Source organism: Triticum aestivum, chromosome 1A (genome assembly GCF_018294505.1).
Source record: "Triticum aestivum cultivar Chinese Spring chromosome 1A, IWGSC CS RefSeq v2.1, whole genome shotgun sequence".
Lineage (NCBI taxonomy): Eukaryota > Viridiplantae > Streptophyta > Magnoliopsida > Poales > Poaceae > Triticum > Triticum aestivum.
This window is the reverse complement of record NC_057794.1, coordinates 581,687,783-581,759,871: the sequence shown is the minus strand read 5'-3', so window position 1 is coordinate 581,759,871 and position 72,089 is coordinate 581,687,783. Positions and strand designations below refer to the sequence as shown.

Below are 72,089 nucleotides of genomic sequence, written 5' to 3'. Positions count from 1 at the left end.
CACCAACTCGACCATCACCAAGAATCGAAGTACCAGTGAGAGAGTGTCCACCATATATACAACCACTCGAGAGATGAGAGTTGTAATAGTTGTTGAAGAGAGCCTCGACGGACTGGAAGTTAGCACACAGATCATAATAAATTAGCTTTGTAGGGTTGCGATGAATAGATTAGCAGTATTCTTTGATGTTTGATTCTTATATTATTTTTTCATTGTGGTTGGTAGTTTTGTAGTTGTCCTACTTGCAAGTCAATCCTCGACTTGCAACTGGGATCATAATTTTGTTGTTGTCCTAGTTGCAAGTCAACCTTCGACTCGCAACTGGGATCATAGTTTTGTTATTGTCTCAGTTGCAAGTTCACCCTCGACACGCAACTGGGCCTTATAATAATTTTTGCCTAATTTGCAAGCCCACCCTCAACTCGCAACTAGACCCCGTAGTTGTTTTTGGCTCAGTTGCAAGTCCACCCTGAACTCACAACTGGGCCCCTTTTTTTCGTTATCCATCTTGCAAGTCCACTCTCGACTCGCAACTGTGCATGTAGTTGTTTTTGTCCCGGTTACGAGCTTTGCCAAGTCATGAAATTTTTCCAAATTTGTTATTTTTTAGAACTTGGCAAACTTTTTAGTGCACTATTTTAAAAATTCCTGAACTTTTTTCATATTACGAATATTTTCCAGTCGTGAACTTAATAAATTACTATGTTTTATTTTTATTTTTATGAACTCTTTCAAATTTATGTTTTTAGAGTTAATAGTCAATGTTTGGTGGACAACGGCCAAAGGTTTTTAAAAAATCATGAATTTTTTTTTATAATTTTGTTCAATACGAGGAGACGTTCCCGTTGACTACGAGTCGCCTATGGTGACTTCATCAATCTCAAGATGTTATGCCGACTCAGTATGTTGGAGGTGCTCATATGGGGTAATGTGTGCGTGCATGTGTTCATAGAGATGAGTGTATGCTTGTATATGTGAGCGGCTTCAATTGTAGCATATTCAAAAAAGCAAAAAAAAAAGGTTGCTTGTTGATTAATACTCCCTCTGTTCCTAAATGTAAGGCCTCATTCGGTTTGAAGGATTTTTGTAGGAAAAATATAGGAACAAGGATTCCGGAGAAAATTTTCCTATATATGCATTCGGTTTGTAGGAAATGCGTATAGGAATTTCATAGGAATACTACACATTTCCTGTGTTTTTGGAGGAAACTACACATCCACTCGAAGCTCATTTTGCGCGTAGGAACGAGGCAAGTCAAATCCTTAGGATGGCAAGTGCCATCCTATCAAATTCCTATACTACTCCTAATTCCTATGTTTTGATTTCCTCCAAACCGATTGAGCCCTAAGTCTTTTTAAAGATTCCTGTAAGTCCATCTAGTGCCCCTTAGTGATTTTGGTGTATTGAAGACTTATAGGTTAAGGGACTAATGTGTTTGTGAGTGTACACAGGTCTATAAGTCTATAAGAAGTTTGATATTTACAGAGAAAGTCGACCCCTAAAAATGAAGCTCTTCGACTGAAGACTTTGGATTTCTGAACACTTTCTGAAGACTTTAAAAGTGAAGAAATTGGTGTGACCTTGAAGACTTGGTATTCGTTTGAGGAACATGAAGCGTGAAAACTTTTGTTTTCGTAGTTTCATTTTCTCTTTCTTGAGTCATAGGAAACACCGTACTGTTAAAGGGGGTCGAGGAAATAGTAAAGAAAAATTTCCATGTGATGCTCAACTCAAATCCTACACCTACCAATCCCTTCGAGTGAAGCCATTGGAAATCTCATACAGTTCAGTCATATTCTTCAGTGACAGAGACGAAGTTCTTCTGGTCCCTGAGGAATTTGTTCTGACTGAGGAGTTAGGAATTCGCCAGTGTTGATTGCCTACACAGCAAGGAAGATGATAGCCCTCAGGATTTCGCCACTCAAAATTCCGACCGCTGTTGTGCTATGTGCCAGCTGTCCCAAAATATCTATCCACCTAACGGTCTTATCGTTGAAGGGCATTTATGTCTTATCATGTCGGGCTGTTCCCTAGGCTATAAATAGCCGTCCCCTACAACCACTAGCTGGTTGGCTGCTTCGAGAGAAACTGACACTTATCATTTAAGAGCAACCCATCCTCTGAGGACTTTGAGCGAAAATCATCAAGTGAGGAAAACCCAAACCCAAACACCTACAAACCCCAAGTGATTGAGCATCACTGAAGAGATTGATCCTATGTAGATCCGACGCTTGTTACCTTTGAAGATTGTGCTTCTTCCAGACGGTTAGGCGTCATGGTCTAGAGCATCCAAGAGGAATTGTGGATCACCGAGTGACCAAGTTTGTGAAGGTTCGGAAGTCACCTGAAGACTTACCACGAGTGACTGGGCGAGGTCTGTGTGACCTTCGCTCAAGGGGAATACGGTGAGGACTGAGTGTCCTGAGTTGCGTGTTCAGGACTGGGTGTCTAGGACTGTATGTCCTCAGGTTTAAATACCTAGCTGCCCTAACCAGACGTACAACTGAGACGGCAGTTGGAACTGGTCTACCAAATCATTGTCTTCACCAAGCTTACTGGTTCTATTTCCTCAACTCTTTCATTTCCTCATAACTGTGTTGTGTGCTTGTTCATATCTGTGCTTGAAGACTTTGACTGAAGATTTTCTCAATTTTCTCAGTTCAATTTCTTCAGTTTGTTTGTCTTCATCCTGTGTTATCCTGTGTTTACGCTTTCTGTACTCTGTGCTTGTCTTCATTTCATCATGATGACTATACTTGTGTTCTATTATGTTTACTTTTGAGTACTTATTCCGCTGTTAGTAGTTCTTTGCTAAGAAATTTCCTCACGTGCAAATTCCTCAATGAAGAATTCATAAAAATCGCCTATTCACCCCCCCTCTAGTCGATATAACGCACTTTCAATTGGTATCAGAGTAAGATACTTCCTTGTTCTATGTGATTTTTGTTTAACCGCCTGGAGTTTAGTTATGTCGACCGCCACTACGCCACGACACTACAATAACGACACGCATCTGTTGGCATAACTGCACATTAGCGACACATTGTCTATCCAAAACAACACCGACACACAACGATTATCGAAGTTGCTCTAGAGGGACGATGTTCTATCTATCGGTAATGCTTAAAGGTGTGCAGACATATAATGTGTCGGCGTATGTTTTTTTGCTGTTAGATTATCGGTCGTTGTTACGTCACGATAGAAAAAGTGTTGGTATAAGTTTGGTCCTCGCCCACTTATTTTGGGCCGCACGGGACAAGTTGCACGCGAGAGACTCCAAAATTTTGGATAGGCCCATCTTATCTCTTTCTCTGCCCGGCCACTCCTTCTCTTTCTCCCACGCCACACACTCTCCCACCTAAACCTAAACCTAGGTCACCTGCCGTCGCCACCTGACTTGCCGGCCGATTTGCTCACGTTGTTGCTGCCTCTCCCACCACAAGCAGCGCCTCCCAAAGCCTCCTTCTAGCATGTGGTGCAACCCCAAGGTAACGCCTTAACAGAATGCAGGACAGGAGAAGAGGGAGGGAGATCCACCGTGACCGAATCAGGCCGGGCGGCGACCATGGCACACCTAGATCGGCCAGCTCCGTCGACGTCGAGCTCCTCTGCTCCCGGTGCCAGATCTGCCTTGGGCTCCATCTCCACAGCCACGCACCTACAGCCGCCATGGAAGGTCTCCTCCTCACCCCTATCTCCCCGGACTGTTGGTTAGTCTTGTTTTGGCCGCTCGCCTCCCTGATGTGGTTTTCTCACGCGCGCGTAGGTGCTGTGTGTGTGTTTGCTGCGCAGGTGCTCTGTGTGCTTGCTTCTTCCCTTCCTGGGACGCTGCTGGTCCGACGCCATGGACAATTGTAAGAATTTCTCTTCTCTCCCCTTCTTCTTGGCTCCTTCCTCCGGCCTGTATTTGCTTACTGCACCACGGTAATTATTTCCTCAGAGAGGAGAAGAGGACAGGTCCTGGAATCCAAATTTCCTTCATGAACAAATGAAGCACAATTTTTTGCAGTAGCTGAAGTTTCATACTGAATAAATTACATTGCAGCACTTGAAGTTTCAGACTGAATATATTATGTTGGCCACATGTATTTGGAAAATTTACCCGATGTAGCATGTACATTTAGTTTCCTAGAAGGCCATTGCGCTTGTCGTTAATTAGCAACTCACATTCCAAAAGTGCCGGTGGAAATTTTTGAAATTAGTAGTGCAGTTCGCATCTTTGTAACAGAACATGTTATAAGATCAATATTAACCATAAAAATTGGACTCTGTATGTAGTGTATGGGAAGTTTTAAGTGATTATGTGAATATGCTTTTCCTTCGGTTGTGCATCAGATTTGACAATCATTATTTATTTATTTTAGAGATTGGAAAATAAAGAGAGAGATTATGGGGTGTGGTGGGCATTAGTTGCTTCCGCTGTATGTTGACCTACTTGCCTTTCCTTTCGTTATAGTGCAGCCAAAATTTATGGGGGTGTTATATAGGCTGGCAACTGATTATATTGTAGACCATCTGCTCGCAGCTTGCCTAGGATTGTTTTTATTGCTTCAGGGTTCATATGAAACATATTTACCTTTTGATAATCTAGACATGTTATTTCCTATGTGCTAGCTCCAAAAAAGGACATTGTAATCTTAGTTTCACATTGGATGTTTGGAACATCAATTGAGTACCCTTAGTAATAAACAGAAACCATATTCTCAATAAACTGATATTTATTGTTGAACATGCCTTTTGCTTTTGAAATGATAATTATTACTTAGCATGTGATGTTGCTTAGTAATAAACTAAACCGTATTTTAGTGTTTTCATTTTTCCTCAATTACCAAGTTTAGCATCCACCTTTTGTTTATCTAATACACTCCATTATACTCAAATATGTTCATTACAACCCACATGTGTTGCATTCTTTCCGCTAATAGGAGAGTACCACATTTGTGTAGACTTTCATTTCTTACATTCGTTACTTTCAGCCACTGAACAAACCAAGGTAAAGAAAGACAAACACGGAAAAGGCTACCTGTTGGCTGTGGGTGCTGAGCTGATGGACAGTGTGGAAGAAGGAGGTGTGATCTTGGCAGTGGCCCATGAAGCATTTTTTCTTTGCATGTTGATCACTATTGCACTGTTCAGGTTCTTAATCAAGGTAGTAGCAAATTCTCAGTGTTTTCCTCTGTACAAATTTCGAATTGTTTGATGTTCTTTACTTTTATTTCTCCTAATCAATCATCTAAGTTCCCAATGAAAGTAGCTTTGTGTGTGTGATCATGCTTCATTTACTTCTATCGCTAAGTTTCAGTTATCTCAATATGACCACTATGAAAGCCAGGCGGTGTTTTCTTGAGAAAATAGTGTAATAAACAGAGATTCTTTGTGTTGCAAATAATTTTGTATACTGAAAGAACAACTCAGCCCAGTTTGCATGCAGTTGGCACATATGTTCGCCAGAAACAGATGTGGGTGAGTGTGCGTTTTCTTACTGCTTTAATACTTGCAGTGACTGATCATCTGTGATTGTGGGTCACAAGAAAGGGAATGCTAACCGTGGTGGTGGTGATTGAAGAGCCCTAAATCAATTCAGCTCTGTAGATTGGAGTAGCAACATGGGACATTGCACCATCGAGCTCCCTCTGTATGATTCATCATCTTTTCTTAATCTGTCAACTGGAGGAATCTACAGGTATGTGCTGCATGTTTTCTGCTAACAGGAGAGCAACACATTTGTGAAGACTTTCATTTCTTGTTTACTTTCAGCCTGTCATATTTTTTTAACTAAAGACATATTATTGCTAGTTGGATGAGAGCTGATGATATACTGCCAGTAGATAGACTAGGGTGCAAACTGGCTTAATCTATGCAAATAACAGTGCAAACCAACTTCATATTCTTTGAGGAACAAACTGATATTATGGTTACAGTTTTTAACAGAAGCAAGGAATCTTAGTAAGCATTATATATTGATGTTACATGGTTTGCTACACCTTAGGAAAGTCAGCTAGGCATGGCCTTACAAAATACGTGCATTATCTGGTCAACCATTCTTCCTTTTGCTACCTAAACTGACAACAAGCATTGTAGTAACGTGTTGTTTATGTCAATTCCAGATTCTTGAATACATTCCTGACCTCGCGCAATCAATAGTCGGTCGGATCTCGTCCTCCAACGACCAAGAGTTCCGAGACGAATGCGTGGTGCCCCTCGCGAAACATAGGTGAGATGATCTTGCACTCACCTTTTAAATATATTTTCCCTACAGTCTTCTATGTGTAATATTGGCACTACATTAATGTAATTTCTATTATATTCATGTTGTAAAAAAACCGCTTCAGCATCACATGGTGTGCAATAATAAGAGAAAAATTTATCATCCAATTCATAGAGAAAATTCAGTATCAAATGTACTTAAACACACTTTGTTCATAGTTAGACATGTTTGTCAATGTATTTTGTCACTTTTTATTTAGCCCCTTGTTGTACTCTTTTCTCATAACTGTATTTGTCCATCAGCCATCCCTTCTCTTCCCTTCTGCTTCCCTATTTTTTCTGGTCTTCTTCAAATCTCTAAAGTTACAGTAGGAACCTTACTGATGCCTTAAAACAAATATGATTGCTTAAGAATGGGCGGATAATTTTTATAGTAAGCCATCTGATATGGTAGGAGGTAGCATGGCTTTGGTTTATTTTCTGATAAGGATATCTTCTGTAACCAAACTGTTTGCAATATCTTCTATTTTTTCAATATTGTTTTAGATCTTTGGGATCATTGGCAACTCGCTAGTTTGAACAAATTATCATTTATATGATTACTGAAACATAGAAGTTCTTTTTTGTAGGGACATGGCAGAGAGTAGCAAGTCCACAAGTTGATCTAAGATGTTCTGCTGATCGCTTTTGTTCATAACATGGTAGACACATTTTGTTCATATGGAAGTTGATGCCGGCTTGGTGATTGAAGGATTGGTCTCTTTCATAATACTCTGTACCGAAATACTTGTAGTTGGGGGAACTTGAACTAGTTCCCCCCAACTACAAGTATTTCGGTACAGAGGGAGTATTTTGTAGTAATCAAGTGATCGAACAATTGGTCTCTTAGGAGCTTAGCCTTTATATTTTGCAGCAAGACATGTCTTGTATGTCGACTTATGTATTACCTTCATGGTTGTAGCAAACTTGAGTGATGATAACAAATGTTCAATATATGTTGAATAAATGTACTAGTGAATGGTATCTTGTGATGAATAGAAGAGTGCAATTATTTGTATATGTATTGTGCACTAAACATGAGTTGAATACTACCAATGTAATTTTGTTGAAAATATGGTGAAAATGCATTTTGTGCTGAAATGTAGAGCCCTGGCAGCAAAAGTGTCGGTAGAAGTATTGGACGTCGCACTATGTGTCGGAATAGCACATTAACAGACAAACTGTCGGCGTAACAATGGACGTTGCACTATGTGTCGGCATAGCTTGGTGTCAGTGTTGAAAATATGCCCTAGAGGCAATAATAAAAGGATTATTATTATATTTCCTTGTTCATGATAATTGTCTTTTATTCATGCTATAATTGTGTTATCCGGAAATCATAATACATGTGTGAATACATAGACACCAACATGTCCCTAGTAAGCCTCTAGTTGACTAGCTCGTTGATCAACAGATAGTCATGGTTTCCTGACTATGGACATTGGATGTCATTGATAACGAGATCACATCATTAGGAGAATGATGTGATGGACAAGACCCAATCCTAAACATAGCACAAGATCATATAGTTCGTTTGCTAGAGTTTTTCCAATGTCAAGTATCTTTTCCTTAGACCATGAGATCGTGTAACTCCCGGATGCCGTAGGAGTGCTTTGGGTGTACCAAACGTCACAACGTAACTGGGTGACTATAAAGGTATACTACGGGTATCTCCGAAAGTGTCTGTTGGGTTGACACGGATCAAGACTGGGATTTGTCACTCCGTATAACGGAGAGGTATCTCTGGGCCCACTCGGTAATGCATCATCATAATGAGCTCAAAGTGACCAAGTGTCTGGTCACGGGATCATGCATTACGGTACGAGTAAAGTGACTTGCCGGTAACGAGATTGAACGAGGTATTGGGATACCGACGATCGAATCTCGGGCAAGTAACGTACCGATTGACAAAGGGAATTGTATATGGGGTTGCTTGAATCCTCGACATCGTGGTTCATCCGATGAGATCATCGAGGAGCATGTGGGAGCCAACATGGGTATCCAGATCCTGCTGTTGGTTATTGACCGGAGAGCCATCTCGATCATGTCTACATGTCTCCCGAACCCGTAGGGTCTACACACTTAATGTTCGGTGCCGCTAGGATTGTAGAGATATAATATGCAGTAACACGAAAGTTGTTCGGAGTCCCGGATGAGATCTCGGACGTCATGAGGAGTTCCGGAATGGTCCGGAGGTGAAGAATTATATATAGGAAGTGCAGTTTCGGCCATCGAGAGAGTTTCGGGGGTCACCGGTATTGTACCGGGACCACCGGAAGGGTCCCGGGGGTCCACCGGGTGGGGCCACCCATCCCGGAGGGCCCCATGGGCCAAAGTGGGGAGGGGAACCAGCCCATAGTGGGCTGGTGCGCCCCCCTTGGCCCACCCCATGCGCCTAGGGTTGGGAGCCCTAGGGTGGGGGGCGCCCCACCTAGCTTGGGGGGCACTCCACCCCTTGGCCGCCGCCCCCCTAGGAGATCCCATCTCCTAGGGCCGGCGCACCCCCTAGGGGGCCTATATAAAGGGGGGAGGGAGGGGGCAGCCGCACCCTTGAGTCTTGGCGCCTCCCTCTCCCCTGCTACACCTCTCCCTCTCGTAGTAGAACGGCGAAGCCCTGCTGCGGTGACCCCTGCATCCACCACCACGCCGTCGTGCTGCTGGATCTTCATCAACCTCTCCTTCCCCTTGCTGGATCAAGAAGGAGGAGACGTCACGCTGACCGTACATGTGTTGAACACGGAGGTGCCGTCCGTTCGGCGCTAGGATCTCCGGTGATTTGGATCACGTCGAGTACGACTTCCTCATCCCTGTTCTTTGAACGCTTCCGCGCGTGATCTACAAAGGTATGTAGATGCAATCCGATCACTCGTTGCTAGATGAACTCATAGATGGATCTTGGTGAAACCGTAGGAAATTTCTTGTTTTCTGCAACATTACCCAACAGTCAGATGATCTGTCGGCATAGCATAGTCTGTCTCTATAGAATTATCTGTCGCCATAGATCTCACCAAGCCCATCAAACTGTCTATCAGCATAGATTTATATGATGTTGATTTGAGTGTCATGGTGTAGTGCGCAGGTATGAAGAAAGTGACATGCCCCATCTTTGACGGTCACGAGTATCCCAAGTGGAAGGCCATGATGAAGAAGCGCCTCATGGCGATGAACAACGAGCTGTGGACCGTCACTGAGATTGGTCTGACCGATCTGTGCAAGATGGCGGAAGCAGATGACATTCGCAAGTACACTCTTCTCAACCTCACGGTGAAGGACGTAATCTGCTCCCGTCTGTCTCAAAATCAGTTCAGGAATATCATGCATCTCGATCATGCGAAGCTTATCTGGGACCGTCTCTCTGAGGTTTATGAAGGTCATCGAACCTGTCATGATCCTTGGTTTGAGGACTTCAAGGAATCTCTCAAAGCGATGACATTCGAACCAGAATCATCATCTTCTGCATCATGCCTTATGGCAAAAGATGCTGAGGTAACTAAATGCTACCTATCCGAGTCTAGTGATGATGAATCTGGTGATGAATTTGGACCCAGCTATGTCAAACTTGTTTCCCTTGCCACTAAACAACAAAGAGCTTTGGAAAAAGTTCAATACATGCTAAATAAGAGTGATGATATGTTGGGTGAAGAAATGGATCAGTCAAAAGCTTTGGCTGAAAGTCTTCAGAGACTTCATACTAAGTATGACACCCTTCAAGATCATCATAACACTCTCTTATCTGATCATGAGAAGTTTTCTTATAAATTTCTTTAAAGAAAGTAAGACCTTGAGAAGCTAAGAGTGAGTTATGAAGATCTTCAGAAGGAGCGCGATTCATTACTTGCTCAACAAATCAGCGCTTCTCAAGAAGAATTTGTTCCTCCTTGTTTGAAATGCATTGAACGTGAATCTGCTAATTCTTCACCTGAATGTTCAAATGCTTCTAATGCTACAAATTATTCACCTGCCTCTGCTATCACTAATTCCTCATCTGAGGACACTGCTAGTATCACGGACGATGCATGGCTGAAGAAATTGTACATGACAGGCATGTACAAAAGCCTCAAAGGGCATCAGACTCTTTGTGATGTGCTTAAAAAGCAAATCCTCAAGAGGAACCCTAGGAAAGAGGGTATTGCCTTTGAGAGGAAACTCAATGCTGATGGTACATATTGGAAGCCTGAGCAGTACCCCAAAACTACATGGGTTGTTGCAAAGGGACCTCCAGTTGATCCATCTAACTTATCTGGATTTGCATGTGAATCTCCTCATTCTGATGATGAGTCATTTGACTCCAACTATAAACTGTTCAAAAATCAGAATGGTGAAGTATTTGCTAAATATGTTGGCACTAACTGCAGGAATGGTTCCCCTATAAAAAAATCTGGGTTCCCAAAAGGTGCTTTGAAAGTCTTCAGGTGAATGTCCTCAGGACACCACCTGTGAAGAATAGGAACCCCAGAGCAAATTCTTCATATGGACCAAATTCTTCATATGGATCCAAGTCCTCATATGAATATCATCGTGCTAACAATTATGTTTCGCAGGGAAGAGCTAAGTGCTATGAATATGAGCATTATTCTTCTAATCATCATGTTCATAAGTCCTTGAAGAATTTCTCTGCTTATTCATATGCTTATCCTAACTCCTCTTATTAGAAACGAAATGGACTGGCTTCTATGCCACCTTTCTCGTATGGAGCTCGCAGAGTGATGAACTCTTTGCCACCCGTTCAGATGTGGGTGGTGAAGAAAAAAAACTAATCTCTTCTGCAGGGTCAGGTCTCCAGACGTACGTAATCGTCTGAAGAATCTGCTGGAGACCTGAGTATGCCTGATAGGACGCAGGCTAATCATGAAGAAATGAACTTTCATTTCTCACGTCCTCATACTGCTTTATCTGTTCTTTTGCTTGATGAAATTGATCTGATGAATTGATGTCATATTCTTCACTAATGAAGTATATGAGTTCGTAAGTTGCACTAATTCATCTGTAGGATGATCAACCCAAAGCCACTGAGTGGGTCCTCGATAGTGGATGTACAAATCACATGACTGGTGATAAGAATCTATTGATGGATGCTCCATTATCTCCGTCGCATCTGAAGCATATCATCTTTGCCGAAAAGGCAAAAGTCAGGTATTGGGTCTACGTAAGGTTGCGATCACAAAGGATCGACACATGGACAAAGTCATGCTTGTCGAGTCCTTAGGATACAACCTCATGTCTGTCTCAATGCTTTGCGATCTTGATATGGTTGTTGTCTTTGTTAAGTACCATTGTGTTGTGGTTATGAAAGCTGACAATTCCAAAGTCTTCGAAGGCTTTAGGAGAGGAGACCTGTATATTGTTGATTTCTCTACAGGACCACAACCAGTCGTGTGCCTACTTGAAAAAGCTTCAGAAGGCTGGCTCTGGCATCGACGACTTGGTCATGCAGGCATGAGGAATTTGCACACGCTTGCGAAGAAGAAGCATGTCATTGGCATCGAGAATGTCAAATTCCTCAGGATCACCTATGCGGAGCCTGTGAAGCTGGGAAGATGACAAAGGCTAAGCATCCAGCGAAGACTATCATGACCACCACTCGTCCATTTGAATTGCTTCACATGGATCTCTTCGGTCCTAACCATTATTCTGAAGTTTCAAATGATGCATCTCAACATGGCTTTGTTATTGTTGATGATTACTCTCGACACACATGGGTACACATTGTTACTTACAAACATGAAGTGCAGGAAGTCTTCAAATGATTTTCCTCGAGGGCTTCAACCAACTTTGGTGTGAATATCAAGCACATCAGAAGTGACAATGGAACCGGGTTCAAGAATTCTAGTCTAGATGACTATCTTGATGAACTTGGTATTACTCATGAGTTATCTGCTCCTTATACTCCTCAGCAGAACGGCGTTGTGGAGCGCAAGAACAGGACTCTTGCTGAGATGGCTCGCACTATGCTTGATGAATACAAAACACCTCGTCGTTTCTAGATTGAGGCAATTGATACTGCGTGCCACATCATCAATAGAGTATATCTTCACAAATTCTTCAAGAAGACTGCATATGAACTCCTCACTGATAAGAAACCCAATGTAAGTTATTTCAAAGTCTTCGGTGCTAAATGTTGGATTAGAGATCCTCATCACAACTCAAAATTTGCACCGAAAGCACATGAAGGTTTTATGCTTGGTTACGGAAAGGACTCGCACACCTACAGAGTCTTCAACAATGTTCTTCACAAGGTTGTTGAAACTGTAGATGTGCGGTTCGATGAAACTAATGGCTCGCAAAGAGAGCACCTACCTACTATGATAGATGAACCAGCACCTGAGGAAACTATCAAGTTCAAGGCTACTGAGGATGTCATTCCTACTGAAGAATCTGTTGAAGAATTCATTCCAGAACATGAAGAACGTCGAGCTAATGCACCTGAAGAAAATACTAAAGAAAATGGTGTTGAAGAGAATGCTGATCAAATTCCTCAACGACAACCAGCTCATCCTCGCATTGCAAAAGAAGTGCAAGTTGAAAAGATCATCAATGACATCAAAGTGCCAGGTCCTCTCACACGCTCAAAAGCTTCACATTTATCTAACTTTTGTGGGCACTATGCTTTTGTCTCTATCACAGAGCCCACTAAGGTAGATGAAGCATTTCTGGAGCCTGAGTGGATTCAGGCCATGCCAGAAGAATTACATCAGTTCGATCTCAACAATGTCTGGGAACTGATCAAACGTCCAGATCCTCGCAAGCACAATATCATTGGCACAAAGTGGATCTACCACAACAAGCAAGATGAAAATGGCCTTGTGGTGAGGAATAAGGCACAGCTCATAGCTCAAGGCTACACACAGGTTGAAGGAATTGATTTCGATGGAACTTTTGCACCTGTTGCTAGACTTGAGGCTATTCGCATATTACTTGCTTATGCTAACCATCATGATATCACTTTATATCAAATGGATGTGAAAAGTGCATTCCTCAATGATAAGCTTGAGAAAGAAGTATATGTTGCTCAACCCCCAGGTTTTGAAGATTCAAAGAATCCCGACAAAGTCTTCAGACTCAACAAGGCCCTCTATGGCCTCAAGCAGGCCCCACGGGCATGGTATGATACCTTGAAGGAATTCTTCATGAAGAAAGGCTTCAAACCTGGTTCACTCGACCCTACTCTTTTCACTAAATCTTATGATGGTGAATTGTTTGTGTGCCAAGTATATGTTGATGATATTATCTTTGGCTGTACTGACCAACGTTATAGTGATGAATTTGCCTACATGATGAGTGAAGAATATCAAATGTCTATGATGGGAGAATTAAAATTCTTCTTAGGTCTTCAAATTCGTCAACAACGCAATGGCATATTCATATCTTAGGAGAAATACCTCAAGGATGTACTGAGAAAATTCGGCATGCAAAATTGCAAAGGCGTCAAAATTCCTATGCCCACAAATGGCCATCTGTGCACTGATGAAAATGGTATTGACTTCAATCATAAGGTATACCGCTCCATGATTGGTTCTTTATTGTACTTATGTGCATCTAGGCCAGATATACTGCTTAGTGTTTGCATATGTGCCCGATTTCAAGCTACACCGAAGGAATCACACCATAAGGCTGTGAAGCATATTCTTTGATATCTAGCTCACACACCAACACTTGGATTATGGTACCCCAAGGGCTCGTCTTTTGATCTCATTGGATATTCTGACTCTGACTATGCTGGTGATCGTGTGGACAGCAAGTCAACATCTGGTACATGTCATTTTCTCGGACGATCTTTGGTCTGTTGGTCCTCGAAGAAACAGAACTGCGTATCACTATCTACTGCTGAAGCTGAGTATATTGCCGCTGGTTCTTGTTGTGCTCAATTGCTATGGATGAAGCAAACTCTCAAGGACTACGGCGTCAACATGAAGAATGTGCCTCTCTTCTGTGACAATGAGAGTGCCATCAAGATTGCTCACAACCCAGTTCAGCACTCGAAGACTAAGCACATTCAGATTCGTCATCATTTTCTTCGTGATCATGTGTTGAAGGGCGATATTTCTATTGAGCATGTGAAGACTGAAGAACAGCTAGCCGATTTCTTCACAAAGCCCTTGGATGAGAAGACATTTAGCAAGTTGCGGTGTGAGCTAAATATCCTAGAATCTTCGAATGTTCTTTGAAAAGGACACTCGTCCTAACACTTATGCAAAATTGATGACTTAGATGTGCAACACGTGAAGAAACGTTTTTCTTCGATCAATGAAGAATAACATTCTAAATGTGAAGAAATTCATGAAGAATTTGATTCTCAGAACCCTACGATAATTGTACGCGGTGTCTGAAATCATCATTCTTATACGGTGGGTCACGCCACCACTAAAAGTTGAAATTCCTCAGCTGTTCAACTTCTTCAACTTTGCATTGTCTTCACTATTTCCGTTGTTTTTCTTCATTGGATATATATATATATATATATATATATATATATATATATATATATATATATATATATATATATATGAGTTTATGTCCTCTACAGCATTTACTTATGGCTACTTCTTCAAATTGGTTTTTCTGCTAAGTGAATATGATCGGACCCTTCCCCCTCTATGCTATACTCAACCCAATCTGTTCACAAATTCTTCATGTGCGTTCTATTTGAAACTCGTTTAAAATCTTCACCGTGTCCTTGTCAGCTGAAGAAATTGCGAACGGAACTTTTAACTTATTTTATCCAATTTTTTGGCGTTGTCACTCAAACCGTTCCGAATCCCACGATATACTTATCCACTCACCCACGATCTAACATGATCTTCACTTCTCAGTACGTGGGTGACACATGTCATGTGAATGAGAAGGGTCAGGGGCGCATTCGTCCAAATTCTTCGGGCAAACGGTTTTCACCATGCCTATAAATACCCCTCTCCCCTTCCTCACTTCTTTTACTCCGCTCGACCTCTCTCCAGCTCGAGCTTCTCAGACACTAGCGCCGCCGCTACTTCATCGTCGCCGGTGAGGAAGAGCTTCACTGCCTCGACCTCGTCGTCGCCGTACTCGCGCGGGCCGCAGAAATCTTCACTCCGCCGCCGCCGTAGCTGTCTTCCTCCGCCAAGTTAGGGCGTGGAAGATCCGCACTGACGAACTTCACATCTCCTCACTCCAGTTCGTCGTGTTCTTCGTTCAGGGTAATTAAAAATTACTTTTATTGCCCTCGTTGATTCGAATGATTATCTACAAAATCTTCAAAGGTGTTCTTCTTCATATCTTCACGCACTAAAACACCTCTCATATCATTTGTTCTTGATTCATTTCTCTAAGTTGCGAATTTCTCTTCAAGATTCCTCAATTGTGTGAATTTCTGATCTGTACAACTCTGAAACCTAGGACTAAGAACGCTTAGTGAAATTCTTCAAGACTTATCTGGTCAAATTCCTAAAACTTGTTCTTTATAAAACCTTCTGAGAACGCATATGACCTCTCCAAATTCCTCGCAACTATACTCTATTCACAGGTACTCATGTTAGCTGCTGAATCACTAGGTTCTCATCAACTTAACTCATTTGCAGCGTTCCTCGAAGAAAAGTTGCATACTTCTTCAGAGAATTCAATTGTTCAAATTTCTCAACTGAAGAAAATGGCTGACGGTAAGAAGCCATAGAAAGGAGGAAAGAGGGCTGAGGTCAACACAGCGTTTGAGATCCTTGATGATATATATGCTGGGTACTGCACACCTCCTGAGGAAGATAAAAATCAGAGCAAGGTGCGCATTCAGAAAATAGAGAGGAGATGGGCTAGAGAGTGGAGAGAGTACAAATATGTCACTCCCAAATACATGAAGAAATTCGCACTCAATCCTCCATGCCCAAGACCTTCATTGGCACCTGGCCAAATAGCTGATCCCACCAGCCTCAAGTGTGGTGAGGATTATCCCGATGAATGGGCCAAGCGCCAAGCCAAGTTGGCTAAACACGCCAAAGAAGCTGTGAGGAAATTCAACGAAGACTCTGCTGCTGCTGCTGCCGCTGAGGCCTCTGTCAAGTCTAAGAAGGCCATGTCAAAGAAGCCTGCGCACAAGCCAAGTGCTTCACCTTCAGTGGTTTCAAGGCCAAGTTTCTCAGCAATGCCCTCACGGCCAGAATCTTCAAAGCCCTCAAGGCCAACTTCTCATGTTGCTCCTGTTCCTCCCAAATCCTCAGGTCCTCACAAGTCCTCAGCTGCTCCGACAAAGTCCTCTGCACCTATGCATCTCGCCACGTGTCAAAGGACCACAGGCGTCTCAATTGCCTCAGGAGCTTCAGCTAGTTCCTCAGCTGCACCAAATTCTTCAACGGGACCCTCTCTACTGAAGACAAAGGCCACTGCTGGATGAGGTCCTCGCCCTAGTCCTCAGAAGAAGCAGGTCGCCTTCCAAGTGCCGTCTGAAGAAGACGAAGCTGATGATGATGAACTTGCTGAAATCATCAGAGATAGGCAAGTCAGGGCCGCTAGATCCAAGGGAACAGATGTGCCACTACTTTTGGATCCAAAGTTGATCCTCGAATACATTGATATTTGGCACAAGGACCCCAACACTACCATGCCTGACTTCAAGCTGACTCCTGGCCAAAGTCACATGCTGACCCATTTCATACAAGAAGAAAAATGGAAATATGAGAAGGCCAGGCAGATCAAGAAAGTGCAGTACAAGAAGGAGCGTTATCTGAAGAAAAACGTTGTCTCTATGACAACTAAAGAACTTGTCGCTGTTCAAACTAAGATCAAGAAACTCAGTGATGAATTTGACGCATACCGCGCTGACTAGCTTGGAGCCAAGGTGCGCTTTGTGAAACTTGCGGATAACTTCACCTTAAATGTTGCAGCCCCAACGCAACAAGAAGTTCCTCAAGCTGAAGCATCTGCTCAACCAACTGAAGAACATGCCAGCACCACTAACGACTTTCAGGCTGCTGAAGAAAATGTAAGTTCCAGGGCTGATGACTGCATTCCAGCCACTGAAGAAATTGCCAGGTCATCCACTAGTGGTGCGCCTGAAGAATATGAAGAAATTAGGATAACTTCATCAGTTGTGCCTGAAGAAAATCAACCAGATTCCTCTGCTCCTCCTGCGCCAACACCAACTCCGATCCTTCCATCTGCATCAGATGTGAAGAAAACCAAGGCTGCAGAGCGTGCAACAGTGAAGAAAAGGAAAGCATCAGCTACTTCAGATTCTTCATCTCCGAAGAAGATGAAGCCTTTGACCAGCTCGTTTGAAAATCCCATTGATGTTGTTCCTCTCTCTACCATGCCATCAAAGGACCTTGTTCCTTTCGATGAAGAATATGTGATCCCCAGTGGATCTAATGAAGAAACTCCTTCTACTGTTTCGTCAGAGCAGTTGGATGAAGAAATTGAAGTGGATGAGATCCCTTCAACACCTGTCATTTCCTCGCCTCTGCCTCAGTTCACTGCTGAAGAGGCTGGCGTTGAAGAAATGGAAGATGAAGATGTGGACGTTGGCTACTCCAGACCAGTGATGAGTGATGAATTCTGGGAAAGTCAGCATCCAAACTCTCCAATGTTCACACCATTGCAGCAAATACCTCAGTCCCCTGCACAAACTGTTCAAATGGGCTCTGAAGAAATTCACCCCACTTCATCTGTACGTGAAGAAATTTCAGCCACTAGTGCTGAAGAAACTATTGCTGCTGAACATCTGAAGAAGCAGACTGCCACTGAAGAGGAACCAAAAATTTCTCAGCTTGAAGAACCTGTGATTGAGATTCCTGAGGTCATGATGCAACTCACTGACACTCCTCTACCCAAGCAAAAGGATCCATTCTCCAGGAAGCAAAAATTCAAGGCTGATGATTTTGTTTGGCGAGCACGTATTCTTCACAGACTACAACCCTTATGACTCTGCTCGCATTAGGAAGAGGCGTTTCTGGACAGCCAGCCAAGCCAATTTCTATTCCTCAGTGTTGTTCAACAAAAACAAAATCTTCTACCATGAGCACATTCCTCACGTGGATATGGAATCTCTACCGTGCTTCATTCCAGTCCTCAGTGTTCTTCACGACGCTGGACTGTTAAATTTCTGCTCTGACATTTGTGATTGGAATGAAGAACTGATTATTCAATTTTATGCGACGCTGCACATCACAGGAGATTCTGAAGATGTCAATTCATGGGTGCTGGACTGGATGTCTGAGAACACTCACTACACAGCACCAACTACTGAATTGCTTCGTGCCTTACCACTTAGTCCTCCCCTTGAAGAAGCTCAAATCACTATATGCAAGTTCTGATGAAACCTTTGAAGTCAGGTCAGGCCCCACGAACCAAATTCCTCGTGAAGGAATTACTATATGTGCCCAGAACTGTCTATCGCATTCTAACGAGGACAATGAGTCCCATCAAAGGCTACGACTCATCTGATGAGGAAATTGTTGACATCATGAAGAATCTGGTATTCAATATCGTTCATGGCATTCCTGTCAATTATCACGATTTCTTCATGAGAACTCTGGCAAATGTTGCACTTTCTCCGTTTGAGCTGAAGCCTTATGCACCTTGGATTATGAGATTCCTCAAGACAAGGTCTTCACTCAACTACAAAGCTGATTTTCAGAATCACCTCAGCTACTTGCCCCCGATTGAAGTCCTCAAGCGGACCTATTCCTCAGTTGATGAAAAGGGCAAGGCACCAGCTGTTATAGATGATAGCATTCATCCATTGGATGGACGGTTTCGCAAAGCTGCATCTTATTCCACCAATGATGACTCTGCCACACATTACTCTGCCAATGCACCCAAGTCTACTCCTCAAGCCACTGCTCCTCGTGTGATGACTGATCGTGAGCTTCTGCTTAGTCTTCACCAGAAGGTGGATCGAAATCATAAATGGGTTAAGCATCAGTTTGGTTCATTTCTTCACAACATGACTGCTACGCACAATGAAGTGAAGAAAAACCATTACTACCTCCATGAAGTTTTCGGTCACACCTGGTCCATTCTATCACATCTGTATGGTGAAGAAGATCTTAAGAAAATGGGTCTCAAGGAAGATTTTGACTAGTCTACGCCTCCACCAAATAAATTTAAGAAGGTCAAGGTTCCTTCTTTGGTGTCCGGCTCATATTATACATCACGCGATACCGACGAGTACGAAGACTTGGACGACACTGCGGCATGCCCTTCCACGACAAACGACCCCAACAACGCTAGCGCTCCTTCATCAACTTGATATTCTTTAGGGGCGTTACTCCTCATATTCGATCCTTTTGGTCATTTGATGACAAAGGGGGAGAATTTTGAGTTAGTCTTCAAGCGGATCTTTCTATATGGGCATTTTTTTGTTAAGTTACAACTCTCGTTCTTCTGAGACTTTATTGGATTGAGTTGTAAACTTAAACCCGATGGTGCTCTGATACTTTTGATATATTTTTCTGCATGCTTATTCCTCATATATGCTAATGCACGCATGCTGAATTACATCAGTCACCATATTTCATCATGCATTTCAAATTCTTCATTGTGATATGTCAAATGCGTGTATGAATTACAAGATATAGGGGGAGATCTCCATGATTATACTCTTCAAGTGTGCAATGCTTCAAAAGCAAATACCTCACCATGCACATATTCAGGGGGAGTTCTTCTATATCTTGCAATCAAATTCCTCAATATCAGTATTTACACTTCATATGTTTATCCTCGTTGAAAACTTAACCTATATTGTCATCAATCACCAAAAAGGGGGAGGTTGTAAGTGCATCTAGTGCCCCTTAGTGATTTTGGTGTATTGAAGACTTATAGGTTAAGGGACTAATACGTTTGTGAGTGTACACAGGTCTATAAGTCTATGAGGAGTTTGATATTTACAGAGAAAGTCGACCCCTAAAAATGAAGTTCCTCGACTGAAGACTTTGGATTTCTAAAGACTTTCTGAAGACTTTGAAAGTGAAGAAATTGGTGTGACCTTGAAGACTTGGTATTCGTTCGAGAAACATGAAGCGTGAAGACTTTTGTTTTTGTAGTTTTATTTTCTCTTTCTTGAGTCATAGGAAACACCGTACTGTTAAAGGGGGTCGAGGAAATACTAAGGAAAAATTTCCATGTGATGCTCAACTCAAATCCTACACCTACCAATCCCTTCGAGTGAAGCCATTGGAAATCTCATACAGTTCAGTCATATTCTTCAGTGACAGAGACGAAGTTCTTCTGGTCTCTGAGGAATTTGTTCTGACTGAGGAGTTAGGAATTCGCCAGTGCGGATTGCCTACACAGTGAGGAACATGATAGCCCTGAGGATTTCGCCACTCAAAATTCCGGCCGTTGTTGTCCTATGCGCCAGCTGTCCCAAAATATCTATCCACATAACGGTCTTATCATTGAAGGGCATTTATGTCTTATCATGGCGGGCTGCTCCCTAGGCTATAAATAGTCGACCTCTACAACCACTAGCTGGTTGGCTGCTCCGAGAGAAACTGACACTTGTCATTTGAGAGCAACCCATCCTCCGAGGACTTTGAGCGAAAATCATCAAATGATGAAAAACCAAACCCAAACACCTACAAACCCCAAGTGATTGAGCATCACTGAAGAGATTGATCCTGCGTGGATCTGACGCTTGTTACCTTTAAATACTGTGAATCTTCCAGACGGTTAGGCGTCATGGTCTAGAGTATCCAAGAGGAATTGTGGATCGCCGAGTGACCAAGTTTGTGAAGGTTTGGAAGTCACCTGAAGACTTACCACGAGTGATTGGGCGAGGTCTGTGTGACCTTAGCTCAAGGGGAATACGGTGAGGACTGAGTGTCCTGAGCTGCGTGTTCAGGACTGGGTGTCCGGGATTGTGTGTCCTCGGGTTTAAATACCTAGCCGCCCTAACCAGACGTACAACTGAGACGGCAGTTGGAACTGGTCTACCAAATTATTGTCTTCACCAAGCTTACTGGTTCTATTTCCTCAACTCTTTCATTTTCTCATAACTGTATTGTGTGATTGTTCATATCTGTGCTTGAAGACTTTGACTGAAGATTTTCTTAATTTTCTCAGTTTAATTTCTTCAGTCTATTTGTCTTCATCTTGTGTTATCCTGTGCTTACGCTTTTCGTACTCTATATCTGTCTTCATTTCATCATGATAACTATGCTTGTGTTATGTTATTTTTACTTTTGAGTACTTATTTCGCTTCTAGTAGTTCTTCGCTAAGGAATTTTGTCACCTGCAAATTTCTCAGTGAAGAATTCATAAAAATCGCCTATTCACCCCCCCCCCCCTCTAGTCGATATAACGCACTTTCAATTCCAATGAGGGACTACATACGAAGCAAGATGAGTGGATGTACACTCTAAAATATGTTTATATACGTTCGTATGTAGTTTGTTTTGAAATCTCTAAAAAGATTTATATTTAGAAACGGAGGGAGTAGATGAGTGAGAGATGTAGGGTGTTGAATACTAGAGGATGTAATTAGCTATGTGATGTAGCACGCTCGTTGATTATATGAAGCTAGCTGCTAGGTCTAGGACTAGAAGTGAGCGAGTGCGTGGTACATTTGTTTATGAGAATAACGGTGCACGTGTGAATGTGTTGAAAAGAATAATGGAAACGTTTACCTCCGGAGCGCCGGCCGAACCGTTGCGCCGGATGCGCGCGCTTTGCGATCGCTCTCGATCGTACTTCCCGCGGGCCACGGGAGCACTCTTCCTCCGAATCATTTTTTTCATTATCCTCTTCTCCGCCACGACATAGCTAGAGCAACCGCTCCTTTCCCTTCATCTCCGGCGTTGCGCGCACAACCAGCCATGGCGCCTTTTTCTGCTACGGCGAGCCACGGTGGGGGCAAAGAAGACGACGAGGATGGAGAAGTTGCGAGGCGGGGGAACTGCAAGAGGGCCACGTGCGGCGCTGGTGCTCGTCAATGGCGCACGACCAACCATGGCATGTGACAGTAGGGTGATGCTGGAACCGTTCATAAGAAAGCTTCCACTATTCGATTCGAAAGCTTCAACCCGTGGCATAAAAAGCTTCAACCGAGACACCGCAAATTGAAAAGCTACAATCGTTCATAAGAAAGTTGCAATCGTTCATAAGAAAGCTACAATCGTTCTGGAAAAAGATTTCGACCAAAAGACTGATTTTTGGAGCTGAGGCATTTGCGCAAACCCGAAAGCTGCAACCGGCTACGAGAAAAGCTTCAACCGACGGTGAAAAAAGTTTCAACCATAGACGACGGGAGCCATGGACGACGACGGAAAGCTACTACCGGCGATAGCGAGGATCGTGACTATGTTTTTCTTGCTGCAACCATTGTCAATTTTTGCTACTACCGGCGAAGCCCCGAGCTGGACCAGAAGCTGTTTTTGAGCGTTTCTGCAATCTTTGTTGCATCCGGCTTTCAATTTTTGCTACGACCGGCGTTGATTTTTGTCGGAATCGGCGAGTGTTTCTTTGCTTGGAATGTGCAAATGTGATGTTTTTTCCGGTTGAGGTTTTTGCTACAACCATGTTTTTGTTTTGCTGGAACCGGAGACAAATTTTACTACATCCATGTCTTTTATTTTGATGAACCAGTGTACTACTTTTTGCTACCACCGTTTCGAGTTTTGCTACTATCAGCATGGTCAATTGATACATCCTTTTTTCACGACGCGCTGAGTTTTGCTTCTTGCTGGAACCAACTTCAAGCCGGCATGGAAGAATAAGCTTCCATCCTGGAAAGAAAAAGCTTCAACCGGCTGTGGAAAAGCTTCATTCGGCTTGAGGAAAAGCTTCAAGTGCCACGAGAAAAAAGTTTCCACTGCAGGAAAAAGGTTTTAATGCTGAAAAAAGCTTCAACGGATGATTTAATTTGCTGGAACCCAGTGTTTTTTTTGCTGGAACCAATTTCTTCTGAGGCGAGGCATGTTTTTTGTTTTTTTTGCTGCATTTGTGTTTTTTGCTTGAACCATCAACTGATTTTGCTACAACGACCTTTTCATTTTGCTGGAACCGCGAAGCGAAGCTGGGACCAGATTTATCAATTGATTTTTGCTGCAACCATCAAATCTGCGAGCGGCTCCATGATGAGCCGGCGAGCGGCCCGGCGAGCGACACCAACAAGCCGGCGAGCGGTGGCCACAGAGCTTCAAAGGGAAGGCCATGGGAGGGGGACGGGGAAGCAGGAGGGTGGCGAACTGTTGCAGGAAGGAGACGCGAGGTGGGGGTGGGGGCGAGGGGGTGAAATCCTATGGTCTGGGACCCGCGTATCGTGCGGCTGGGGCTAGTCCGGCCCAACCGTTCGGCCGGACTACCGGCGCCTATCACTGCCCAAAGAATAAACACGTAATTGGGCCGCCCCGCTAGCCCGCCCCGCTAGCCTCTGTCTCCAGTGTCAGTAAGCCATGTACGAGAATTGGATCGAAGGAAAAAAACAAACAAACAAATAAGAGAATGACGTGGTGGGCTAGTCCAGCGCTGACCTTTTGCGGATGTCGTCGTATTAGATGTGAGGTATTATAGAGAGATCAAACCATGCAGTAATTGTACATGAAATTATAGAGATCGAATGCTTTTATTGCTTGTAATTTTGTCCATGAGTTTAGGAGCTCGGATTTTAAGGCTCACAATCTCGCTAGGCATGCACTTTCGCTCGGGTTAAGCCGCCGTGTCTGGTTAGGCCTCCCCGGAGATTTGAATTTTATACCTGTAAATGTTAAGACAATGTAAATAAAGCCTGGCGAGAAAGTCTTAAAAAAAGATATGAGATATTAACTTACATCTAAATATGACATAATCAGACCCTTTATTAAAATGGAGCAAGCCAAAGCCATGACAGTTTACAGCGTTGAGGCCATGCCAGAGTAGCTAAGCCAGAAATTTCTAAAAAAAACCCTGAAACTGGCCACGCAGGGCTAAGGGAACAAAAAGGCAACGTTCTCAAAGGATCAAGCCAAACTAACATTTGAAAACTAGACTTTGTTGACAGCAGAGGATAATCCGCAGGATTATTGCTTAATCTCGTAGTAGATAGCAAAGCTTGGCCTTGGCTAGTTTCTTCACCTCATGGCCGTTGACGGCAGCACGCAGTTGCCGATCTCTGTAAAGAGTGGAACAAATCACCATTAACAAACCAAAACGTTCATTTCCTTTTCTTGAAACAAGAATCACAAATTCAGAAGCCAACTTACTTGGTGCCTGCTGGACAATAATACCGGCGCCGGCGAAGTCGCACGTTCCGGTGGCCCTGCCACGCAGCTGGTAATAGCTGTTGAACGCGAAGGACGCATGCGCGACCTTGGTGTCGGGGTCGAAGCACCGTGCTCCGGGCTGAATGTCTGTGCAGTTCGCGGCACCGGGGCCGCAGGCGTAGTCTAGGGCCGCCTGCAGCCGCGTGTCGCCCACCGCCGCGTTCACCACGCACCAGCTCGGGCTCGGGTCGCACGCACCTGATGGTGCCTGGTTGACAATGGTGCCGGCGCCGCTGAAGTCGCATGCACTTTTAACCCGGCCGTTCTTCTGGTAATAGTCGTTGAAGGCGTAGGACGCGTGCGCGAGCTTGGTGTCGGGCTCGAAGCAGGGCTGGCCTGGCTGGATGGCACTGCAGTCCGCCCTGTTGCCATCCCTGTTGTCGCACGCAAAGTCCAGCGCCGCCTGCAATGCCGCATCCCCAACCGCCGCGTTCGCCACGCAATAGCTTGGCTGTAAGGGCCCGCCGCTGGTGCCGCCATGAACGAAGTCGATCGGGTTCGGGTACACCGGTTGCTGGTTCGGGTAGAACAGCCCGAAGTCCTGGTCATCTTCGGGCTTGTTGTTCTCGTTGAAGAGGGCGAAGATGTACACGTTGAGATCGGCGTTGGGACGGTGCGGGGTGCCGCGGACGGCGCTGGCGGTGAGCGGGCGGTGTCCATTTGCGGCCGCGGTGCCAGAGTTACCCTGCAGCACTTGGTGTGTGAGACCAGCCATGAAATCTTGGGCGTTTTGTGGGGTTCCTACTCCACCGTGGCCTTTGTTTGGGTGTCCTTCCTCCCCATGGTGTACCTCTGGGGTTCCGCCTCCTGCCGTGAGCTTCCTCATCCCCCCAACGTGCATGCTGGAGGACGGAAGCTTCTCCATCGCATAGTAGACTGCGTCCAGCTGGGCGTCAAAGAGGCTGAAGTACGTTTGTCCGCTACCAGTGTCAAGCACGCCATTATTGGGGCGGAACAAGAGGTAGTCAATGGACATGCCTGGGGTAGCCAGGTACGCGAGGTACGGATAGAAGTTCACCATGAGGTACGACCCGGTCTGTTGCAAGAAGTCGACCATGGGGCTCATCACCGACAGCGCGATGTCGTCCCGGAACGTGCCCGCGGACGGCGGGAACGACGGATTGAGCGCGTCGAACGCGATGGGCGTTGTCACCTTGACGGCGTCCGCCATGCCCAGTTTAGCCAACGCCGCCTGCACGTTCTTCATGGCCGGGACGAGCTGAGAGTTTAGTTGGCTAGCCTCTTTGAACACCTCGTTCCCGACCGTCACGCCATTGATGAGCGTGGCCGGGTAGTAGGCCTTCACGTTGCTCTGCACCCACTGGAGCGCGAAATTGTTTTGGTCGGCCGCCGCGAGCGGCAGCTCCTCGTTGGTCAGCTCCACCGTCACCTTGATGTTGGTGTTGGCCAGCGAGCGCAGCACCGTCGGGTCGGTGTCGTAGATCCTCACCATGGTGATGCCGTTTTTCTTGAGCAGTTGCACCACGGACGCCGGGTCCGGCAGGTCAGTGGCCACCCTCCCGTAGCACACTCCCACCTCGCCACCCTCTGATGCATGCAGTAGCAACAAACGTCAATCACTATCACGATTCACGAAACTACACCTGCGCCATATATATAGACACACACACATATCTCCGAATGAAACGTCTCCGTGATCACCTGAAGGAGTGAAGAAGAGGATCGGCAATGCAGCGCCGAGAAGGATGAGGAGGAGACGGCTCATCAGCGCCGAAGAAACAAAGTCAGCACGGATTCCTCACCTATCAGGCCAAGGGCAAATCCTATTTGACGCCCGCAGGCGTCAAAAGGACGAGCCTTCGCTGAAGCAAGTCTCCACTTGGGCCGGCCCATGTACAGATTTGTTCGCTGTTGTTTTTTCATTGTTTCTTGTGGGGTTTTTTTCGTTTTTCTTCTATGGTTTTTTGCTTCCAGTTTTTTTCACTGTTTTGTCCGTTTTTCAGTTGTTTTGTTCCGGGTTTTTTATTTTTCTGTTTTGGCTCCTTTTTTGTTTCATTTTCTTTCTTTTACGTTTATTTTTTTGTTTTCTATTTCTGTTCCTCTCATTATTGCGTATTATATAAAAATCCCACCCGTGTGTTACAAAAATCTTCAATGTATTAAGAAAATGTTCAGCGTATATTATGAAATAGTTCACGTTGCAAGATAAAAATGTCCATCATGTATTAAAAAAATGTTAATTGTATATTATTAGATTGTTCAACGTATATTAAAGAAATGTTCATTGTGTATTTAAATTTTTTTTCGTCATATATTAAGAAATTGTTCAACATATACTATAATATGTCCATTTTAGTATTTTAAATTTGTTCAGCATTTCTTTTACAAAAACCACTGTATTTTAAAATTTGTTCAACGTATATTATAAAAGTGTTGAACGTTTAAAAAAAGGATTTGCCACTCTACTTTCTACTTTAAGCTGGGCGCTTTATTTAGAATGTTCGAGGTAGCTAACTCGGCTGGCTAGCCTCACTGAAATCCGGCATGAGGTTGGAGGTTCGTTCCCACGGATGCGGTTCTTCTTTTTTTGAAATTTTGCTTACGGCGTGATGATTGGGCCGGCCCGTGTGCACGTAGCTTCAGCGAAGTCGCAACGATCGGACACACACAGGCGGCCTATAGGAGCTCTCCAGGCCAAGTCGTTCCATGCTCGGGGAAAATATCTAGTGCTCCCAAACTTGGGTGCTCCCGGTGCTCCAAATGTCCGAAAAACATTTTAAAATGTTCAAAAAATTCTGAAAAAAATGCGGCAGATCGACGGAACATCGATGTCTCTGGTCACAAAATTTTAAATCAAAATTCGAAACATTGCTCGAGATACAAAAATGACTAATTTTTGTACATAACATAAGTTGGGCTTTAGTTTTGGCCCATTATCACATTGATGTCAAATTTGTCATTTTTGTATCTCGAGCAATGTTTCGAATTTTGATTTGAAATTTTGTGACAAGAGACATCGATGTTCCGTCGATGCGCTGCATTTTTTCAGAATTTTTTCAGAATTTTTTCAGCATTTTAGAAAATGATTTTCGCATCGGAGCACCGGGAGCACCCTAGGCCTGGGAGCACTAGATACTTTCCCCCATGCTCGAGCTGACATCAAAATCCCGAGTGGATAGAACTCTACGTTTCACGAGTCTCCTAAAAAAATGTATTTTTTTTAAATGAAGGAGGATCCCGGTCTTTGCATCTAAACGATGCATGCAGCCACTTCATTTATTATTCACACAAAACCTTATAAAGTCATACAACAGTAAGACTAAAGCCACGTCTAGACAACATCTGCCGCTACTCTTATCCAGTTGATGTATGGATGCTGATAGTCTGGGTCTAATACCAAACAGACCCCGCAGCCAAACCTAACATCTAAGACCTGATGTCCTAACCAGGACGCCTGCCGGATATGGGGCACCCACCAGTCCGGCGCACTCCTCAACCAGGACGCCGCAGCCACCTGCCACCAATCCATCTTCAGAAATGTACTGCTGCATCTACCTTGCTCAGTCTAACTGCCGTCGATGCCACCACGACGCCAGACAACACCACCATCCCGCGCTCGTCCATCATCACACGCCCACCGGCGAGATACCGCTGCTCCATGCCGCCGAGACCCGCCGTCGTCGACGCGAGAGAAGGCACGCCACACCACCTCACGCCTCTTCCATCCGGTGCCACTCCACAAACGATGCCCCCAATAGGGAACACGGCACCATAACGCCGCCATCATCCGATCCGGAGATTTTAGGATTTCTCCCGGAGTGGCACGAGCAGGTTGATGATAGTTGCTTGACGATGCCTTCATCAAGGTAACGACGTAGACGCCGCCATCGCCCGCCATGACCGGAGTCGGCTTGGTTTTCACCGACTACTATGTCTCCTCAACTCGCTGCCAGTGCTAATAGTGGGATCCAAGATCCGTCACTACTAGCTTGGCCAACCGCCTTCGGTGGAGAAGGCAGCCACCACCACCATGCCCTGGCAAAGAGACCCGGACGTCCTCGTGTCGCGAAGATTACCCAGGGGGATCACCTGGCCAAGTCGTTCCATGCTCGAGCTGACACCAAAAGCCCGCAAATGGAACGCAGATTGATCAAGATCAATCAAGATGATGGCGTGGAGTGAAGATCGATCGATCAAGATGTTGCCTAGACAGTGGCTTTAGTCTTACTGTTGTATGACTTTGTAAGGTCTTTTGTGAATAATGAATAAAGTGGCTGCATGTATTGTACAGATGCAGAGGCCGGGGGTCCTCCTCCATTAAAAAAACAATACATTTTTCTAGGAAACTCGTGAAACGTAGGGTTCTGCTGGGTATGGGGCACCCACCAGTCCGGCGCACTCCTCAACCAAGACGCCGCAGCCACCTGCCACCAATCCATCTTCAGAAATGTACTGCTGCATCTACCTTGCTCAGTCCAACTGCCGTCGACGCCACCACGACGCCAGACAACACCACCATGCTGCGCTCGTCCATCATCACACGCCCACCGGCGAGATACCGCTGCTCCATGCCGCCGAGACCCGCCGTCGTCGACGCGAGAGAAGGCACGCCACACCACCTCACGCCTCTTCCATCCGGCGCCACTCCACAAACGATGCCCCCAATAGGGAACACGGCACCACAACGCCGCCATCATCCGATCCGGAGATTTTAGGATTTCTCCCGGAGTGGCACGAGCAGGTTGACGATAGTTGCTTGATGATGCCTTCATCAAGGTAACAACGTAGACGCCGCCATCGCCCGCCATGACCGGAGTTGGCTTGGTTTTCACCGGATACTATGTCTCCTCAACTCGCCGCCAGTGCTAATAGTGGGATCCAAGATCCGTCACTACCAGCTTGGGCAACCGCCTTCGATGGAGAAGGCAGCCACCACCACCATGCCCGGGCCAAGAGACCCGGACGTCCTCGTGTCGCGAAGATTACCCAGGGGGATCACCAGGCCAAGTCGTTCCATGCTCGAGCTGACACCAAAAGCCCGAGTGGGTAGAACCCTACGTTTCACGAGTTTCCTAAAAAAATGTATTGTTTTTTTAATGGAGGAGGACCCCCGGCCTCTGCATCTGTACAATGCATGCAGCCACTTCATTCATTATTCATAAAAGACCTTAGAAAGTCATACAACAGTAAGACTAAACCCACCGTCTAGGCAACATCTGCCGCTATTCCTATCCAGTTGATGTACGGATGCTGATAGTCTGGGCCTAATACCAAACCGACCTCGCAACCAAACCTAACATCTAAGACCTGATGTCCCAACCAGGACGCTTGCCGGGTATGGGGCACCCACCAGTACGGGGCACTCCTCAACCAGGACGCCAGCCGGGTATGAGGCCGCTGCAACCACCTGCCACCAATCCATCTTCAGTGATGTACTGCTGCATCTACCTTGCTCAGTCCAGCTGCCGTCAACGCCACCACGACGCCAGACAACGCCACCATCCTGCGCTCGTCCATCATCACACGCCAACCGACGAGATCCCGCTGCTCCATGTCGCCGAGACCCGCCGTCGTCGACGCGGGAGAAGGCACGCCACAACACGTCACGCCTCTTCCATCCGGCACCGCTCCACAAACGATGCCTCCAATAGGGAACATGGCACCGCAACGCCGCCATCATCCGATCCGGAGGTCTTAGGATTTCTCCCAGAACGGCAAGAGCAGGTTGACGATAGTTGCTTGACGATGCCTTCATCAAGGTAACGACGTAGACGCCGCCATCTCCCGCCATTGCCGGAGTTGGCTCAGTTTTCACCGGCTACTATGTCTCCCCAACTCGCCGCCGATGCTAATAGTGGGATCCATGATCTGTCACTACCAGCTTGGCCAACCGCCTTCGGTGGAGAAGGCAGCCACCACCACCATGCCCAGGCCAAGAGACCCGGGCATCCTCGTGCCGCGAAGATTACCCAGGGGGGGTCTCCAGGCAAGTCGTTCCGTGCTCGAGCTGACACCAAAAGCTCGAGTGGGTAGAACCCTACGTTTCACGAGTTTCCTAAAAAATGTATTGTTTTTTTAAATGGAGGAGGACCCCCGGCCTCTGCATATGGACGATCCATGCAGCCACTTTATTCATTATTCACACAAGATCTTACAAAGTCATACAACTGTAAGACTAAAGCTACCGTCTAGGCAACATCTGCCGCTACTCCTATCCAGTTGATGTACGGATGCTAATAGTCCGGGCCTAATACCAAACCGACCTCGCAGCCAAACCTAACATCTAAGACCTGATGTCCCAACCAAGACGCCTGCCGGGTATGGGGCACCCACCAGTCCGGCGCACTCCTCAACCAGGACGCCAGCCGGGTATGAGGCCGCCGCAGCCACCTGCCACCAATCCATCTTCAATGATGTACTGCTGCATCTACCTTGCCCAGTCTAGCTGCCGTCGACGCCACCACGACGCCAGACAACGCCACCATCCTACGCTCGTCCATCATCCCACGCCCACTGGTGAGATTCTGTTGCTCCATGCTGCCGAGACCCACCGTCTTCGACGAGAGAGAAAGCACGCCACACCACCTCACGCCTCTTCCATCCGGCGCCACTCCACAAACGATACCCCCAATAGGGAACACGGCACCGCAACACCGCCATCATCCGATCCGAAGATCTTAGGATTTCTCCCGGAGCGGCACGAGTAGGTTGACGATAGTTTCTTGACGATGCCTTCATCAAGGTAACGACGTAGACGCCGCCATCGCCCGCCTTGACCGGAATCGGCTCGGTTTTCACTGGCTACTATGTCTCCCCAACTCGTCGCCGGTGCTAATAGTGGGATCCAAGATCCGTCACTACCAGTCTGGCCAACCACCTTCGGTGGAGAAGGCAGCCACCACCACCATGCCCGGTCCAAGAGACCCGGGCGTCCTCGTGCTGCTAAGATTACCCAGGTGGGATCTCCTCTTGCCGGTTTCGAGACGAGGCGCAGCCGCAGTGGATCTCGATTAAAACCCCTCGGGCCCAGATCAGATCTCATCACGGGCAAAATCTCATCCGCCAAACGGCCGCCGGAGATCTCCTGGCCACCGCCAACCTACTGCGCACTGCCGTTGGAGGAAAAGGGAGATGGACGTCGCTACCCCCACGCGTTACCACCAGCCGAGGATGTTGGGGAACGTAGTAATTTCAAAATTTCCTACGCACACGCAAGATCATGGTGATGCATAGCAACGAGAGGGGAGAGTGTTGTCCACGTACCCTCCGAAAGCGGAAGCGTTAGCACAACACGGTTGATGTAGTCGTACGTCTTCACAATCCGACCGATCAAGTACCAAACGCACGGCACCTCCGAGTTCTGCACACGTTCAACTCGATGACGTCCCTTGAACTCCGATCCAGCCGAGTGTTGAGGGAGAGTTTCGTCAGCACGACGGCGTGGTGACGATGATGATGTTCTACCGACGCAGGGATCGCCTAAGCACCGCTACGATATGATCGAGGTGGATTATGGTGGAGGGGGGCACCGCACACGACTAAGAGATCAAGAGATCAATTGTTGTGTCTATGGGGTGCCCCCTGGCCACGTATATAAAGGAGTGGAGGAGGGGAGGGGCAGGCCCTCTCTATGGCGCGCCCTAGGGGAGTCCTACTCCCACCGGGAGTAGGATTCCCCCTTTCCTAGTAGAACTAGGATCCCTTCCAACTAGTAGCAGTAGGAGAGAAGGAAAGGGAAGGGAAAAGGAGAAGAAAGGAAGGGGACGCCCCCCCCCCTCCCTAGTCCAATTCGGACCAGCCCATGGGGAGGGGTGCGGCCACCCTTTGAGGCCTTTCTCTCCTTTCCTGTATGGCCCATTAAGGCCCAATACGAATTCCCGTAACTCCCCGGTACTCCCGAGAATACCCGAATACCTCGGAACCTTTTCGATGTCCGAATATAGTCGTCCAATATATCGATCTTTACGTCTCGACCATTTCAAGATTCCTCGTCATGTCCCCGATCTCATCTGGGACTCCGAACTCCTTCGGTATATCAAAACACATAAACTCATAATATAACCGTCATCGAACTTTAAGCGTGCGGACCCAACGGGTTCGAGAACTATGTAGACATGACCGAGACACGTCTCCGGTCAATAACCAATAGCGGAACCTGGATGCTCATGTTGGCTCCCACATATTCTACGAAGATCTTTATCGGTCAGACTGCATAACTACATACGTTGTTCCCTTTGTCATCGGTATGTTACTTGCCCGAGATTCGATCGTCGGTATCTCAATACCTAGTTCAATCTCGTTACCGGCAAGTCTCTTTACTCGTTCTGTAATACATCATCCCGCAACTAACTCATTAGTTGCAATGCTTGCCAGGCTTAAGTGATGTGCATTATCGAGAGGGCCCAGAGATACCTCTCCGACAATTGGAGTGACAAATCCTAATCTCGAAATACGCCAACCCAACAAGTACCTTTGGAGACATCTGTAGAGCACCTTTATAATTACCCAGTTACGTTGTGATGTTTGGTAGCACACAAAGTGTTCCTCCGGTAAACGGGAGTTGCATAATCTCATAGTCATAGGAACATGTATAAGTCATGAAGAAAGCGATAGCAACATACTAAACGATCGAGTTCTAAGCTAACGGAATGGGTCAAGTCAATCACATCATTCTCCTAATGATGTGACCCCGTTAATCAAATGACAACTCATGTCTATGGTTAGGAAACATAACCATCTTTGATTAACGAGCTAGTCAAGTAGAGGCATACTAGTGACACTCTGTTTGTCTATGTATTCACACATTTGTTATGTTTCCGGTTAATACAATTCTAGCATGAATAATAAACATTTATAAGGAAATAAATAATAACTTTATTATTGCCTCTAGGGCATATTTCCTTCAGAGGACTGCGCCGCCGCCGCCTCACCACAGGGGCTTCGTCCCGCGGCGTCATCAGCGACGACGACGGTAGTGGGAGGTGATGGAGGCGGAGGTCTGAGGGCGGTGTGGACGGGGACTCCCCGGGGTGGCGCGGTGCCGCCCCCTCAGGGAAGAGAGTCGCGAGGGGGACGAGATATGAATGATTATTCTCTGTATGTTCGTGGAAGCTATATCTCGCTTACTGCAACAGTCGTGACCAGCCAGCCCATTCAAGCGGTTTTAGGAACCTTACACATGAGCGCGGGGCTGGTTTTAGGAACCTTTTGTCTAGTTTGCCTACCTTTAAAAGAAGTATAGTTTGCCGTCTAGTTTTCTTATATATCTTTCTCCATGCTTTTAATACAATTCTCAGTTTTCTTTAGGATTTGTATTTCCTGTGTTTCTATTCATTTTAAGTTCTACTTTTTCCCTTCTCTTTTTTCACTTCTTCCTTTTACTTTTGATTATTTATTTACTTTGTTTCATTTTTTTCCAACTTTCAAGTACATGTCAACTTTTTGAAATACACGTTCAACATTTTGCATGTATAGATTGAACATTCCAATACACATTGAATATGTTTTAAATCAATGTTGAACATTTATCTGAATATATATTGAACATTTATAAAATGCACATTCAACATTTCTTCATTATGCCATGAACATAATTAATACACATTGGACATTTAAAAAATCATTAAAATTTTTCAAAAATAAACAAAATATTTCACAAGTGTTTATTAAAAATTAAGAAAATATTTTTTATAATTTTATGTTCATGTGATTTGCAAAAATGTCTGCCAAGTAGTTAAACTTAATGAACGTTTTTTAGTGTTATGAAAATATTTTCAAACACGTTGACATGAACAATTTTTTCTGAATGGTACCAATTTTTTTGCAAATTACATGAACAATTTGTTTTGTTTTCATTAGCATTTTTTGAAAATTTCATTAACATATATTTGAACTTGTGAACATTTTGAAACACATGATGATCATTTTTAAAATAGAAGGCAAACATTTTGAACTACATGGCAGACATTTTTTGAACGCACGATGAGCATTTTCCTATATATGGTGAAAACAAATTCAACAACCGATGAACATTTATTAATCAGCAGTGAACGACTTTAAATGCATGTCAAACTTTTTATATAAAATAAGTAAGATAAACTAATTTTCCAAAATTATTCTTTAGAACTTTTCAAAGATAGAGAAAGAATAAAAAGAAAGAAAACCCATGCGTACGTGCACTAGCTCAAGACGCATGCAAAGTCCCCTGCCCTGGTGCATCCATAGAAATCGCTTTTAAGCGATATATAGGGGTCGCAACCTTTTATACGATGCTCTTTGCTCCAAATTACCATCAATTCGCATAAGCGGTGTTTTTCTTCGGTACGCATGTAACAACCCAAAATCGCTGTCACATGAGTTTTTCTGTCAGTTAAAAAAAACATCTTTTAGATGGTAGCCGATTTGTGATAATGTAAATAATTTGAAATTTCAAATATCTTTTGAAAACACAAACCATTTAAAATATATGAACTTTGTTTCTAGACCTGAAAAAAAATCAAAGCAAAGTGAACATTTTCCGAAAGCACGAATATTTTTAACAAAATTGATTTTTTTGGAACAAATTAATACTTTTTTCACTTTCGTTAAAATCTTCTGAAAACACGAGCATTTTTAAAATTTGTGAACATTTTGTTTGAAAAACATGAATATTTTTTCACATTGGTTGACATTTTCCCAAATTTTCTTAAAAATCCAAACAAATCTAGAGTAATTTCAATTTTTATTTTTTCTCAAAGAAATAAAAATACAAAATAACATGTAAAAAACATAAAACAATTAAAGAATCGCAAGAAAATCCTAAAACAGGAACATGGTTCCTGTCTACCTAGCACTAAACGGGCCGGTCCAGTTCGTTTTGCCTGTTAGCTCCCTTACACATTTGGTCGACTGTTTGTAATGAGCGTCCAATAGGATTTGCCTTAGAACCCCCAACCCCCCCCCCCCCCCCCTCCCCCACCTTTCTTCTGATTTTATAAGTTTGTGTGGAAGCCCATAGTTATTCTTAATGGTATCTACCGGCCCAAGTAGAAGTATGCCTTTTATCTTTGGAAAAAATTCAAATAATATTGACTTGCCTAATATATTCAATTAATTTTGTAACTACTTAAAATACTTCAATCTCATAAAATACTAGAAATATGCTCTAAAAGCAATAATAAATATTATTATTTCCGTGCCTGTAATTAATATTTATTTTTTGTGCTATATGCAATGGTTCTTGATTTTGGATACAAACAAGATTCAGAGAAAAATCCAGTTGCATGTGTGAAATAATAAACACTAGTAGATCCCTTTTGTCGCCTCTAAAACTAGCTCTTTGTATGTTGATGATCTTGCTTTCCTAATTTTTGGCCATTGTCAAAAGTAACAACGATGCTGACAATAGTGAACACATTGATATCGAACATAGGTGTTGGACAGACCCAACTTAATGACTAACTTCCTCCATTCCAATGAATAAGGCATGCATGCATGCCAAAATTCAACTTTGACCATAAATTAGACATACCAAATCAGGATTATGTGTGATAAAAATTATATCGTTAAATTTGTGTTAAAAAGAAGTTTTCAATGGCATAATTTTCAAGACACAAAAGTATACACTATTAGTCTAATTTACATTAAATTGGATTTTGGAAAGAGTGTGCATCTTATATACTGAAATGGAGGGATTACTTTGATGTCACATCGTCAAATAGTGATAAGTATCATCATACAAATGTTTATGTATACTCACTTCCTTACACCATGAGAGTATCAAATACCTTCGTGCTAGACGGGTATACTTTGGGATTCGTCAAATGTTACACGTAATAGGGTGATAATAATGGCAGCTTGCGAAGCTTGGGAGGTAGTCTAGGAGCGGATGCAGATTGTGGTCTGCATCGGCGGCATTTGGAAGATGGTGAATCATGTGCTGGGCTCGTGGTTCGCAGATGTGGTTTTCTCCTCCGGCGTCTTAGTTATGTGGGGGTGTCAGATCTGAAGTTCGATGGCATGTCCGAGGTGTTGCCCCGGTTTGATTCATTCAAAGGTAATGATTTCTCTTTTGGTGAGCCACCTTGGAGGTCCGCAAAAGTGCTTATCAGCGATGGAGCCGCTTCGAGATCATGTGTGAAGGTGATCTGTCATTTTTCCTTTGGTAGCTGCTATGTGGTCCCAGAGGCGTGTGACGGGCGTTGTTGTCAAGTTCAGAGGTTTCTTCGGTCTTGATTGTAATTTTACTTCTTGGTTGTTGTTTCTTTGTGCAAAGGCTAGCGTTTTCTTGTCTTTTCAGTTTTGCTGGGTTGGTTTGTACGTGGCTTGTCCTATGATCTTCATGATATAAATGAGACACGTATTACCATGCAAAAAAATAATAATGGCAGCTTGCTGGATTTGCTTCTTAGATGATGGAGAGAATTCTTAGGGCCCTCTCAGTATTATGATATCCATCATCGTCTGGCAAGACACAATATGAAATGATCACGGGGATGCCTGAATATGAAAACAAAATTATAACAAAACTAATAACAGGGATAACTTGGTATAATGATCAAGTTGTTTCTTCACAAGGATACTGATAAGTCTCGCCTCGAGTTCTGTTAAGTATCGCGAAACAAAGGGGATTGTTCACAGGAAACTAAGGTTCACTCCGTAAGAAATTGTATAAGTGTAGAGTCAATATGGACGTCCATGGTTCTGCTATTGGTCATTGATCGGAAGGAGTTCCGGGTCATGTATGCACTTTACCGAACCTGCGGGGTCACATGCTTATGGTTCACCGGTTTTTCAAGCAAGGAATAATGAAGATGTTTCAGAGGGAGAACATGATGTGTTTGTGAGAAAGAACTACAACTGTAACCGGAAGCTCCTGTGTTGCTATATGTTTGGTCTCTATGTTGATATTTTTGCTCTTTGCTAATGATAGATTCACTGTCGACATCTTTAACAGTTCGACCTCCTACCCGCACACGACCGGGCCACCGCCGTCAAGCTAGACATGTATCACCTTGCATAACTCCCTATATGATATTTTGTTTGCTTGACTAATACACTTCTTGTTTTAGAATTTCAGCATGTGAATGCACGTATGTAATGGATTTCAATGCAATGCTTTGTATTGCAATAGAGGTATTTGGATGCATGTATGAATGTGATGCATCAATTTATTTATGTAATGCTTTGGTTATGTATTTATATATCAAATGTAATTCGCTGTCATGGCAGAATTTTTTTGGCCTGAAAAAAATACTAGTGGCATGTGTGTATTGGAGCAGGCCACTAATCTGTCACGGTACTAGTGATGCTGATAGCTGCGTACACCCATTTGATCATTCGTTAGTCTCTATGCTCTTTTATACACACCCCTATATCTCATGTCATGGAGATTCCCACGATAGTTGACACCCACCGTACAACAAAGCACCGATCGGAGCTATGGTTCATGTGCTTTTCTTCACCGATCACCGACGGCAAGATATGGTTCCGGCATGATACATTCATTTTGGACGTTGGACTTCATCGCTGATGACTCAGTGTGGCATCTTAATGCCTGCTGACCAAAATCGCGTTGCCGGCGTACAATAGCCTTTACTTCGACATCAATAACGTCGGCTTCCTATGCTTGCAGGATCCAGCACCTTTCTGACACCCCCAGCGTTATCTGAGGCTCTCACCGGACTCCTGCCTCTTTCGCCCGATTGCTCAGCTGGTCGGAATGGTGAACTCGTCTTGTTGTTCCCCATTTTGGAGTATGGCTCCGATGGGGAAGAGAGCTATGGGAGCCACGTATTACACACGCCACTAATGTGGAATATGATTAGTGGACTGTGCATACTAATGATGTGTTGCCTCCGGCACGCAGTGGCGTGGTACTAATTGCGTGCCACCCACAAGTCACTCATGGTCTTTTTTTTGGCACGCTACCGATAGAGGGTTTTTGCACTAGTGCCACCTATGAGCAGTTTTGCAATGAAAATTGTTATACAAGGGTGCCGGGCCACATGTGGGCAAAGAAATGGCAAGATATTCAGAAGAAAGATACCTAGTATCAACTCCTGGAAACTCAGACTTAAAAGAGGATCTCAGAATGCTAGAGCATAGAATTAGGTGCGGCGACGCCTTCTACGCCTCGTCCGCGAGCGCCCCTCCGGCGCCTTCTACGCTGAGATTCGATGCGGCGACGTCTGCCTCGGCCTCGGCACGTTGGAGACCGCGCACGAAGCCGCCCGCGCGTATGATGCGGCGGCGTGGCGCCTCCAGAGGCCTCGCGTGCAGATGAACTTCCGCGACATCTAGACGTGCGAGCAAGCGCAGCGCGTCGCCCCTCCGCCTCGTCTTATAACAGACCAGGACTGTGAGGAACACTGTCGGCGGCAGCGCCGCCTCCTCATCACCGAGGCGGACGAGCGAGCCATGACGGAGTGGCGCCAGCGCTACCCGCAAGACGTCGCCGACGAGCACGCCTTCTGGGAGGAGACGATCCTCGTTGGAAAGACGTGTGGTTCGATACCTCGGACGACACCAACGAGAATGATGATCATGAGGACGACTCGGAGTAGATTCTAATTGCACCGTAGTTTTTTATCTAGTTGCACCATAGCGTTTTATCGTGTTGGACTCGTTTTTTTATCTATCTATACTATGAGATGAACTATGACGCTATGTGGAACTATCTATGTATCGTCTTTCTTACCTATTTTTAATCTATGCATATTGTTTTATATTTGTTTGGAGTGCATATGTTGTTTGTGCGAGAGAGCGCGCGCAGTTTTTTGCAGCGACTGCTGGAGTGGCTCGCGCGGCCTAAAATTTGCAGCGGCCGCTAGAGCAAACACACATCGCCGCGCAAAAACATGCGCTCCGTACACTGCAAACGTGTTTTTAGTGCGTTGCATATAGCGCGGCCGTTGGAGATACTCTAAGAGTGTGTTTGGTTGCCCGCATGCAGCCCAACCAGGCCTCACAGGATGTGTGTGTGGCCTGTTTGGCTGCCTGGGCTGTATGCGTTTTGTGGCCCGCACAGACCTTAAAGCAGGCCTGAGCCTGGCCCGGCGGAAAGCCTGGCTTGGCGCGGCCACGCGTGCGAGGGGATTGCACGCCTCGGGCAGTGCGGGAGACGGAGGGGGCATCTCATAACTCCCTCCCCCCCCCCACTCTCATGTCACCGCCCCACCCGCACTGTTTCCAAAGCTCCCTCTCCGCCTCACCGTCCCTCCCTCTCCTCTCCTCCGATGGCTCCGCCTCGCCCATCGCCGCACCGTCCTCTGACTCCCTTCGATCAGCGCATCGCCAGCATCCAGGAGTGATGGGTGGTTAGGCTGCAGAACTCGGGCAGGGACCTGGCGTCAACGCTGTGAGCGCCGTCCCCCATCTGCTGCCGGCCACAACGAGCGCCGGCCAATGCGGTGCCGTCCGTGCCTGCTCCACCGCCGATTCCGGACCTTGTGGTCCTGGGCTCGGCGCCGGCGCCGTCCACGGAGCCGCCGCTTCTTGGGACCCCATTGGGCAGGAGGGTTTTCTTGACCCTCGTCCAAGGGTTTTCTCCTGTCGGCGCGCCGTCCTCCTCGACCTCCGCGTGGCCATGAGCACGGGGCCGATGCCGCAGGCCCTCGCCAGGGCCGGCTCATCCTCTGCTCCGCCAGCTCTCTCCTTCCCGTCGGGGTTTTCACCCCGGCCTCGGTTCTCTGCGACTACGCATGCTCCGGTGAGTTAAACCCCCCAATGCTTGCTCGTATATGTAGATTAGGGGTTTATTTCTTAGGCATGTGCTAGTACTTAGTGGATTCGATAGGATTAGATAGGATTCGAGTAGATCCGATTGGATGCGATCCCAATCGAATCCAATCCGTCCGATCTGTTCTTGTTTGCTACTGTGTGTGTCCTAGGATAATTAATGTTCTTCTGCTCTAGTGCTTTCCTAGGATCTGTGTTCATGCTAGAATCCCCAATGCTAGTGTGCTTTGCTAGAATCTGTGTTCATGGTAAGGGTCATGCTAGGATATGTGTTCATGCAAATGGCATGTTCATGTTCAAGCTAGGATCATGTTCATGTTGTTGTTCATGTTGCATGCTCTAGATTGTTATACATGTTCAAGCTAGGGTTTGTACTGCATGCTCTAGATTGTTATACGTGCATGTAGTAGGACCATTTTAGGATGCTGCCAAATGTGAATGGGTGCACATGGGTGCTATTGATGAGTAGCACTTGTTGTTCCTCTTTTTAGATGTTTCCATGCTTAGGATAGTGCATTGATGAGTGACAGTTGCAGAAAACCAAATGCCACTGATCAGTGGTATTTGCTCATGGGAAACTACCACTGATCAGTGGTACTTGTTGTTGGGCAAGTCTCCTGATCAGTGGCATTTGCCCAAGAGCAAGTGCCATTGATAAGTGGAATTTGGCAAAGAGTTTGTGCACTGATCAGGAGACTTGCAAATGTCAAATGTCTCTGATCAGTGCCATTTGCTGTAGTGCTAGTGCAACTGATTGATGGCATTTGACAAGTGGCATTTGGCAAAGAGTTTGTGCACTAATACTTGTCATCTTACTGACAAGATATTGAAGGGTGACTGGGATGTGACGGGTGGAGGAGCTCAGGTGGTGGCCGGAGCTGAGGGCACCGAGTATTTCATCCCCACAAATAGGTATCTTAGGACGGTAGACCTGCCTGGCAGGATCGCCTTCATGAGCCCTCCTTGTTCAAGGGGACGATCTCCAAGGCAGGGCCGTGAGGAGGGGGCCCGGGAGCCGCTACGCTTCTACCAGCAGATCAAGGACAATGAGGACCTCGCCATGCTCGCCGTCCCTTGCAAGTTCGTGGAAGTGATAAACACCTGGCATCTCATCAAGCGGCTCCCGCGTGTGGTCAGGCTATCGGCGAACAAGCGGTGCGTGTTCTGGGTGCAGGTCCAGAACTTCGAGGGGCACATGGTGCTTGGCCGGGGCTGGAACTATTTCTGCCGCCGCCACTGATACGTCTCCGTCGTATCTATACTTTTTTATTGTTCCATGCCAATATTCTACAACTTTCATATACTTTTGGCAACTTTTTATACTATTTTTGGGACTAACATATTGATCCAGTGCCCAGTGCCAGTTCTTGTTTGTTGTATGTTTTTTGTTTCGCAGAATATCCATATCAAACGGAATAAAAACTGAAGGAGATTTTTTTAGAATATATATGATTTTTGGGAAGAAAACTCCACGCGAGACGATGCTCGAGGGGCCCACGAGGCAGGGGCGCGCCCCAGGGGGGCAGGCGTGCCCCTGACCCTCGTGGCCACCCCGTAAGGCGGTTGATGCCCTTCTTTCGCCGCAAGAAAGCTAATATCCGGATAGAGATCGTGTTAAAATTTCATCCCAATCGGAGTTACGGATCTCCGGGAATATAAGAAACGGTGAAAGGGAAGAATCTGAGAACGCAGAAACAGAGAGAGACAGAGAGACAGGTCCAATCTCGGAGGGGCTCTCGCCCCTCCCATGCCATGGAGGCCATGGACCAGAGGGGAAACCCTTCTCCCATCTAAGGAGGAGATCAAGGAAGAAGAAGAAGGAGGGGGGCTCTCTCCCCCTCTCTTCCGGGAGCACCGGAACACCGCCGAGGGCCATCATCATCACCGCAATCTTCACCAACTCTTGCCCCCTCTATGGAATGGTGTAACCCCTCTTTTACCCGTTGTAATCTCTACTTAAACATGGTGCTCAACGCTATATATTATTTCCCGATGATGTATGGCTATCCTACGATGTTTGAGTAGATCTGTTTTGTCCTATGGGTTATTTGATGATCGTGATTGGTTTGAGTTGCATGTTTTATTATTGGTGCTGTCCTATGGTGCTCTCCATGTCGCACAAGTGTGAGGGATTCCCGCTGTAGGGTTTGCAATATGTTCATGATTTGCTTATGGTGGGTGGCGTGAGTGACAGAAGCACAGACCCAAGTAAGTAGGTTGTTTACATATGGGATAAAGAGGACTTGATACTTCAATGCTATGGTTGGGTTTTACCTTAATGATCTTTAGTAGTTGCGGATGCTTGCTAGAGTTCCAATCATAAGTGCATATGATCCAAGTAGAGAAAGTATGTTAGCTTATGCCTCTCCCTCATATAAAATTGCAATAGTGATTACCGGTCTAGTTATCGATTGCCTAGGGACAAATAACTTTCTCGTAACAAAAAGCTCTTTACTAAAACTAACTTAGTTGTGTCTTTACCTAAACAGCCCCTACCTTTTATTTACGTGCTCTTTATATTCTTGCAAACCTATCCAAAAACACCTACAAAGTACTTCTAGTTTCATACTTGTTCTAGGTAAAGCGAACGTCAAGCGTGCGTAGAGTTGTATCGGTGGTCGATAGAACTTGAGAGAATATTTGTTCTACCTTTAGCTCCTCGTTGGGTTCGACACTCTTACTTATCGAAAACTGTTGCGATCACCTATACTTGTGGGTTATCAAGACCTTTTTCTGGCGCCGTTGCCGGGGAGCAATAGCGTGGGGTGAAGATTCTCGTGTGTGCTTGTTTGCTTTATCACTAAGTAATTTTTATTTGCTGTTCTTAGTTGTTCTTTATCTTTAGTTATGGATATGGAACACGAAATACCAAAAAAAATTAGGTGTACTTGCTGCTCATGGAGATGAGGAACCTCCTAAAACCCTCGATGCTCGTTATGTGACAGATATTATGTACTACTTTCATAATCCAGAGAAAACCCCATTCAATTTGGTAATCGGAGACACGTTGGATCAACGTGAATACTTTAGGGATTATCGCTTGACTCAAAAAGGGAAACTATTATGGGATGAAATTTATATGTTGAAGTGGTATGCTAGGCAACTATGTTGAGATATGATTATACTTGTTGCTCTAGGATGAAGGCTCCACACCTTCCCTTTTCATGAAATTTAATGATAATGAAACCTTGGCTTCTTATGCTAGAGGTATATATGATTACTATGATGTGGAACAAATAGAAGAATTTGTTGCTTTTAAGGGTGCTTATGAAATTGAATCTTTGTTTGAAAAGTATGAAGCTTTTGATGATGATGTTTATAGGCCTAAAAAATTTCCTATATTGAAATATTGCTATGAGAATTATGAATACAATTCCTATATTGATGCACTTATTGCGAAAGTCTCCACTGTCCAAGAAGAGACTAATATTTTGCAGGAGTCTATGGAAGAAGAAATTGATGAAACTGTGAGCTCATTGGATGAAAAAGATGATGAGGAGAGCGAAGAACAAAAGGAGGAAGAGCAGATTAGCTACCCGTGCCCACCTTCTAATGAGAGTAACTCTTCAACTCATACATTGTTTAATTTCCCTTTGTGCTTACCGAAGGATGAATGCTATGATGATTGTTATGATCCCGTTGATTCTTTTGAAATATCCCTTTTTGATGATGCTTGCTATGCTTGTGGCCAAGATGCCAATATGAATTATGCTTATGAAGATGAACTTGCTATAGTTCCTTATGTTAAACACGAAACTGTTGCTATTGCACCCACGCATGATAGTCCTATTATCTTTTTGAATTCTCCAAACTACACTATATCGGAGAAGTTTGTGCTTATTAAGGATTATATTGATGGGTTGCCTTTTATCGTTGCACATGATGATTTTTATGAATATAATATGCATGTGCTTGCTGCTCCCACTTGCAATTATTATGAGAGAGGAACTACATCTCCGCCTCTTTATGTTTCCAATACAATAAAATTGCAAGAAACTGTTTATACTATGCATTGGCCTTTACTATGTGTGCATGAATTGTTCTTTTATGACATGCCAATGCATAGGAATAGAGTTAGACTTCGTTGTTACATGATATATGTTGCTTTGTGCTCACTATTAAATTACAAATCATTGTTAATTAAAATTGGCTTTGATATACCTTGGGATCCGGGTGGATCCATTACTTAAGCACTATATGCCTAGCTTAATGGTTTTAAAGAAAGCGCTGCCAGGGAGACAACCCGGAAGTTTTAGAGAGTCATTTATTTCTGTTGAGTGATTTTATATAGTTTTAAAAAAACAAAAATAAAGATGGGAACCCAAAAAAATTTCAAAAAGGAAAGTGAAAGTGAGAAAGACAAGCATTGTTGAAGTGGGAGAGCTCCTTGAACTTTGTTCATGCTCACGGCAACTTTGTCAATCTTGATTACAGAAACTTTTCAATAAAAATAATTATCCCCTTGTACAATTCCATTGTATTATAAAAATAATGTGCCAAGGTTTGCCTTTAGGATGTTTACATTTGCTTGATGGTTTGTACGGTGCAGGACAGAAACTCTGTCTGTAGTGCGCGATTTTACATTTTTAGATGGAATGTAAAATGGTTCTACTTATTTTTGAACTGTCTTTCTATAAAAAAAATTTATTTTTCCTAATTTTTGCAGAATTTTTGAAGTATCAGAAGTATGGTGAATGTTCAGATTGTTACAGACTATTCTGTTTTAGACAGATTCTGTTTTTGATGCATAGTTTGCTTGTTTTGATGAAACTAACGATTTATATCAGTGGATTAAGCCATGGAAAAGTTATATTACAGTAGACACAATGCAAAAACAAAATATGAATTGGTTCGCAACAGTACTTAGAGTAGTGATTTGCTTTATTATACTAACGGATCTTACCGAGTTTTCTGTTGAAGTTTTGTGTGGATGAAGTGTTCGATGATCGAGAAGGTCTTGATGTGAGAAGAAGGAAGAGAGGTAAGAGCTCAAGCTTGGGGGTGCCCGAGGCACCCCAAGTAAATATTCAAGGAGACTCAAGTGTCTAAGCTTGGGGATGCCCCGGAAGGCATCCCCTCTTTCTTCAACAAGTATCGGTATGTTTTCGGATTCGTTTCGTTCATGCGATATGTGCAATCTTGGAGCGTCTTTTGCATTTAGTTTTGATTTTTCTTTTATGCACCATGCTGGTATGAGATAGTCCTTGGTTTATTTATAGAATGCTCTATGCACTTCACTTATATCTTCTGAGTATGGCTTTATAGAATGCTTCATGTGCTTCACTTATATCATTTGAAGTTTGGATTGCCTGTTTCTCTTTACATAGAAAACCGCCATTTGTAGAATGCTCTTTTGCTTCACTTATATTTGTTAGAGCATGGGCATATCTTTTGTAGAAATAATTAAACTCTCTTGCTTCACTTATATCTATTTAGAGAGATGATAGGAATTGGTCATTCACATGGTTAGTCATAAAATCCTACATAAAACTTGTAGATCACTGAATATGATATGTTTGATTCCTTGCAATAGTTTTGCGATATAAACATGGTGATATTAGAGTCATGCTAGTGGGTAGTTTTGGATTAGTAGAAATACTTGTGTTGAGGTTTGTGATTCCCGTAGCATGCATGTATGGTGAACCGTTATGTAACGAAGTCGGAGCATGATTTATTTATTGATTGTCTTCCTTATGAGTGGTGGTTGGGGACGAGCGATGGTCTTTTCCTACCAATCTATCCCCCTAGGAGCATGCGCGTAGTACTTTGTTTCGATGACTAATAGATTTTTGCAATAAGTATGTGAGTTCTTTATGACCAATGTTGAGTCCATGGATTATACGCACTCTCACCCTTCCACCATTGCTAGCCTCTCTAGTACCGCACAACTTTCGCCGGTACCTTAAACCCACCATATACCTTCCTAAAAAAAGCCACCATACCTACCTATCATGGCATTCCCATAGCCATTCCGAGATATATTGTCATGCAACTTCCATCATCATATACATGACTTGAGCAATCATTGTCATATTGCTTTGCATGATCGTAAGATAGCTAGCATGATGTTTTCATGGCTTGTCCGTTTTTGATGTCATTGCTACGCTAGATCATTGCACATCCCGGTACACTGCCGGAGGCATTCATATAGAGTCATATCTTTGTTCTAGATATCGAGTTGTAATATTGAGTTGTAAGTAAATAAAAGTGTGATGATCATCATTATTAGAGCATTTCCCCAGTGAGGAAAGGATGATGGAGACTATGATTCCCCCACAAGTTGGGATGAGACTCCGAACGAAAAAAAGAGAGAAAGGCCAAAAAAAGGAGAAGGCCCAAAAATAAAAAAAAATAAGAGAAAAAGAGAGAAGGGCCAATGTTACTATCCTTTTACCACACTTGTGCTTCAAAGTAGCACCATGTTCTTCATATAGAGAGTCTCTTGAGTTATCACTTTCATATACTAGTGGGAATTTTCATTATAGAACTTGGCTTGTATATTCCGATGATGGGCTTCCTCAAACGCCCGAGGTCTTCATGAGCAAGCAAGTTGGATGCACACCCACTTAGTTTTCAGTCCGAGCTTTCATACACTTATAACTCTTAGTGCATTCGTTGCATGGCAATCCCTACTCACTCACATTGATATCTATTGATGGGCATCTCCATAGCCCGTTGATACGCCTAGTTGATGTGAGACTGTGATGGCTGGCTTATTAGGGATGATAGACTACTCATATCAATAAGGAATTCCTTCTTTTCCGGGAGCCCATTTGGACAGAACTCCAAAGTTAAGCGTGCTCAGCTTGGAGTAGTGTCAGGATGGGTGACCGATCGGGAAGTTGCTCCCGGGTGCGCATGAGTGAGGACAAAGTGCGCAGAAAAGACTAGTATTGATCTGTGAGGCCAGTCTAGATCCTTCCAGGAGTAACGACCACCGGCGGGTGTGTCCGGGGCGTTACAAGTTGGTATCAGAGCCGACCCTCGCGGTTACACGGATGGTTGTGGACAGGTGCGTGGTCATGTTGTTCATGACGTTTGTGACCCGTCGTGGCACACGGCATGGCACATGTACTGGACTGGAAGCACAGACGTTTGTGCCAAGAGGGAACGTTCCTATGGCCCGACGAGGACGTCGGTTCCTCTGAGTGGGGGTGTATGTGATGGCCTGGCTTATTAGGGATGATAGACTACTCATATCAATAAGGAATTCCTTCTTTTCCGGGAGCCCATTTGGACAGAACTCCAAAGTTAAGCGTGCTTAGCTTGGAGTAGTGTCAAGATGGGTGACCGATCGGGAAGTTGCTCCCGGGTGCACATGAGTGAGGACAAAGTGCGCAAAAAAGACTAGTATTGATCTGTGAGGCCAGTCTAGATCCTGCCAGGAGTAACGACCACCGGCGGTTGTGTTTGGGGCGTTACAGACTATCTTCTCCTTTTTGTCTTCTCCACAACCACCATTCTATTCCGCCTATAGTGCTATGTCCACGGCTCACGCTCATGTATTGCGTGAAAGTTGAAAAGGTTTGAGAACGTCAAAAGTATGAAACACTTGCTTGGCTTGTCGTCGGGGTTGTGCATGATGTGAATATTTTGTGTGGTGAAGATGGAGCATAGCCAGACTATATGATTTTGTACGGATAACTTTCTTTGGCCTTGTTATTTTGAAAAGACATGATTGCTTTATTAGTGGGCTTGAAGTATTATTGTTTTTATGTCAAATGATAGACTATTGCTTTGAATCACTCGTATTTTAATATTCATGCCATGATTAGATATGTGATCAAGATTATGCTAGGTAGCATTCCACATCAAAAATTATCTTTTTTTATCATTTACCTACTCGAGGATGAGCAGGAATTAAGCTTGGGGATGCCGATACGTCTCTGTCGTATCTACAATTTTTGATTGTTCCATGCCAATATTCTACAACTTTCATATACTCTTGGCAACTTTTATACTATTTTTGGGACTAACATATTGATCCAGTGCCCAGTGCCAGTTCCTGTTTGTTGCATGTTTTTTGTTTCGTAGAATATCCATATCAAATGGAGTCCAAATGGAATAAAAACTGACAGAGATTTTTTTGGAATACATATGATTTTTGGGAAGAAAACTCCACGCGAGACGATGCTCGAGGGGCCCACGAGGCAGGGGGCGCGCCCCTGACCCTCGTGGCCACCCCGTAAGGCGGTTGATGCCCTTCTTTCTCCACAAGAAAGCTAATATCCGGATAGAGATCGTGTTAAAATTTCAGCCCAATCGGAGTTACGGATCTCCGGGAATATAAGAAACGGTGAAAGGGAAGAATCTGAGAATGCAAAAACAGAGAGAGACAGATCCAATCTCGGAGGGGCTCTTGCCCCTCCCATGCCATGGAGGCCATGGACCAGAGGGGAAACCCTTCTCCCATCTAGGGAGGAGGTCAAGGAAGAAGAAGAAGGAGGGGGGCTCTCTCCCCCTCTCTTTCGGTGGCGCCGGAACACCGCCGGGGGCCATCATCATCACCACAATCTTCACCAACTCTCCCCCCCCCCTCTATGCAATGGTGTAACCCCTCTTTTACCCGTTGTAATCTCTACTTAAACATGGTGCTCAACGCTATATATTATTTCCCAATGATGTATGGCTATCCTATGATGTTTGAGTAGATCCGTTTTGTCCTATGGGTTATTTGATGATCGTGATTGGTTTGAGTTGCATGTTTTATTATTGGTGCTGTCCTATGGTGCTCTCCGTGTCGCACAAGCGTGAGGGATTCCCGCTGTAGGGTTTGCAATATGTTCATGATTTGCTTATGGTGGGTGGCATGAGTGACAGAAGCACAGACCCGAGTAAGTAGGTTGTTTACGTATGGGATAAAGAGGACTTGATACTTCAATGCTATGGTTGGGTTTTACCTTAATGATCTTTAGTAGTTTCGGGTGCTTGCTACTGTTCCAATCGTAAGTGCATATGATCCAAGTAGAGAAAGTATGTTAGCTTATGCATCTCCCTCATATAAAATTGCAATAGTGATTACCGGTCTAGTTATCGATTGCCTAGGGACAAATAACTTTCTCGTAACAAAAAGCTCTTTACTAAAACTAACTTAGTTGTGTCTTTACCTAAACAGCCCCTACCTTTTATTTACGTGCTCTTTATATTCTTGCAAACCTATCCAACAACACCTACAAAGTACTTCTAGTTTCATACTTGTTCTAGGTAAAGCGAACGTCAAGCGTGCGTAGAGTTGTATCGGTGGTCGATAGAACTTGAGAGAATATTTGTTCTACCTTTAGCTCCTCGTTGGATTTGACACTCTTACTTATCGAAAACTGTTGCGATCCCCTATACTTGTGGGTTATCAGCCACCGGATCGTCCCCAACGACCTCGTCGTTGTGTGCATCTCAGGACTCGGACTGAAGGTCCAAATCTACAACCACGACTCCTCAGTCATGTGTAGGTTTCATTGCAGCAGGCATAACTGCATTGCTGACATTGAGCATGCAATGTAGTTAAGTAAGGTGTTAGTGTTGAACTTTTATGGTATGTGGCTAGACTTATGGTACTTATGCTGGGAACTTGTTAATATTTTGGCCAGGAGCTGCACCCTGGCGTGGAGCAAGGAAGGAGGATGCCCCTGCTGTTAACCTAAGTAGTTTGCTGTTATTTCCTTGCTTGCTTTGTTTGATTTCACTTGGTTGCTTGATTTGTTTGATCTCATATGTGCTTGCTGTTGTGCTAATCACTTGATGAGTTGCCTAAAAGATGTTCTGACACTCAGAGGTGACAATTACACTGAGTGGAGGAAGAAAGTAGAACTGGCATTTGTCTGTGCTGAGCTGGACTGGGTTGTGGACACTCCACAGCCGATTAGACCTACAAAGCCAATAAGAGAGTCCACTGATGATGATGCTACATGGGATAAAAAGAGGGGGGATTATGCTCCTTTGGAGATGTCATACTCCATAGAAAAGCAAAAGTGGGTCAATACAAACAAAAAGTGCATGGCATTTATAAAGAATACAATTGAGAGCACCATTGTAGGCTCCATTACAGAGTGCACTTCGACAGGGGAGTTGCTTACAAAGATAAAGAGCCAGTTCACTCGCTCTTCAAAGATATATGCCACCCGGGTGTTAAAGCAACTGGTGACAAAACACTACACAGGTGGTAATCATGGAATAAGAGAGTGATACGTCTCCAATGTATCTATAATTTTTGATTGCTCCATGCTATATTATCTACTGTTTTGGACTATATTGGGCTTTATTTTCCACTTTTATATTATTTTTGGGACTAACCTATTAATCGGAGGCCCAGCCTAGAATTGTTGTTTTTTGCCTATTTCAGTGTTTCGGATAAACGGAATATCAAACGGAGTCCAAACGGAATAAAATCTTCGGGAACGTGATTTTCTCACCGAACGTAATCCAGGAGACTTGGACCCTGCTCCAAGGAACAAAAGAGGCGGTCACGAGGGTGGGGGGCGCCGCCCCCCCTAGGGCGCGCCCCCCTGCCTCGTGGGCCCCTTGTTGCTCCTTTGGCGTACTTCTTCCTCCTATATATACACAAGTACCCCAAACGATCAGAGTAGGAGCCAAAAACCTAATTCCACCACCGCAACTTTCTGTATCCATGAGATCCCATCTTGGGGCCTGTTCCGGAGCTCCGCCGGAAGAGGGCCGTCATCGCGGAGGGCTTCTACATCATCCTAGCCCCTCCGATGAAGTGTGAGTAGTTTACCTTAGACCTTCAGGTCCATAGTTAGTAGCTAGATGGCTTCTTCTCTCTCTTTTTGAATCTCAATACAAAGTTCTCCCCCTCTCTTGTGGAGATCTATTCGATGTAATCTTCTTTTTGCGGTGTGTTTTTTGAGACCGATGAATTGTGGGTTTATGATCAAGTCTATCTATGAATAATATTTGAATCTTCTCTGAATTATTTTATGTATGATTGGTTATCTTTGCAAGTCTCTTTGAATTATCCGTTTGGTTTGGCCAACTAGATTGGTAGTTCTTGCCATGGGAGAAGTGCTTAGCTTTGGGTTCGATCTTGCGGTGTCCTTACCCAGTGACAGAAGGGGCAGCAAGGCACGTATTGCATCGTTGCCATCGAGGATAACAAGATGGGGTTTATTTCATATTGCATGAATTTATCTCTCTACATCATGTCATCTTGCTTAAGGCGTTACTCTGTTTTTAACTTAATACTCTAGATGCATGCTGGATAGCGCTCGATGAGTGGAGCAATAGTAGTAGATGCAGAATCGTTTCGATCTACTTGTCACGGACGTGATGCCTATATACATGATCATGCCTAGATATTCTCATAACTATGCTCAATTCTGTCAATTGCTCAACAGTAATTTGCTCACCCACCATAGAATACTTATGCTCTTGAGAGAAGCCACTAGTGAAACCTATGGCCCCCAGGTCTATTCTCATCATATCAATCTCCATCACTTTAATCTTGCTTTGCTTTTTTACTTTGATTTTACTTTTTACTTTGCATCTTTATACCAAAAATACCAAAAATATTATATCTATCAGATCTCACTCTCGTAAGTGACCTGAAGGGATTGACAACCCCTAATCGCGTTGGTTGCGAGTAGCTATCGCTTTGTGCAGGTACGAGGGACTTGAGTGTGGGCTCCTACTGGATTGATACCTTGGTTCTCAAAAACTGAGGGAAATACTTACGCTACTCTGCTGCATCATCCCTTGCTCTTCGAGGAAAACCAACGCAAGCTCAAGACGTAGCAAGAAGGATGTCTGGCGCCGTTGCCGGGGATTCTACGCAAAAAGTCAACATACCAAGTACCCATCGCAATCCCTATCTCTCGCATTACATTATTTGCCATTTGCCTCTCGTTTTCCTCTCCACCCAATTCACCCTTGCCGTTTTATTCGCCCTCTCTCTCTCTATTTGCCTATTTTTGTCCGCTTGCTTTTTGTTTGCTCTTGTGTTAGATTGCTTGTCTGTCGCGATGGCTCAAGATACTACTAAATTGTGTGACTTCACCAATACCAATAATAATGATTTCCTTAGCACTCCGATTGCTCCTCTTACCGATGATGAATCTTGTGAAATTAATACTACTTTGTTGAATCTTGTTATGAAATATCAATTCGCCGGCCTTCCTAGTGAAGATGCCGCTACTCATCTGAATAGCTTCGTTGATTTATGTGATATGCAAAAGAAAAAAGATGTCAATAATGATGTCGTTAAATTGAAGCTATTTCCTTTTTCTCTTAGAGATCGTGCTAAAGCTTGGTTTTCGTCTTTGCCTAAGAATAGTATTGATTCATGGAACAAGTGCAAAGATGCTTTTATCTCTAAGAATTTTCCTCCCGCTAAAATCATCTCTCTTAGAAACGATATTATGAACTTTAAACAACTTGATCATGAACATGTTGCACAAGCTTGGGAGAGAATGAAATTAATGATACATAATTGCCCTACTCATGGTTTGAATTTGTGGATGATTATACAAAAAATTTATGCTGGATTGAATTTTGCTTCTAGAAATCTTTTAGATTCGGCCGCGGGAGGCACTTTTATGGAAATCACTTTAGGAGATGCTACTAAACTCCTAGATAATATTATGGTTAATTATTCTCAATGGCATACTGAAAGATCTTCTAATAAAAAAGTGCATGCGATAGAAGAAATCAATGTGTTGAGTGGAAAGATGGATGAACTTATGAAATTATTTGCTACTAAGAGTGTTTCTTCTGATCCTAATGATATGCCTTTGTCTACTTTGATTGAGAATAACAATGAATCTATGGATGTGAATTTTGTTGGTAGGAATAATTTTGGTAACAACACTTATAGAGGGAATTTTAATCCTAGGCCATATCCTGGTAATCCTTCTAATAATTATGGTAATTCCTACAACAACTCTTATGGAAATTATAATAAGTTGCCCTCTAAATTTGAGACTAGTGTTAAAGAGTTTATGAATTCACAAAAGAATTTTAATGCTTTGCTTGAGGAGAAATTGCTTAAAGTTGATGATTTGGCTAGAAACATTGATAGAATTTCTCTTGAGGTTGATTCTTTAAAGCTTAGATCTATTCATCCTAAGCATGATATCAATGAGTCTCTCAAAGCCATGAGAATTTCCATTGATGAGTGCAAGGAAAGAACCGCTAGGATGCGTTCTTCCAAAGATGCCTTTATTAAAGCGTGTTCCTCCAATTCCTATGAAAATCAAGATGAAGATCTAAAAGTTATTGATGTGACTCCTATTAAATCTTTATTTTGAAATATTAATCTTGATGAAACTGAATATGATCTTCCTTTACCTAGAAGGCGTTCTAAAAATTCAGAGTATTTAGATCTTAATGAGGAAATTGATGAAAGTTGGATTGAAAGAAATAAAAATCTAGATGTTGCTAAACCCACTATATTGGATTTCAAGGAATTTAATTATGAAAGTTGCTCTTTAATTGATTGTATTTCCTTGTTGCAATCCGTGCTAAATTCTCCACATGCTTATAGTCAAAATAAAGCCTTCACCGAACATATTGTTGATGCCTTGATGCAATCTTATGAAGAAAAACTTGAGTTAAAAGTTTCTATCCCTAGAAAACTCTATGATGAGTGGGAACCAACTATTAAAATTAAAATTAAAGATCATAAGTTTTATGCTTTGTGTGATTTGGGTGCTAGTGTCTCTACTATTCCCAAGACTTTGTGTGATTTGCTAGATTTCCGTAATTTTGATGATTGCTCTCTAAACTTGCATCTTGCGGATTCCACTATTAAGAAACCTATGGGAAGGATTAATGATGTTCTTATTGTTGCAAATAGGAATTATGTGCCCATAGATTTCATTGTTCTTGATATAGATTGCAATCCTTCTTGCCCTATTATTCTTGGTAGACCTTTCCTTAGAACTGTTGGTGCGATTATTGATATGAAGGAAGGGAATATTAGATTTCAATTTCCATTAACAAAAGGGCACAGAACACTTTCCTAGAAATAAAATAAAATTACCATATGAAACTATCATGAGAGCCACTTATGGATTGCCTACCAAAGATGGCAATACCTAGATCTATCCTCGCTTTTATGCCTAGCTAGGGGCGTTAAATGATAGCGCTTGTTGGGAGGCAACCCAAATTTATTATTATTCCTTGCTTTTTGCTCCTGCTTAGTAATAAATAAATTATTTAGCCTCTGTTTTGGTTGTGTTTTTTGTTTTTAATTAGTGTTTGTGCCAAGTAGAACCGTTGGGAAGACTTGGGGAAAGTCTTGTTGAACTTGCTGTAAAAAACAGAAAGTTTAGCGCTCACGAGAACTGCTGTCATTTTTATTTGAAGAGTGATATTTAGTTAATTATTTTTGCAGATGATAATAGATAAATTCCTCACTTCCAGGAATTTATTTTAGAATTTTTTGGGTTCCAGATCTTGCGCTAGCTATAGATTACTACAAACTGTTCTGTTTTTGACAGATTCTGTTTTTCGTGTGTTGTTTGCTTATTTTGATGAATCTATGGCTAGTAAAATAGTTTATAATCCAAAGAGAAGTTGGAATACAGTAGGTTTAACACCAATATAAATAAAGAATGAGTTCATTACAGTACCTTAAAGTGGTCTTTTGTTTTCTTTCGCTAACGGAGCTCACGAGTTTTCTATTTTGAGTTTTGTGTTGTGAAGTTTTCAAGTTTTGGGTGAATTCTTTTGATGGATCATGGAACAAGGAGTGGAAAGAGCCTAATCTTGGGGATGCCCATGGCACCCCCAACATAATCCAAGGACACCAAGAAGTCAAAGCTTGGGGATGCCCCGGAAGCCATCCCCTCTTTCGTCCACTTCCATCGGTAATTTACTTGGAGCTATATTTTTATTCACCAACATGATATGTGTTTTGCTTGGAGCGTCTTGTATTATTTGTGTCTTAGTATGCCACAATCATCCTTGCTGTACACACCTTTTGAGAGATCCATACATGAATTAAAATTTGATAGAATACTCTATGTGCTTCACTTATATCTTTTGAGCTAAGTAGAATACTCTATGTGCTGCACTTATATCTTTTGAGCTAGATAATTTTGCTCTATGTGCTTCACTTATATCTTTTGAGCGTTATAATTTTGCTCTATGTGATTCACTTAGATCTTTTAGAGCACGGTGGTGGATTTGTTTTAAAGAAACTATTGATCTCTCATGCTTCACTTAAATTATTTTGAGAGTCTCTTAATAGCATGGTAATTTGCTTAATATTAATATGCTTGGTATTCAAGATTTGTGAAACTTTCTTTTGAGTGTGTTGAATATTGTTTTGAAAAGATTGAAGCATGATAATTGTTTTGAGATATGGAGGTGATAATATTAAAGTCATGCTAGTTGAATAGTTGTGAATTTAAAGAATACTTGTGTTAAGGTTTGTGATTCCCGTAGCATGCACGTATGGTGAACCGTTATGTAACGAAGTCGGAGCATGATTTATTTATTGATTGTCTTCCTTATGAGTGGCGGTCGGGGACGAGTGATGGTCTTTCCTAGCAATCTATCCCCCTAGGAGCATGCGTGTAATACTTTGCTTTGATAACTTCTAGATTTTTGCAATAAGTATATGAGTTCTTTATGACTAATGTTGAGTCCATGGATTATATGCACTCTCACCCTTCCACCTTTGCTAGCCTCTCTAATACCGCGCACCTTTCGCCGGTATCATACACCTACCATATACCTTCCTCAAAACAGCCACCATGCCTAACTATTATGGCATTTCCATAGCCATTCCGAGATATATTGTCATGCAATTTTCCACCATCTAGTTCATCATGACACATTCATCATTGTCATATTGCTTAGCATGATCATGTAGTTGACATAGTATTTGTGGCAAAGCCACCGTTCATAATTTCTTCATACTTGTCACTCTTGATTCATTGCATATCCCGGTACACCGCCGGAGGCATCCATATAGAGTCATACTTTGTTTTAGAATCGAGTTTTAATCATTGAGTTGTAAATAAATAAAAGTGTGATGATCATCATTCAATAGAGCATTGTCCCAAAAAAAAGGCCAAAGATAAAAAGAAGGCCCAAAAAAATAAAAAATAAAAAGGGGCAATGCTACTATCCTTTTTCCACACTTGTGCTTCAAAGTAGCACCATGATATAGCAAGTCTCATATATTGTGCTTCAAAGTAGCACCATGTCCTTCATATAGAGAGTCCCATATGTTATCACTTTCATATACTAGTGGGAATTTTACATTATAGAACTTGGCTTGTATATTCCAATGATGGGCTTCCTCAAAATTGCCCTAGGTCTTCGTGAGCAAGCAAGTTGGATGCACACCCACTAGTTTCTTTTGTTGAGCTTTCATACATTTATAGCTCTAGTGCATCCGTTGCATGGCAATCCCTACTCACTCACATTGATATCTATTGATGGGCATCTCCATAGCCCGTTGATACGCCTAGTTGATGTGAGACTATTTTCCCCTCCTTTTTGTCTTCTCCACAACCACCACTCTATTCCACCTATAGTGCTATATCCATGGCTCACGCTCATGTATTGCGTGAAGATTGAAAAAGTTTTGAAAAAGTTAGAGTATGAAACAATTGCTTGGCTTGTCATCGGGGTTGTGCATGATTTGAATACTTTGTGTGGTGAAGATGGAGCATAGCCAGACAATATGATTTTGTAGGGATAACTTTCTTTGGCCATGTTATTTTGAGAAGACATAATTGCTTTGTTAGTATGCTTGAAGTATTATTATTTTTATGTCAATATAAACTTTTGTCTTGAATCTTTCTAATCTGAATATTCATACCACAATTAAGAAGATTTGCATTGAAATTATGCGAAGTAGCACTCCGCATCAAAAATTCTTTTTTTATCATTTACCTACTCGAGGACGAGCAGGAATTAAGCTTGGGGATGCCTGATACTGAAGCAAATATGCCCTAGAGGCAATAATAAAGTTATTATTTATTTCCTTATATCATGATAAATGTTTATTGTTAATGCTAGAATTGTATTAACCGGAAACGTAATACTTGTGTGAATACATAGACAAACAAAGTGTCACTAGTATGCCTCTACCTGACTAGCTCGTTAATCGAAGATGGTTATGTTTCCTAACCATAAACAAAAGAGTTGTTATTTGATTAACGGGATCACATCATTAGGAGAAGGATGTGATTGACATGACCCATTCCCTTAGCTTAGCACCCGATCGTTTAGTATGTTGCTATTGCTTTCTTCATGACTTATACATGTTCCTATGACTATGAGATTATGCAACTCCCGTTTGCCGGAGGAACACTTTGTGTGCTACCAAACGTCACAACGTAACTGGATGATTATAAAGGAGTTCTACAGGTGTCTCCAAAGGTACATGTTGGGTTTGCATATTTCGAGATTAGGATTTGTCACTCCGATTGTCGGAGAGGTATCTCTGGGCCCTCTCGGTAATGCACATCACATAAGCCTTGCAAGCATTGCAACTAATGAGTTAGTTGCGAGATGATGTATTACGTAACGAGTAAAGAGACTTGCCGGTAACGAGATTGAACTAGGTATTGAGATACCGACGATCGAATCTCGGGCAAGTAACATACTGATGACAAAGGGAACAACGTATGTTGTTATGCGGTCTGACCGATAAAGATCTTCATAGAATATGTAGGAGCCAATATGGGCATCCAGGTCCCGCTATTGGTTATTGACCGGAGATGTGTCTCGGTCATGTCTACATTGTTCTCGAACCCGTAGGGTCCGCACGCTTAAGGTTTCGATGACAGTTATATTATGAGTTTATGAGTTTTGATGTACCGAAGGAGTTCGGAGTCCCGGATGAGATCGGGGACATGACGAGGAGTCTCGAAATGGTCGAGACGTAAAGATCAATATATTGGACGACTATATTCGGACATCGGAAAGGTTCCGAGTGATTCGGGTATTTTTCGGAGTACCGGGTAGTTACGGGAGAAGCAATGGGCCTTGATGGGCTTTAGTGGGAAGAGGAGAAAGGGCCAAGGGGCTGCTGCGCCCCCCTCCCCTCTGGTCCGAATTGGACTAGGGAAAAGGGGGCCGGCCACCTTTCCTTCTCCTCCACTTCCTTCTCCCTTTCCCCTCTTGGTGGACTCCTACTAGGACTTGGAGTCCTAGTAGGACTCCACATCCTGGCCGCACCAATTGCCTTGGCCGGCCTCCTCCTCCTCCATCCTTTATATACTGAGGCAAGGGGCACCCCATAGACACAAGTTGATCTTCGTGATCGTTCCTTAGCCATGTGCGGTGCCCCCTCCACCATATTCCACCTCGGTCATATTGTAGCGGTGCTTAGGCGAAGCCCTGCGACGGTAGTACATCAAGATTGTCACCACGCCGTCGTGCTGACGGAACTCTTCCCCGACACTTTGCTGGATCGGAGTCCGGGGATCGTCATCGAGCTGAACGTGTGCTAGAACTCGGAGGTGTCGTAGTTTCGGTGCTTGATCGGTCAGGCCGTGGAGACGTACGACTACATCAACCAAACGCTTCCGTTGTCGATCTACAAGGGTACGTAGATCACACTCTCCCCTCTCGTTGCTATACATCACCATGATCTTGCGTGTGCGTAGGAATTTTTTTTGAAATTACTACGTTCCCCAACAGTGGCATCAGAGCCTAGGTTTTATGTGTTGATGTTATATGCACGAGTAGAACACAAGTGAGTTGTGGGCGATATAAGTCATACTGCTTACCAGCATGTCATACTTTGGTTCGGTGATATTGTTGGATGAAGCGGCCCGGACCGACATTACGCGTACGCTTACGCAAGACCGGTTCTCCCAACGTGCTTTGCACAAAGGTGGCTAGCGGGTGACAGTTTCTCCAACTTTAGTTGAACCAAGTGTGGCTACGCCCGGTCCTTGCGAAGGTTAAAACAGCACCAACTTGACAAACTATCGTTGTGGTTTTGATGCGTAGGTAAGATTGGTTCTTGCTTAAAGCCCGTAGCAGCCACGTAAAACTTGCAACAACAAAGTAGAGGACGTCTAACTTGTTTTTGCATGGCATGTTGTGATGTGATATGGTCAAGACATGATGCTAAATTTTATTGTATGAGATGATCATGTTTTGTAACCGAGTTATCGGCAACTGGCAGGAGCCATATGGTTGTCGCTTTATTGTATGCAATACAATCCCGCTGTAATGCTTTACTTTATCACTAAGCGGTAGTGATAGTCGTGGAAGCATAAGATTGGCGAGACGACAACGATGCTACGATGGAGATCAAGGTGTCGCATCGGTGACGATGGTGATCACGACGGTGCTTCGGAGATGGAGATCACAAGCACAAGATGATGATGGCCATATCATATCACTTATATTGATTGCATATGTTGTTTATCTTTTATGCATCTTATCTTGCTTTGATTGACGGTAGCATTATAAGATGATCTCTCACTAATTATCAAGAAGTGTTCTCCCTGAGTATGCACCGTTGCGAAAGTTCTTCATGCTGAGACACCACGTGATGATCGAGTGTGATAGGCTCTACGTTCAAATACAACGGGTGCAAAACAGTTGCACACGCGGAATACTCAGGTTATACTTGACGAGCCAAGCATATACAGATATGGCCTCGGAACACGGAGACCGAAAGGTCGAGCGTGAATCATATAGTAGATATGATCAACATAGCGATGTTCACCAATGAAACTACTCCATCTCACGTGATGATCGGACATGGTTTAGTTGATTTGGATCACGTAATCACTTAGAGGATTAGAGGGATGTCTATCTAAGTGGGAGTTCTTAAGTAATATGATTAAATTGAACTTAAATTTATCATGAACTTAGTCCTGGTAGTATTTTGCAAATTATGTTATAGATCAATAGCTCGCGTTGTTGCTTCCCTGTGTTTATTTTGATATGTTCCTAGAGAAAATTGTGTTGAAAGATGTTAGTAGCAATGATGCGGATTGGATCCGTGATCTGAGGTTTATCCTCATTGCTGCACAGAAGAATTATGTCCTTGATGCACCGCTAGGTGATGGACCTATTGCAGGAGCAGATGCAGACGTTATGAACGTTTGGCTAGCTCAATATAATGACTACTTGATAGTTTAGTGCACCATGCTTAATGGCTTAGAATCGGGACTTCAAAGACGTTTTGAACGTCATGGAGCATATGAGATGTTCCAGGAGTTGAAGTTAATATTTCAAGCAAATACCCGAGTTGAGAGATATGAAAGTCTCCAACAAGTTCTATAGCTAAAAGATGGAGGAGAATCGCTCAACTAGTGAGCATGTGCCCAGATTGTCTGAGTACAACAATCGCTTGAATCAAGTGGGAGTTAATCTTCCAGATAAGATAGTGATTGACAGAATTCTCTAGTCACCATCACCAAGTTAGTAGAACTTTGTGATGAACTATGATATGCAAGGGATAACGGAAACGATTCCCAAGCTCTTCGTAATGCATAAATTGATGAAGGTAGAAATCGAGAAAAACATCAAGTGTTGATGGTAGACAAGACCACTAGTTTCAAGAAAAGGGCAGAGGGAAGAAGGGGAACTTCAAGAAGAACAGCAAGCAAGTTGCTGCTCAAGTGAAGAAGCCCAAGTCTGGTCCTAAGCCTGAGACTAAGTGTTTCTACTGCAAAGGGACTGGTCACTGGAAGCGGAACTACCCCAAGTGATTGGCAGATAAGAAGGATGGCAAAGTGAACATAAGTATATTTGATATACATGTTATTGATGTGTACTTTACTAGTGTTTATAGCAACCCCTCAGTATTTGATACTAGTTCAGTTGCTAAGATTAGTAACTCGAAACGGGAGTTGCAGAATAAACAGAGACTAGTTAAGGGTAAAGTGACGATGTGTGTTGGAAGTGGTTCCAAGATTGATATGATCATCATCGCACACTCCCTATACTTTCGGGATTAGTGTTGAACCTGAGTAAGTGTTATTTGGTGTTTGCGTTAAGCATGAATATGATTTGATCATGTTTATTGTAATACGGTTATTCAGTTAAGTAAGAGAATAAATTGTTGTTCTGTTTACATGAATAAAACCTTATATGGTTACACACCCAATGAAAATAGTTCGTTGGATCTCGATCGTAGTGATACACATAATCATAATATTGAGACCAAAAGATGCAAAGTTAATAATGATAGTGCAACTTATTTGTAGCACTGCCGTTTAGGTCATATTGGTGTAAAGCGCATGAAGAAACTCCATGCTGATGGGATTTTGGAATCACTTGATTATGAATCACTTGATGCTTGCGAACCATGCCTCATGGGCAAGATGACTAAGACTCCGTTCTCCGGAGCGAGCAACTGACTTATTGGAAATAATACATACTGATGTATGCGGTCCGATGAGTGTTAAGGCTCACGGCAAGTACCGTTATTTTCTGAACTTCATAGATGATTTGAGCAGATATGGGTATATCTACTTGATGAAACATAAGTCTGAAACATTTGAAAAGTTCAAAGAATTTCAGAGTGAAGTGGAAAATCATTGTGACAAGAAAATGAAGTTTCTACGATCTGATCGCGGAGACAAATATTTGAGTTACGAGTTTGGTCTTCAATTAAAACAATGTGGAATAGTTTCACAAACTCATGCCACATGGAACACCACAGCATAATGGTGTGTCCGAACATCATAACTGTACTTTATTGGATATAGTGCAATCTATGATGTCTCTTACCGATCTACCACTATCGTTTTGGGGTTATGCATTAGAGACAGCTGCATTCACGTTAAATAGGGCACCATCTAAATCCGTTGAGATGACACCATATGAACTATGGTCTGGAAAGAAACCTAAGCTGTCGTTTCTTAAAGTTTGGGACTGCGATGCTTATGTGAAAAAGTTTCAACATGATAAGCTCGAACCCAAATTGGAGAAGTAAATCTTCATAGGATATCCAAAGGAAACTATTGGATACACCTTCTATCACATATCTGAAGGCAAGACTTTTGTTGCTAAATTCGGAAACTTACTAGAGAAGGAGTTTCTCTCGAAAGAAGTGAGTGGGAGGAAAGTAAAAAAACTTGATAAGGTAATTGTACCTTCTCCCTTATTGGAAAGTAGTTCATCACAGAAATCTGTTCCTGTGACTACTACACCAATTAGTGAGGAAGCTAATGATGATGATCATGTAACTTCAGATCAAGTTATTACTGAATCTCGCAGGTAAACCAGAGTGAGATCCACACCAGAGTGGTACTGTAATCCTATTCTGGAGGTCATGTTACTAGACCATGACGAACTTGCGAACTATGAGGAAGCGATGATGAGCCCAGATTCCGCAAAATGGCTTGAGGCCATGAAATCTGAGATGGGATCCATGTATGAGAACAAAGTATGGACTTTGGTTGACTTGCCCGATGATCGGCAAGCAATTGAGAATAAATGGATCTTCAAGAGGAAGACGGACGCTGATAGTAGTGTTACTATCTACAAAGCTAGAATTGTCGCAAAAGGTTTTCGACAAGTTCAAGGTGTTGACTACGATGAGAGTTTCTCACTCGTATCTATGCTTAAATCTGTCCGAATCATGTTAGCAATTGCCGCTTTTTATGAAATCTGGCAAATGGATAACAAAACTGCAATCCTTAATGGATTTCTTAAAGAAGAGTTGTATATGATGCAACCAGAAGTTTTTGTCAATCCTAAAGGTGTTAACAAAAAATGCAAACTCCAGCGATCCATCTATGGACTGGTGTAAGCATCTCGGAGTTGGAATATACGCTTTGATAAGTTGATCAAAGCATATAGTTTTATACAGACTTGCGGTGAAGCCTGTATTTACAAGAAAGTGAGTGGGAGCACTACAACATTTCTGATAAGTATATGTGAATGACATATTGTTGATCGGAAATAATGTAGAATTATTCTGCAAAGCATAAAGGAGTGTTTGAAAGGAGTTTTTCAAAGAAAGACCTCGGTGAAGTTGCTTACATATTGAGCATCAAGATCTATAGAGATAGATCAAGACGCTTGATAAGGTTTTTCAATAAATACATACCTTGACAAGATTTTGAAGTAGTTCAAAATGGAACAGACAAAGAAAGAGTTTCTTGCCTATGTTACAAGGTGTGAAATTGAGTAAGACTCAAAGACCGACCACGGCAGAAGATAGAAAGAGAATGAATGTCATTCCCTATGCCTTGGTCATAGGTTCTATAAAGTATGCCATGCTGTGTACCAGATCTATTGTAAACCCTACCACTGAGTTTTGCAAGGGAGTACAATAGTGATCTAGGAGTAGATCACTGGACAATGGTCAAAATTATCCTTAGTGGAATAAGGATATGTTTCTCGATTATGGAAGTGAAAAAAGGTTCGTCGTAAAGGGTTACGCCGATGCAAGTTTTGACACTAATCTAGATGAATCTAAATCTCAATCTAGATATATATTGAAAGTGGGAGCAATTAGCTAGAGTAGCTCCGTGCAGAGCATTGTTGACATAAATATTTGCAAAATACTTACGGATCTGAATGTGACAGACCCGTTGACTAAAATTATCTCACAAGCAAAACATGATCACACCTTAGTACTCTTTGGGTGTTAATCACATAGCGATGTGAACTAGATTACTGACTCTAGTAAACCCTTTGGGTGTTGATCACATATCGATGTGAACTATGGGTGTTAATCACATGGTGATGTGAACTATTGCTGTTAAATCACATGGCGATGTCAACTAGGTTACTGACTCTAGTGCAAGTGGGAGACTGAAGGAAATATGCCCTAGAGGCAATAATAAAGTTATTATTTATTTCCTTATATCATGATAAATGTTTATTATTCATGCTAGAATTGTATTAACCGGAAACATAATACTTGTGTGAATACATAGACAAACAAAGTGTCACTAGTATGCCTCTACTTGACTAGCTCGTTAATCGAAGATGGTTATGTTTCCTAACCATAAACAAAAGAGTTGTTATTTGATTAACGGGATCACATCATTAGGAGAATGATGTGATTGACATGACCCATTCCATTAGCTTAGCACCCGATCGTTTAGTATGTTGCTATTGCTTTCTTCATGACTTATACATGTTCCTATGACTATGAGATTATGCAACTCCCGTTTGCCGGAGGAACACTTTGTGTGCTACCAAACGTCACAACGTAACTGGGTGATTATAAAGAAGCTCTACAGGTGTCTCCAAAGGTACATGTTGGGTTGGCGTATTTCGAGATTAGGATTTGTCACTCCGATTGTCGGAGAGGTATCTCTGGGCCCTCTCGGTAATGCACATCACATAAGCCTGGCAAGCATTGCAACTAATGAGTTAGTTGCGAGATGATGTATTACGGAACGAGTAAAGAGACTTGCCGGTAACGAGATTGAACAAGGTATTGAGATACCGACGATCGAATCTCAGGCAAGTAACATACCGATGACAAAGGGAACAACGTATGTTGTTATGCGGTCTGACCGATAAAGATCTTCGTAGAATATGTAGGAGTCAATATGGGCATCCAGGTCCCGCTATTGGTTATTAATTGGAGACATGTCTCGGTCATGTCTACATTGTTCTCGAACCCGTAGGGTCCGCACGCTTAAGGTTTCGATGACAGTTATATTATGAGTTTATGAGTTTTGATGTACCGAAGGAGTTCGGAGTCCCGGATGAGATCGGGAACATGACGAGGAGTCTCGAAATGGTCGAGACGTACAGATCGATATATTGGACGACTATATTCGGACATCGGAAAGGTTAAGAGTGATTCGGGTATTTTTCGGAGTACCGGGTAGTTACGGGAGAAGCAATGGGCCTTGATGGGCTTTAGTGGGAAGAGGAGAAAGGGCCAAGGGGCTGCTGCGCCCCCCTCCCCTCTGGTCCGAATTGGACTAGGGAAAAGGGGGCCGACCACCTTTCCTTCTCCTCCACTTCCTTCTCCCTTCCTCCCCTCTTGGTGGACTCCTACTAGGACTTGGAGTCCTAGTAGGACTCCACATCCTGGCCGCACCAATTGCCTTGGCCGGCCTCCTCCTCCTCCATCCTTTATATACTGAGGCAAGGGGCACCCCATAGACACAAGTTGATCTTCGTGATCGTTCCTTAGCCGTGTGCGGTGCCCCCCTCCACCATATTCCACCTCGGTCATATTGTAGCGGTGCTTAGGCGAAGCCTTGCGACGGTAGTACATCAAGATCGTCACCACGCCGTCGTGCTGACGGAACTCTTCCCCGACACTTTGCTGGATCGGAGTCCGGGGATCGTCATCGAGCTGAACGTGTGCTAGAACTCGGAGGTGCCGTAGTTTCGGTGCTTGATCGGTCAGGCCGTGGAGACGTACGACTACATCAACCAAACGCTTCCATTGTCGATCTACAAGGGTACGTAGATCACACTCTCCCCTCTCGTTGCTATACATCACCATGATCTTACGTGTGCGTAGGAATTTTTTTTGAAATTACTACGTTCCCCAACAGATACGTCTCCAACGTGTCTCTAATTTTTGATTGCTCCATGCTATATTATCTACTGTTTTGGACTATATTGGGCTTTATTTTCCACTTTTATATTATTTTTGGGACTAACCTATTAACCGGAGGCCCAGTTTAGAATTGCTGTTTTTTTTGCCTATTTCAGCGTTTCGGATAAACGGAATATCAAACGGAGTCCAAACGAAATAAAATCTTCGGGAACGTGATTTTCTCACCGAACGTAATCTAGGAGACTTAGACCCTGCTCCAAGGAACAAAAGAGGCGGTCACGAGGGTGGGGGGCGCGCCCCTGCCTCGTGGGCCCCTCATTGCTCCTCCGGCGTACTTCTTCCTCCTATATATACACACGTACCCCCAAACGATCAGAGTAGGAGCCAAAAACCTAATTCCACCGCCGCAACTTTCTGTATCCATGAGATCCCATCTTGGGGCCTGTTCCGGAGCTCCGCCGGAAGAGGGCCGTCATCACGGAGGGCTTCTACATCATCCTAGCCCCTCCGATGAAGTGTGAGTAGTTTACCTCAGACCTTCGGGTCCATAGTTAGTAGCTAGATGGCTTCTTCTCTCTCTTTGAATCTCAATACAAAGTTCTCCCCCTCTCTTGTGGAGATCTATTCGATGTAATCTTCTTTTTGTGGTGTGTTTTTTGAGACCGATGAATTGTGGGTTTATGATCAAGTCTATCTATGAATAATATTTGAATCTTCTCTGAATTCTTTTATGTATGATTGGTTATCTTTGCAAGTCTCTTCGAATTATCCGTTTGGTTTGGCCAACTAGATTGGTAGTTCTTGCCATGGGAGAAGTGCTTAGCTTTGGGTTCGATCTTGCGGTGTCCTTACCTAGTGACAGAAGGGGCAGCAAGGCACGTATTGCATCGTTGCCATCGAGGATAACAAGATGGGGTTTATTTCATATTGCATGAATTTATCTCTCTACATCATGTCATCTTGCTTAAGGCGTTACTCTGTTTTTAACTTAATACTCTAGATGCATGCTGGATAGCGCTCGATGAGTGGAGCAATAGTAGTAGATGCAGAATCGTTTCGATCTACTTGTCACGGACGTGATGCCTATATACATGATCATGCCTAGATATTCTCATAACTATGCTCAATTCTGTCAATTTCTCAACAGTAATTTGTTCACCCACCGTAGAATACTTATGCTCTTGAGAGAAGCCACTAGTGAAACCTATGGCCCCCAGGTCTATTCTCATCATATCAATCTCCATCACTTTAATCTTCCTTTGCTTTTTACTTTGCTTTTACTTTTTACTTTGCATCTTTATACCAAAAATACCAAAAATATTATATCTATCAGATCTCACTCTCGTAAGTGACCGTGAAGGGATTGACAACCCCTAATCGCGTTGGTTGCGAGTAGCTATCGCTTTGTGCAGGTACGAGGGACTTGAGCGTGGGCTCCTACTGGATTGATACCTTGGTTCTCAAAAACTGAGGGAAATACTTACGCTACTATGCTGCATCATCCCTTCCTCTTCGGGGAAAACCAACGCAAGCTCAAGACGTAGCAGAGAGCACATCCTCAGCATGAGCAATATGGAAGCAAAGCTCAAGCCCATGGATGAAGATCTAGAGATCAAACCAAAACTCCTGGTCCATCTGGTCATGGCTTCACTGCCAAAGGAGTTTGAAACTTTTGTTGTAAACTACAATATGTCACTTGGAACATGGGACATTGAAAAGACAATAGCAATGTGTGTCCAAGAAGAGGACAGACTCAAAGCCTCACATGGTGGTTCACTCAACTATGTGAAGGATCAGAAGAAAAAGAATTACAAGCAAAACATCAAAAGTTCCCCCTCAAAGCCACATGGTAAAGCTCACTGTCAGCATCAGTAGAAGCCTTTCCCAATGGACAAAGACACATGTCTCCACTGTAAGAAGACCGGGCATTACAAGAAAGACTGCCCTGATTGGCTAAAGTCAATCATGGCAAAAATAGGTAACAATATAGTTTCATTTGTAAATGAATCCCTATATACACAGTTTTCAAAATCCACTTGGTGGATTGACTCAGGAGCAACTGTTCATGTTGCAAATTCTTTACAGGGATTCCATTCGACGCGGACTACGCAAAGAAACGAAAGACGCAATGAAGTGGCAAACGGAGTTGAAGCAGAAGTTGAAGTTGTCGGTGACATCTCCTTGGAGTTAGCAGATGGATTCAATCTTCTACTTCGAGATGTTTTATTTTCTTGATCATGTCATAGAAACTTAATTAGTGTTTCTTGTTTGGACAAAGATAATTATGAATGTTGTTTTGGACATGGCAAGTGTGCCATATGGTTAAATAATGCTTATGTGGGTGATGCTTTACTACACGATGAGCTTTATTTTTTATCACTTCATGAAAAAAGTTTATTCTGTATGTAATGTGAAAGAACATGTTTCTGCGTCGAATAAAGAATAAAAGAAAAGAAAGAGAACATTCGACTCGTCGAAATTATGGCACTGTCGCTTGGGCCATATTTCCAAGTGGAGAATAGAAAGATTAGTCAAAAGTGAAATTCTTCCTCCGTTAGAATTCTCGGACTTAGAACAATGCATAGATTGCATTAAAGGAAAGTATATAAAACAAATCAAAAAGGGTGCAATCCATAGCACATTCACACTAGAAATCATTCACACTGATATTTGTGGACCATTTCTGGTGAAAAGTGTGGATGGATATGACTCATTCATAACATTCACATATGACTACTCTCACTGTGGATATGTTTATCCAAATCAAAGAAAGATCTAAAGCATTGGATAAATTTAAAATATTCAAAGCTGAAGTTGAAAATCAGCATGACAAAAGAATAAAGATAGTAAGATCCGACCGTGGGGGAGAGTACTACGGTCGGCACACTCCATATGGCCAAGTCGATGGACCTTTTGCAAAGTTCTTGCAGGAGACTGGCATAGTAGCCCAATATTCAATGTTGGGCGAGCCTCAGCAAAATGGAGTAGATGAAAGGCGCAACCGTACACTTATGGATATGGTGCGCAGCATGATGAGTTACTCCACCTTGCCATTGGGATTGGGATTATGCAACTCCACCCATCACAACTATGGGGGTAGACCCGAAACTTGTCCATCAAGAGCCGAATGAACCCGTTGTTGAGCAGGAAAGGGAGGTGTTGCGGCAAATTTTAGAAGAGGTGCCAGAAGTTGAGGCACAGAATGTGCCAGAAATAGAGGTCCTTAGAAGGTCTACAAGACACAAAAAGTCAGTCATTTCTACAGATTATAAAGTTTATAACACGAAAATAGTTCATACGGAAAAAGATCCCACCTCATATGAAGAAGCCATAAGAAGCCCTCATTCATCGAAGTGGATGAAGGAAATGGAAGACGATATGAAATCGATGAGTTCCAAAGATGTTTGGGACTTAGAGGAAATTCCTAAAGGAGCCAAAACAGTAGGCTGCAAATGGCTCTACAAAATTATGTATGACTCTAAAGGCAATGTAGAAAAGTATAAAGCATGAATCGTGGCAAAAGGATTTACACAAAGAGAAGGGATAGATTACAATGAGACATTTTCTCCGGTCTCATGTAAGGATTCCTTCAGAATCATAATGACATTAGTTGCTCATTTTGATTTAGAGTTAAATCAAATGGATGTAAAGACGGCATTTCTCAATGGGGATTTGAAAGAAAATGTCTACATGAAACAATCCAAGGGTTTTATTATGAAAGGCAAGGAAAATATGGGATGCCGCCTGAACAAATCCATTTATGGATTAAAGCAAGCCTCTAGACAGTGGTATCTAAAGTTTAATCAAACGATTAAAAGTTTTGGATTTAAAGAAAATATTGAGGATAACTGCATTTATGCAAAGTTTAAAAATGGAAAATATATTATCCTAATCTTGTATGTGGATGATATTCTGCTTGCTAGCAGTGATGTTAGTCTACTACAAGAAACTAAGAAGTTTTTAGCCTCAAATTTTGATATTACAGATCTTGATGAAGCATCATATGTTGTGGGCATAGAAATTCCCCGAGATAGGAACAATGGAGTCTTAGGACTATCGCAGAAAGCATATTTAGAAAAGATTCTTAAAAAGTATAATATGCATGCGAGTAAAGCCACACCTGCTCCTATAGAGGGCGATAGTTTTGGGCAATGTTGGGGATATCGCTTATTGGAAACTTATCGGTCAACCTAAGATAAGGGGTAAATCAGCCATTTTATCAGCATATCAGCCAATTTATCGCCATATCGGCTGATTTATCGGCCGATTTATCTTATCGGTCACACACCGGTAAGAGATAAATCAGCTGATTTATCAGAATATCGGAAGATATCTTGAACAGTAGTTTTGGGAAATTCCAATGTCCCAAGAACCCGTACGAGATCGATCAAATGAAAGCAGTACCATATGCTCCGGCTGTTAGCAGCTTATAGTATGCACAAGTGTGCACTCGCCCTGACTTAGCTTTTATCACCGGGGTACTTGGTAGATATCAAGAGAATCCAGGCATAGAGCACTGGAAGATGGTAAAGAAAGCATTGCGTTATGCGCAAGGCACGAAGGACTACATGCTAATATACAGGAGAAGTGATTTCCTAAAGATAAAAGGGTATTCAGACGTAGATTTTATGGGGGACAGAGATGATGGAAAATCCATGTCAGGATACGTATTCGCCCTTGCTGGGGGAGCTATTTCGTGGAAAATCTCCAAGCAGTCGATAGTTGCATCATACACGATGTATGTAGAATTCATAGTTACATCAAATCTATCCAATGGCTGGAGCCGAGGCACCAAGATTCACCTCGTGCCACCGGCCACTGGAGCTGCAGACGCAGGGGAGGTGAATCCACAAGCTCACCGCCGGAGATAGAGGGTACGAAGGCTTCACCCGACCATGCGAGAGGGAAAAGAAAGATTCATGCTATTGCACATGTGGATGGGGCGGTTCTGAAACCTGTTGCAGGTAAACATTGACTGCAACGACATTGCACATTTTCTTCTAATTATTTCAATTTGGTTTTTTCTGTCGTCGATCCTAATTGTGGGTGTTCCGCTCTCCATGCTAAGTTTTTTACATGATTCAGTAGTTATTTTTTCCAAGAAGGAAGAGCTCAAGATGGCAAGAACATGATGTATCTTAGTACTTTAGCTGGTCATTTTTTCGTCAGATTTTTCCATGATCTAGTTTGATTTTTTGAGAATCTTGATAACTACTGCGCACTTCTATTCTTATGACTTGTTAGACCATCAAAGGCAGAAGATTGTTGGAAACCAACAATTTCCCTCAAGAGGGTCATCGGTTCATGCACTGCGACGGGAAGTTTCTGATCACACACCTCTCCTTCAACGTGCCAAGGTGCGAGATGTCCTAGAAGGGGACAACAACACCAAATACCTCCCTCTCATCGCCAATGGAAAACATAGAAAAAAGAAAAATTTCCAGCTCGAGCAGGATGACGGCGCTATTGTTGGCGAAGACCGACTGAAGACCTATATTACCAATTTTTATAAGCTTATTTTTAGTTCACCTGTCTCCGATTATGTCAATCTTGACGAGGATGTCAAATATGACATCCCTCAACTATCGACAGAGAAGAATGCCATCCTAATAGCCCCTTTTACTCACAAAGAAGTGTGGGATACTATCTCACGGATAGAACACAATAAGGCCCCAGGGCCAGATGGCTTCCCGACGGAGTTCTATCAGCGGTTCTGGCCGGTCATAAAAGGCAACTTTATGCCTATGTTTGTTGAATTATACAATGAGAATTTAGCTTTGTATAAATTAAATTTTGGTATTATTACCCTTCTTCCTAACAAGGAAGATGCCCTTAAGATTCAACAGTTTTGTCCAATTTGTCTTCTAAATGTAAGTTTCAAAATATTCAAGAAAGTGGCAACTAATCGTGCTACGGCGATCACTCAAAAAGTGGTGAGACCCACCTAGACAACATTCATGCCAGGGCGACACATCCTGGAGGGGGTTGTTGTCTTGCATGAAATGATTCACGAGCTACACTCGAAGAAATTTGATGGAGTTGTCTTCAAAGTGGATTTCTAAAAATCCCATGACAAAGTTAAATGGCCATTCTTATAACAATGTATGCGCATGAAAGGCTTCCCGAGAAAATGGTGACAATGGATTGACACATTTGTCAAAGGGGTCAGCGTGGGTGTGAAGGTAAATAATGACATTGGTCACTATTTCCAAACACGAAAGTGTTTGGGATAGGGAGACCCTATGTCGCCTATTCTTTCCAACCTTGTGGCAGATCTTCTAGCAGTTCTCATTGGTCGAGCCAAGGAAGCAGGTCATGTTGCAGGCTTAATTCCTCATCTTATGGACGGTGGGGTATCGGTACTTCAATATGCCGATGACACCATCATCTTCATGGAACATGACATTCAAAAGGCAAAAAATATGAAACTTATTCTTTGTTTTTTCGAGCAGTTATCTGGTCTCAAAATTAACTTCCACAAGAGTGAACTCTTCTGCTTTGGAAAACTAAAGAAAAAGAGGATCAGTACAAACAATTGT

General features: G+C 43.3%; 1 protein-coding gene across 1 annotated transcript; it reads right to left on the bottom strand.

The window, feature by feature from the left end:
* Positions 1 to 24,254: 24,254 nt before the first annotated feature.
* Positions 24,255 to 26,172, bottom strand: LOC123055549 (glucan endo-1,3-beta-glucosidase 13-like). Its single transcript, XM_044479538.1, has 3 exons — positions 26,109 to 26,172; positions 24,387 to 25,994; positions 24,255 to 24,295 (listed from the first exon to the last, which is right to left on the bottom strand). The coding sequence occupies exons 1-3, from the start codon at positions 26,170 to 26,172 to the stop codon at positions 24,255 to 24,257; spliced, it is 1,713 nt and encodes a 570-aa protein (XP_044335473.1).
* Between the last annotated feature and the right edge of the window lie 45,917 nt (positions 26,173 to 72,089).

Coding starts and splice junctions, on each gene's coding strand:
- LOC123055549 (XM_044479538.1), bottom strand. CDS start 26,172: ATGAGCCGTCTCCTCCTCATCCTTCTCGGCGCTGCATTGCCGATCCTC. Junction 25,995..26,108: donor CCTCTTCTTCACTCCTTCAG/GTGATCACGGAG, acceptor TGCATGCATCAG/AGGGTGGCGAGGTGGGAGTG. Junction 24,296..24,386: donor TATTGTCCAGCAGGCACCAA/GTAAGTTGGCTT, acceptor CACTCTTTACAG/AGATCGGCAACTGCGTGCTG.